Consider the following 72,089-nt stretch of genomic DNA (forward strand, 5'->3'; position numbering starts at 1 on the left):
AATTTAGCTACTAAGTTTGTACATAATGAGATCAGTGGAGTCCTCCCAAATGATTGTTATGTGTATGACCCACTTAAGAGTCTATTCTAACCATGCTAAAATCATAGGAAAGTTTTCCTACCTCAGACTACCATTAGAAACACATTTCCCAAACTTGTGTGGATTTAAAGCAAGATTTTTTTTAGTGCCTTGTCTCTATACCAGTTATGGAATTTACTGGTGTGAGGTCATTCTCCAATGGGGTGCTACTTCCCAATGGACATGTCTCTCTAGAAGTGCTCCTAGGGTTGTTGAAGATGATCTTGCTAACAACCTTTTGGTACACACGTCACTTAATTAATGGATTGTAATATGTAATAATACAAATGAGCCCATGAAAGTATAAGAGTAGAAACACTCCTAGAGACACCAAAAAGTTTGTTCTTTCTATATTGAAGATTTTAAATTGGCTTTATTTATGATAGAACACACACGTGATTAAGATGTAATATTATTTTTTCAACTTGAAAATGCACGTGGTCAATTTAGCAAATCAATCATCAACTTAATAAATCATTCGAAGGGGTCAACTTAATAAATTGAATTGTGAAAGTTGGAGAGAGAAGGGAATATGAGCATTTTAACCTTACTCATTCAAGAATTGTGTATTCATTTTAAAGCCCAAATCAAAGTTTACAATTTGCAATGTTCTTTAAAATTTTATGCATTCAAGATTGTATGACTTCATTTTAGACCCAAATCAAAAACTTCATTGTTTGGTTCATTCTCTTAATCATTCAAGATTGTGTGTATGTGAAAGCATGCATTATTCTTTTTAGGGCCCAAAATGAAATGTGAATAAAATTTTAAGATTTAAAAATTCAATGTCGGCTGCTTTTTTTCTTATTGGATGACTTATTCTAGCCCTAATTTTGCAAGTGGTAAAAGCATGTATAAAAAGGCTTAGGGTTAGGGATTTCATAATGTAATGGTGTTATTGTAGCTTCTTGCAGCGGTATTGAGATGTAAGGGATTGTGGATTGTAATCACTAGATAATAATAATATTGGACTTGCTATTGGTGGACGTAGCCCAAGGATTGGGTGAACCATGTTAAATCTTGGTGTCTTGTTTTCTCTTTTGTGCGATCTATTATTTTTTGATATTGGTTATATTTGCATGTAACCATTATTTCTATATGAGGTTAATCCTAACAAGTGGCATCAGAGCTAGACGATTGTCATTTTTTTTAGCAATCATCTATAGGAAGGTCTCATGGTTGAGTGGGAGTGATGAAAAATGAAGGTAAGCTAAAGGTGGACAAATTTAATGGGAATAACTTTAGTTATAGAAGATGAAAATGGAGGACTATCTTTATCAGAAGGATTTATGGAAGCTATTGGAAGGAAAATCCAAGAAACAAGGAACTATGTTAGATAAGGACTGGGAGATTTTAGATAGAAAGGCATTTGGAAGCATTCAATTATGCTTGGCACCATTAGTGACATTTAACATTACAAAAGCAAAGACAATGGGAGAGTTGATGAAAACCCTAGCAAAATTGTATGAAAAGCCCTTTGCTTTAAACAAGGTATTTCTCATGAAGCATTTATTTAATATGAAAATGATAGAAGGTGGATCTATTGTAGATAATTTAAATGAGTTTAATACTATTACTAGTCAATTATCTTTTGTGGATATTAATTTTGATAATAAATTAGGTCTCTCTTGATTTTGTGTTCTTTTCCTGAAAGCTGTAATGGCTTGGTAATGGCTGTTAGTAATTCTATTTTTGGATCTAATACCCTAAATGTTGATGATGTGATTGGTGTTATTTTGAGTGAGGAAACTCATAGGAAAACCTCAGGTGGATCTACATCAGGAAATTCTTTGAATGCACAAAGCAGAGGCAAAATGACTAAGAGAGGAAATAATTTTAAAAATTGTGGGAAATCAAGAGGAAAGTCAAAGGGGAAGAGGTCTCAATTCAGAGGACTAAGAGATTGCTGGTACTGTGGTAAACCAGGGCATAATAAGAAAGATTGTTGGACTCAAAAGAATAATAAAGGAGGTATACCAGAAGGTAAAAATGAGGCAAATGTGGTAAGTAACAAATTCAAAGAGGATTCTTTACTTCTTTCTTTATAAATTATTGATGATTCATGGGTTTTAGATTCTAGTGCTTCATTTCATGCTACACCTCATAGAGGTTATTTTATTGATTATGTCCAAGGAAATTTTGAGCTTATTTATTTTGGGGATAATGAACCCTATTAGATTGTTGGAAAAGGAAAAGTTAAGATTAAGTTGTAGAATGGGAATCATTGGCTACTACATGAGGTAAGACATGTTCCAAGCTAAGTAGGAATTTAATTTCAGCAAGGCAACTCGGTGATGAGGGTTGTGTAGTTACTTTTAATGATAAAAATTTGAAGGTTTCAAAAGGTTCCCTTGTAGTAGAAAAAAGTGTGAAAGTAGGCACCTTATATCTTTGTATAGGTCATATTGTTCCTTCTACTTTGATTGTTTTAGAGAAAAATAAATGTTCAGGAACATTTGTTGTAGTTGAGCAGGGAGAACAAACAGTTGCTGTAGATTCTCATACAACACTATGGCGCAACAGACTTGGGCACATGAGTGAGAAAGGTATGAAAGTAATTATTTCAAAGAAATTTTTACCAGGTTTAAAATGTGTTAATCTAGATTTCTATGAAAGTTGTGTCCATGGAAAAGAAAATAGAGTGATTTTTGTGAAGACTGGAAAGGAAAAGAAAAGTCAGAGGTTAGAGTTTGTGCATACATATGTATGGGGAAAAACTCAGGTATCTTCCCTTGGTGGCTCTCATTATTATGTTACATTTATTGATGATGCAACTAGAAAAGTACGAGTTTATTTCCTTAGACAAAAATCTGATGTATTTCAAACTTTTAAGAAATAGAAATGCTTGGTTGAAAATGAGACTAGTAAGAAACTAAAATATCTTAGATCTGATAATGGTGGTGAATATTATAGTCATGAATAAGCAGATTATTACTCCACTAATGGTATTCATAGACAAAAAACTATTCCAAGGACTCTATAGGAAAATGGAGTGGTTGAACGCATGAACATGACTATAATGGAGCATGCAAGAAGCATGAGGGTGCATAGGCTGTCAATGCTACTATATATTTGATTAATAGAGATCCACTCTACTCCTTTGGGTTGTGATATTCCAGAGGAAGGATGGATTGGTAAGAAGGTGAGTTATTCTTTTCTCAAAACCTTTGGTTTTGAAGCATTTTCTCATATAGATTTTGAAAATAGAACCAAGATGGAAGCTAAGTCAAAGAAATGTTTATTTGTTGGATATGGAATTGATGACTTTGGTTATAGGTTTTTGGATTTTGAAAATCATAAAATTGTAACAAGCAGTGTCATATTCAATGGGAAAGTGTTGTACAAATATCTATTGCAGCAACATGAGAAGAAAGAAGATGATTATGTAGTGTTGGATGATACTCTAAAAGATGATGTTCCAACAATTCGTCATGATCTACAACAACCGTAACAACAATTACCACACACCCTAGTGAATGTTAGATAGTCAATAAGGCTAAGTAGACCTCTAGAAAGATTTCTCCTTCTTTATACTCTATTTTACATAATGATGCTGGTGAACCTAAATATTATGATGAAGCTATGTAGGTGGATACTTAGATTTAGTGGGAGTCAACAATGAAATCTAAGAAATTTACTCTTTGTTGAAAAATAAGACATGAGATTTATGCAAGTTGCTTACAGGTAAAAAGGCTTTACAGAATAAATGGGTTTACAGGTTAAAAGAAGAGGATGGAGGTAAGAAATTATTTTAAGCTAGATCAATTGTAAAAGAATTTGCATAGAAAAAAGGTATTGATTTTTATGAGATATTCTCTCTTGTTGTTAAAATGATTTCTATTCACACTGTTTTAAGTATTGTAGCTATTGAAGATTTGTATTTGGAGCAGCTTGATGTTAAAACAACCTTCCTTCATGGTGATTTGGATGAAGAGATATATATGGCACAACCATAGGGATTTGAGGTTAAAGGTAAGGAGAACTTAGTGTGCAGATTGAAGAAAAGTTTATATGGATTGAAGCAAGCACCTCGAAAATGGTATCTAAAATTTGACAGTTTTATGCATGAACACGGATATAGTAGGTTTCATTTAGATCATTGTGTTTATTTTAAGAGGTTGGATGATGATAGATACATTATTTTATGTTTATATGTTGATGATATGCTTGTAGTTAGGTCTAAAATGGATCACATTAAGGGGCTAAAATGCTAGTTAGCATGTATGCATTTGCTATGAAGGATTTGGGGGTAGAAAAACAAATCCTTGGTATGAACATTTGTAGAGATAGGAAGAATAGGAAATTGAAGTCATCTTAGGCTGATTATATTGTGAAGGTATTGCAACATTTCTCTATGGAGAATGCTAAAGCTGTTAGCACACCTTTCCTTGGTCATTTGAAGTTGACTAAGGAGATGTGTCCAAAGACACAAGAAGAAGAGGACAAGATGTCCAAGGTACCTTATACTTTAGTTGAAAGAAGCTTGATGTATGATATGGCATGTACAAGGCTAGATATTGCACATGTAGTGGGAGTTGTTAGCAGGTATATGAGTTATCCAAGAATTGAGCATTGGAATTAGTTAAATGGATTATCAGATATTTGAGAGGTACATCTAGTAAGTATTTACACTTTGGGGGCTCTAATACTAATTTATAGGGCTATTTTGACTCAGATTTGCTAAGAGATATTGATACCAACTAGAGTACTACAGGTTATGTATTTACTATTGGTGGAGCAATAGTGATCTAGGTTTCTAGGTTGGAGAAGGTTAATGCTTTGTCCACTATAGAGGCAGAGTATGTTGCTGCTATAGAGGTATCCAACAAGATGATATGGCTTCAATTCTTCATGGAAGAGTTGGGACACCCACCAAGGGATGGTTATTTTTTTTTATAGATAGTTAGAGCGCCGTTCATCTTGTGAAGAATTCTACTCTACATTCAAAGACATAACACATATAGTTGTGGTACCATTTCATTCAGTCAATTTTGGATGATGGATAGTTAAAGTTGGACAAGATACATATAGATAACAATCCAACAAATATATTTACAAAGGTGGTGACAAGGGAGAAGCTGAATTCCTCTTCAACTTTGGTTAGTCTTCTAGACAAAATAGAATAAAAGAAAAACAAAGTCCAAGGTGGTTTGATATATTCTAGTTGGAGTTATAGGTTTAGTAGTGCTACGATTAGTCTCCAAGTGGGAGGTTATTGTTTTGGAGCATGATTGGTCTCCAACTGGGAGATTATTTTAATGTGGAGCCTTATCAGACTTGGAGGTTTATTTGACACAATTTTCTACCCATATTATTTCTACGAGGCTTTGGGGGTGCAAGAAGGGGTCAAGGGGTAGCACTCCTACGAAGTCCTGGGGTAGCACACCAGGTGTGCTCCCTGTCGTAGTATAGGATGGGGTTGAGGGGAAACACCCCCGCTAGCAAAAAATGACCTTAGATTGTAAAAGGTGTCAACTTCTATTTTTCTTATTGGATGAATTATTCTAGCCCTAATTTTTTAAGAAGTAAAAGCTTGTATAAAAAGGCTTAGGGTTAGGGATTTCATAATACAATGGTGATATTGTAGCTTCTTGTGGCAGTATTGAGTTGTAAGGAGTTACGAATTGTAATCACTGGATAATAATAATATTAGACTTGCTGTTGGTGAATGTAGCCTAGGGATTGGGTGAACCACGTTAAATCTTGGTGTCTTGCATTTTCTTCTGTGTAATTTATTATTTTATATTATTGGATATATTTGCATGTAATTTTTATTTCTATTTGAGGTTAATCCTAACCGAAGAAGGCTTCTCTAGGCATCTGTAGGCTGGATGACCCAAGTGACCACAATTGTAACATTTCATACTTGCAAAGTATGAATTAGATCTGCTTGATCCTCTCCCTCTACTTGATCCTCCTTGGTTAGCTCTCCCTGTATTCTAACCACCTCTCAAGGAGTTATCACTAGCTTGCTTTGTGAACTTTCTTTCACCTTGATTCTTCTATTCACTACCTCTACCCTGTTAGCCTCCCCTTTTTCCTCTTTGGTTTTTTTCCCTTACCTCTATCCTTGAAGTTGGAATCTCCTTTCCTTTTGTTCCTTTCCTCTACCTATTGGGATAGCTTATTGTATCTCTGAACTATGGTAGGTGCCCACAAACTGAGCTCCTCTTGGATATTCCACTTCAAACTGCCTAGATATCTTGCCACCTTGACTAGGTCATCTTCTTGCTACTTGGATCTTAGAAATAACTTCTAAAATTCCTCAGTATAAGAGGTCGCATCCACATATTTTTGCTTCAGTCCATGTCTTCTCTTGTGGAGCTGAATTTCAAAGTCTTCAGGCAGGAAGTTCTCCTTCAAATGCCTTCAAAAACATAAAAACTAGAAACAAAGGCATTGTGCACAGTCCATACAATACTTTTCATAAATTGACCAACCAATTGAGAAGGTTGTACTCATTATTTTAAAGGTTCCTCCATCAGTTTCATAACTATTACAAAAAATTAGAGCATTGAAAGCTCGAACTTGCAAATAGTTGCTCTTAGCAAGAAAATGTGGTCATGACAACATGACAACATTTCAACAACTTTTGCCCAAATTGGAGTTAGACCTCCAAACTTGTTCCAAAGACAAAGTGGGCATGTAATATGAATTAACTGACCTCAAATAACATATCTAAGGCCATATGAACCTTACTAGACAATTTTACCCTTTCTAGGACCTAAGTCACCTAGTTGACAACATATTGCAACTTCTAGCAACTTGGCCATTTTGGGTCTTGCCAACTCTCTTAAACACACCTAAGGACAAAATAGGACCCCTTATTAGACTAGTGATGTGGCTAGCATCACTAAAAACCAAAAACAAAGAAGCCGTAGGTTTCATACTAGCCTACCTAGGTGCTCCTGCACCACCTTTCTTCTTAGGCAGGTTCTTCTTACAACCTAAGGTAGTTCTATGTATAAAGGGACCTCCAGGTTTTCCTGTGTATATGCTCTTGTGTTTTCCCTTCCATCTTCCATTTTATACACAATTAAAATATAACATTAGCTACTAAACCTTTTACTAAGTCACCACCCACTGAGGGGAAAAACTTTAATATGGCTAGAAATAAGAAAATATCACGAGAATAGAATGTTGACCACAGATTTGACACAAGGTCCCAATACACAAAAGCTTCTCTCATGATACACTTTGGGAAATGAAAAATTCATTAGACAAACAAGGTATTAGTTGGATAGAACCCATGCCATGTACTTCTCGCTGTATTGGATTTTTTTTCAATTCTCAAGATTTGTCTACCAAAATAGAACAATACAAGTATCCCTAGTAGAGTCACCATTTTGTTGGCTTGTGATGTGACAGAATTTTTACAACCTTTCAAAAGTAGAGAAATACCTAGGAGTTAGCTAGAAACCATAATAGGTATTTTGAGGAAAAAAATGAAAGGACTAACTGACAAGACTTTGCAATGTCTTCTCCACTTTGAACTCTACAAAATTCAGGTGGATATACCTAGGAAATCACTCTCTATCACTTTAAAATTCAAATCACAATATGAACTCCCCTATAACAAATAATTTGGCCTTAATTTTTCTAATTCTAGGACTGTAAGAGAGATGATAAATGGCTAATCCATCAAACCCTAAACTCCATGAATCAAGTACAAACTCACTCTTTAGATCTTCAACAATAAAACTTAAAAGATTGATTTATAAAAGGATTAAACCATATAGGAATTCCCAACTAGATTAGTTTGAATGGATGGCCAATTTCTTATCTATTGGGCTATTATCTCATAGGAATTGGACATTTATATTAGATCTATCCTAACACTTTATGCTAAGAATATGAATATTCAATTCTAGATCTCATTATTATGAAAATCTTCACTAAAAACCAAGGAATTCTTCTTATTTACATCAAGAATTTACATAAATCATTTAGATTATAAGAAAAATGTAGATTAAAATATAACTCAAAATGAATTGAAACTGAGGTTTAGTAAAATTTTCTATCAAATCTCAGAGAATTAATTGGCAACAAAATAAGAGACAAGATCTAAAATGTATAGCCAACTTTTCTACATCCTTTTATTACTTTATTTGAAAAATATACAATTAGATGGAAGCTCATACCAGAAAAAACTCAATTAGACCATAAAATGTTAACCTTTTTTCATTCTATCTTGGAAAAAGAATATACAGTACATATGGAATGACCCAGAAAAAAAAACTAGACTCATTTAGAAAATGATTCTCGAACCCTCACTCCACATCTTGGAAATCCTTTAATAGAATAAGGATTATAACAAGCTTCGGAGTGGAGGAAAAATGTTTAAAAAATAAATACAAAAATACTTTTCCATATAAGACAAAATAATTACATGTTGGAGAGATCCAAAATTGAACAACTATCATTATGGATGTTCGGGATCAACTTCATTTCTTGTAATGAGAGCATAGTTCCTTATTTTGTCAATATTGCTCCTTCTACCAATGCTTGCACCTCAACAACACTGTTTGTACCTAGGGATAATGAGAAAGTTTTTACAACAAATAGTCACCCATGATGATCCCTTATGCAAACCCCAACCCCAGATTGACCTAGGTTATAATAAAAATTAAGGAGGAATGCTCTGTCTACTATGTGTTGGCCCTTAGGATTAGGAATCGTTATCATTGGGATATCTAACCCTTTCCATGTTTTCAACATGCTTCCTTCTCAAGGAAAAAAATGATGGTTGTATCTGCTATTTATCAAATATGTAATCATTGTCTGCACAATATTTAGATCAAGTTGGCCTTGCACTTGGCTCAAAGAAGAAGATTCTTATGTAAATATACATCTATTATGCTCCCACCATATTTCCCATACCATAAATGCATGGACACATTTTCATATGCTATTAAATAATGATTCTAAACCAAGTCTAGCCATGATTGAAAAAACCCCATAAGGTATTAGGTAGTGGCATACACTAGCATAATTTTGAAAATAAATAAATTGCCAATGCTACATGGAAAATGCACAATCCAGTAAAATGTGATCAACTGTTTCAATTTCTTCACATCATATAACATTATTAAAAGGTTGTGTTATTCAGAGCATGGTTAATTTATCACTCGTAAGAATTCACTTCTTTAGTGCTAACCAAGAAAAAAACTTTTGGTAGCACTACATTGTTCCAAAAAAAAGTGTAAGCTATAGTTGTGGGCCTCACATACATTCTCAATATATTGCATAGCTTGATAACCTTCCTTGATATTGTTCTCACCATTCTTTTCCACAACCTATCTAAGAACATCCTCCCTTTTTGATAAGAATACTTCACATTCAGTAAGTAGATGCTTCAAATAGACCCTTTGCTGCTCATCTAATGTTAAGTTTGAAGTATCCTTCCAAGTGATTTTTTCTTGAGAATATTTCAAAAAAAATAACATAATGTTTCAGTTTATCCCCCCATGTTATCATTGTAATATTTACAATATCCTAAAATAAAGGCTAATAGGGATTTTCCATTCCAAGAATCCTTCCAATATAGTACCTTAAACCCATTATGCACTTTCCATGTTATATATTTTGAAACTACATCTCAAAATGATATCATATAGTTCCAAATTGTAAAACCCTTAAGAGGGTTAATGATTGTAAATATTGTTGATTTCTAAGCCTATGTTGTCAATTAGTATCCAAACACTTAGGCATTTGCAAGTCATTTATTAGGAAATATTACAAGGTCATCACTACGACTGAGTTATCTAGTAAAGGCCAAGCATAAAACACTTATACTAAGTGATATAGTGAGTGTCGAGCATTTAGGAGAGATCGAGTAGATATCTAAGCCAAGCAAAAGTATGAGCCAAGAAATTCAATTAAGACCAAGCATATCAAAAAGTTATAAAGAGCCGAGAAAACAATTATAAAGAAGTTGAGTGATAGCATAAAGTTTTATGCATGACTGAGCATCAGAGCATTCAAGTGCCGAGTAATTCAATTTTGATATGAGAGTTTGCAATGGGACAAACTCATATGTAAACCATTTTAGCCAACATTTCTATAAGATTTAATATTTTTAGTGACAACTAAGATGTTGATTACATGTCATTGTAGAAGGTAATAATCCCTAGGAATATAATTCAACCAATCAAAAAAAGGGATGTAAAAAGAAAAAGATGATGAAGTTTAAGTTGTTGATGAAGATATAGAAAATTCATAGAATGTCTAGCTAAAGAGGATTCTAACTTTAGAATCACTACAAGAGGAATTTAAGGATTGCAAGCATGTTGAAGTGCATAAGGAGTATGCGCATGTGAAGGAGACGTTCAAGAGTAGATCAAGTAGAGTGAAATTAGAGTAGTGAAGGATTGACCAGAGAAATCATATAGGAGAATCAAACAAGAGATATAGGAAAGAGGAGACCCAAGATTAGCTTGCAGAGAAAACAAAGGTTCAGGTACCAAATCAATTTTTGAAGTAATTGATAGTAGCCAAAAAGATAGGGGGCTGACCTTGAAGTACAAAAAGGCTAATAAATCAGCCAGAGGTAACCGCCTAGTCAATTAACGAACACGAAATTTTAACTTTTAAAAACAATATATGTCTATAGTCAAATTAACAATATTATCAATCTTTAAACTAATATGCATAAAAAATTGCAAAATAAAATAACAACCCTTATAAAATTTGCTGCTATAAGTCCCCTTAATCGACATAAACATAAAGATCCCACGGGGTACCAAGTTCATAGGCATAATCATAAAAAAAAAAAAAGAGACTGGGCTAGCCTGTCATCCTTCTCAAGTACTGATTTAGTTATTTTGTAATTAAGATAGGGTAAATTTCTTAATAGAGCAGTCCTAATAGGCCTATTTAAATCTCCTAACAAAGTACTCACTTTATTGTGAGCGTAAAATCCTTTAACAAGGTGAGACGTTATAGTCTCTTAATATTTTAACAAGGTAGACCCCTCACAGAGTAGATCATATTTTATGATCAAACATTTAACCTTAATAGGTTAACTTTATTGTTGCAAAAATGAAGATTTGTGGGTTTCATCTCCACCCCATTTTTACCTTCATCTTGAAATGTTTCCCAATAACCAAATCATTGTGTTATGTGTTAAAATTTTATGGATGTGATGTATGTCATTTATGTTTCAACATTACAGTTATATTGATAAATCTATGAGATGAATTAGGTATGAATTAATGAAATTGATTTTGAAGTCAAAAGTTTAAGATCCCGATTCATCCCCCTCTCAATATCTTGTTTCCCATATACTTATTCCAAAAAATACATGTATGGGGTCCCCATTATCTAAATATTTTTGTTGCATGATCCAACACCACTTGCTGTTCGATTTTGAATATAATATTCCAAACTAATTTACCACCAAATGCTTTATTCATTTTATTCAAATCATGAAGACGCACTCCCCCTGAAATATTAGATTTAGCCATTTCTTACAAGGAGATAAGAGGTATCTTTTTATCCTCAGAGAGATTACATTTCCATGAAAATTCTCTAATTAGTTTTCCAATGTGATGTATCACTGCTACAACGGCTTCAAGCATAACTAAATAGTAGTTAGGGATTGTTGCTAAGATTTTTTTTATCAACAATATCCTACCAAATAGAGACAACCACCTTGATTTCCAAGTTGAAACTATATTCTTAATTCTTTGAATGACAACTGACCAATAGGTTGACTTATTTTCCCCCACATAGAAGGAATGCCCAAATATGTTGATGGTAAATAGTCAATTGTGAAACCCAAGATGTTAACAATTTGAGTAGCAAGAGAATTGTTTACATTAAGCAAGTAGATTTTAGGTTTATGTGCATTTATGTTTTGTCTAGAACTTGAAGTGTATAAATCTAATAAACTCTTAATTTACCTTGTTTCTTGGAGGGATGGCTTACCCCAAAAAAAATTCATTAGAAAATAAAGAGAGTGTTACCAAAATATTCATTCTCACAATCTAGGCCCCAAGCCACAATCCCTGCACTTTTTATTTCATTATATTTTGACTAAGAGCCTCAACCATGATTATAAATATAATTGGAGACAATGGGTCCCCCTACCTCACCACTTGCATTGAGGGGAAACGCCTATTGAAACTTCATTGATGATGACTGAAACCATAGCACCTGATATGGATGCCCTTACCAATTTACACCAATTTTTTGAGAAGCCAAATTTTGCTAGAACTTTAAATAAAAATCACAATTCGCTCTGTCACATGCCTTTATCATATCAAGTTTTATGACAAACTGTGGTGATTGGCTACCATTTATATAGTGCAATATCACATGTCCTACCAACACACCTTCCATTATTTCTCTTCTTGGTACAAAACTACCTATCTCCAAAGTTATGATGCTGGGAACAAATTACCGCAATCTCATGTATATAGCTTTTGTAAATTTTTTGTAAATTTATTACATTATGAAATTGGAAAAAAATTGCAAAGGTTCTGAGGTTCTTGACTTTAGGTATGTGATCTATATTTGTGGTATTGAAATTCCTCAACATAAGTTTTCCTCTTCTAGACTCTTCCATCGATAAAAATAAACCCCTTGCAATAATGTCCCATCATTTTTGATAAAAGAGGGATGTAAATCCATTAGGTCATGGGGCCTTATCAGGTGGAAGGGAAAATGCCACATTTTTTTTTATCTCATTAATTTTGAAAGGGGCCATGAGTGAATAGTTTTCTTGTTTATATATCATCTTAGGGATACTATGTAGTAGTTCATGTACTTTTAAATGATCCGAGGTGATCTATGGAGGGGGGTCAAGTAAATTTAAAAAAAATCTAACACCCTTAGAATGAATTCCAACCGGACCCACAATAAAGTTACCTAAGTCTGCATCTTGAACAGAGAAAATGGCGTTGGCTTCTTGTCTTTGTTTTATAGAAGCATGGACGAAATTTGTATTTTTATGACCTTCCTTGAGCCATATTTCACATGAATTTTCTCTGCAATATACTTCCTCTCTTTTACAAGGCTCTTCCTATTCACTCTATAACTCTTTCTATGATATGAAAGTAGCAATATCTAGTCCATGTAGAATAATGTGTTCATTTATGTCTTGCAGCTTAATTTTGACTAGATCTTTCTCTTGAAATATGCTCTTGAGTAGTGTTCTATTCGATTCCTTGATTTGAATTTTAATGTGCTTAAGTTTACTATAAAATTGAAACTTTTTGGTACCTTTTGCTATGGAAGCGGAAACCCACCATTAGTGAAGAAGTGGTAAGAAGTGTGAATGTCGAAACCACATTCTTTCAAACTTGAATGGATCCTGATGGGTGTGAGCATCCAAAATTAAAGATGGGGAGATATTTAAAATATTTGGAATGTGATCTGAATCCACAAAGGGTAAAATATATGAATCAATTGAGACCCTCTAATTTTTCTATTGCAGCGATAGCAAAAACGGATCAAGCCTCTCTACAATCTGAAGGAACCCCATTCTCTTATTAGCCCAAGTAAATGATCTTTTCCTAGGCTTGACATCCCATAATTCATTGTCTTCCACAAATGTCCATAATTCCTATATAGTTTTGATTGGGGGAGACATACCACCACATTTCTCTGCTGCATTAAGAATGGCATTGTAGTCTCCTCTAAGAATAAGGTTCAAATCTTGATGCCTTTATATTAATGTGTTAATAAGTCCCACAACCTTTTTTTTCCAATAGTTTGTGAAGGTCCATAAATGTTGATGAGATAAAAAAAAGATCAAATTGCTGAATCTTCAGGAGCTGCCAATTAGTATCCTGACCCAATATCTATGCTTGAATCATTTTAGGATTCCACAACACCCCCATTTTGTGCCTCAAGAACCTTTCCCTTGCATGTGAAAAACCTTCAAGAAGTTCCATTTAGCTATTGTTTTGTCATAGATTTCTTGATAGTTTTGTCTATTTCAATATAATATAATATCTACCTAGGAAGAATCAAATTGTTGGCTGATTCTATGTCACTTGTCAAAGGCATTGATGCCTCTGACATTCCATGATATTATCTTCATGGCTGACAAGAAGGGCGAGGGCCCTTCTTGTCGATCTTTTGCCCAATGAGAACTTCTCATCAAGAGTTGTTTGTACGCCTGCTTCAACTTGCTCTTTGATTTTGGCACTCTTTGAAGGTCTTCTTATTAGTTTGGAGGTCTTATTCCTTGTGGCTGCCTCCAAGGGGGTCTTTGCTAGCAATAATGTCCTAGTATAATCAAATAATCTGTGGTAATTTTCTTTAGTCATCTCAAGTTTGTGACTAGATTCCATATGATTAGCTACACCATCTTCCATGTGTGCCAATTCATGATGAAAATGTTGAGAGTTTTGATTATTACTCAAATGAAGTGGAGTAATATCATGATTTAATTCCATTTGGATATTTTGGTGCAATTCATGTGAGGCATGAAGGTTCAGCACATTTTCTTCCCCTATAGGAGCATAGGTCACTACATCCGAGGTATGTGGTTGCTGAGCCGAATCCTTATGATTAACCTCATCATCTACCTTATGTGACAATTCGTGAACAAAATGCTATGTATCCTGATGCTCATTAGTCTGAAGGAAAGAGATATCATGGATAGGATCCATCTGGATATTGTATTTTCTGTCATAAACTTGTAAGTATTGATCATTATCTTCCCTAATAAGAAAACTAGTCACCTCTTCTAAACTTAGTGATTCCTCACTTGAACAATTTGTGACTTCGAAACCTTCTAGTATTTCATTTTCCATTTGGTTCAATTGTGTCTCCGAAATCTTTGCCCATTTTCAGCCAGACCGTACTTCTAAAAGTTGAATAGAACTCTTATGATACGATATGGTATGAGTTAATGTATTAATATCCTTGCAAGATTCATGTGACTGTTGATGCACATATGACTGGTTAGATAACAATAGATTTCCTCTACATGATGTTTCCACCATATAGATTTTTGTTCTTGGGTTCTACCTTCGTCATTTGAACGCATAAGATGAAACATATGGTTAAAAAGATGGCTGATTTGTAGGTTGAACTATTACTTTCCAGTGAAGATCTAGTGAGAATATTTCAAACCATGTTCTTCTCCACATACCTATAACTTTGAAAATCTCCTACATAGGACCCCATTATCCTCTTCATCCTATAATATTAAAATTATTACAGTGATGCCCAATGAGTTATTTGCCACTTTAAGTTTTTTCTAATTAGGAAAGATCATGATGATGGCTTCTTATCACAACCCCTTAGTCAAAATATTAAAAATATAACCATATCCATATAAACTAGACAAGAAATAAAGTCAAACATTAAACAACCAGTTTGACTTGACAAGTATTTTGAATTTTTTAAATGAGGTCTATATTATTATTGGTTATAAATTTATTAGTAATATAATTTATACTTTAACTAATTTTTAAAAATAAAATAAAAATAAATTAATTTAATTTTAAAATATAGTTATTATATTATAAAATATAATATAATTTATAATTTAGTAAATATATTATAATATCTTCGCACCTATAATGAAAAAATAACTATAACTAGCACTTGTACCTGTGAGAGGTTCAAGGGATAAGGCGATAGCATAATTTTAGAAAATTATCATAGTATGAATTTGCACAGTATAGTTTAGAATAAAATTTTACATTTTTGAAATTAAAAAATAATTACTTTAGAAGTATGAATAAGATAGTATTCTAGTAATTTTTAAATATTGTGGTGAGGATATATTAAATTAGCATTATAGACATTAATGAGTTAGAAAAAATATTATATATTATTCCACATCTAAAACTTATTAATTATCTTTAGCTTTGTTATAATAATAAAAAATTGCATTAGTACTAAGTGATGTTCTTTAGTTATATTATAACTAAAAATAAAAATTATGAATTATAATTTATTCTAATTACTAATTTGAAATATGTACTATAATTTCTTCTCATTTCTAATATTTGTAGGTTCCTCTAAATAATAAATTTAAATGGATTAATTATGATTTCAAAATAGTATAATAATGATTATAAAACTAAATTATTCAATTAGCATATTAATAAATCTTCAAATTATTATATATATATTTTAACAATTTTCAATATTTAACAATTGTATTGTCTATATAGATGGACTAAGTTATAGATTCATTTCAATTGTTTTTTATAATAGTAACACATATCAATTTCTTTTATATATACACTATAATTGCATTTATAAATTGAAGTACATACCTTATAAATATACACTACAGTTGCCTTTATAAATTTAAGTACATACCTCGTATTTTATATATACATATATCACATTTATAAATATACTATAGTTGCATTTATAAATTTAAAAATCCTTTACTCAAAACTAGTGTCTTTAATGTCGTTAAACTTCCAACGACTATACCCTCTTTACCTTTTTTACAGGAAAATATATTTTATTATTTTTTTACAGGAAAGCACACGCCTAAGTCATTAAGAAAGCTCACACAGCTAGGCAAATTAGTAAGTTTAGCCAAAAAATTACTTCTGCTTCTTTTTTTGTTACCAAGTTTAGAAGTATCATTCCGTTAAAAATCTCCGATAAAAACGACATTGAATTGCCAAATTTTGTTAGTGAGTTTATTTTTAATAATCTCACCCTTACGAAAAGATATTTATAGATATGATACAATTACAATTAAAAATGTGATAAATATATTTTTAAATTTAATTATATAATAATTTTTAGTATAAATAATTGGTTCAGATTTATAATTATCAATAAAATTGAAAACGAAAGTTATATTTAAAATATATTTTATTTTATTTTGAATATTTTTAATTTATTTTAATTTGTAAAATGAAAGAGTTCAAACTTGAGTATTAATAATTTTAATAAACTTAGTTTAAAATGTTAGGTTTTTAAAGTTTTTGTTAAATAGATAAAATGTAATTTGCATGTCTCAAATTATAAAATGTATTTATAATATCAACATATGATAAAAGGGTTAATTTTATTATTTTAATAATAAATCTACCAAAATTAAAATTAATATTTCAAAAAAAACTCTCTTTAAGTCGTAATTTTGTATATTATAATAATGCTATTTTAAAAGAAAATTATAAAATAAATTCTAGTAAAACTTTCATTTTTAGTTAAACTTTAAAAATCACAAAATAAATTCAAATAAAATAAATATTTGTTAGCTGATCTTTTAAAAATTATAAAAAATAAACATATTATCATAGAGATATCAATAAGAACTAGATGTAAATCCTTTGTATCAATCTTTATAAAAATAAACATCCATTCATATATATATATATATATATATATATATATATATATATATATATATATATATATATATATATATATATATATATATATATATATATATATATGTCAATCATAATTAGATGTAAATCTTTATCAAAAAAAAATAAATTTAAAAATAAATAAAAATAAAAATATATAATACTAAATTTATTGCATGTGATTCTTTATAAAAATAAATGCCCTAGTTTAGTTATGAGGATTTCTATAAATTTGTGGATACTGAAGCACATAACAAAGTAATCAAATTCTTGAAAAGCAAAAATTGCAGAAATGGGGCCTAATTCTTTTACTCTTTCTTTGAGCAAAGACAAAGAAAGCAAATTTACAGTGAAGCGCAAGATGAGTTGTAGCCCATCTCAAAACAAGAGGCAACACACTGAGAACAAATTTCTGACATTTAAGCAATTCATGCTTGGACTCAATGATGACGTAGAGCCACAGGAAGCTCACCGAAGGTATGAAGCATACAAAACAAAGTCTAAAAAATCCTTCTTTGAGTCTCACAAAGATGAAGAATGGCTAAAAAGGCTTTATCATCCTTCAAACATTGAAAAAATCAGGAATAAAAATGTTCAAGATCAGAAAGTGGTTGTAAAAAAAGAATCCTTTGATGGAAAGGAAAGAATGGAAGGAAAGGAAAGAATGGAAGATTTGGTGAACCAAACTTTAGAAGCTGAGTACATCAGAAATTTGAAATCCTATTTCTTTTGTGTAGTGGAGGGGTGTAACAAAGGTTTTAGGGAATTGGAATTTGTTGTGAAACATCTCCATAACAAACATGGAAAGATTATTGAGGCTTGTGTTTTCAAAGCCAAGGATGTGATTTATTTTGAGAATTATATGGCTGATTCAAATGCACCTTGTTATGATGTTGCAACGTCTTTTTCTAATAAATCAATAAATGGTAGAGAAGAAAGAATGAATAGCAGGGTTGCAGCAGAGGGACGCAGAGTGTGCAAATATAATGATCTTGATTTACCTGATGATGATGAAGTCCAAGTCATTGATTATAGACTATCAATTTAATGGGTGGCCAGACTTTTGGAAAAGGTTTATGTAGTTCAATTCATTCTTATTTCAATTTGGGTTATTCAGGGCATTCAAAACTTTGTTTATGTAGTTATAGCTTGTATCAAAATTAGATTTGTTAAACTTTAATGGGTGGCCATATTTTGGCAAGAGGTTCCATATTGATATGGATTGTGATCATTTGGAGAATTTATGAGATTCATAATTTTGTTTTGTATATCAAAAAAGTCTATAATATTTAAATTGTTCAATTTTTTTTTCTATTGTCAATGTTTAAGATTCAATGTATTCTTATGTGATATGTGAGAGGAGATCATAAAAAAACCTCTTTCCAAATCTAGATCATTCATCAATTCAAGATGCCACCACTGCACTAACAATGATCAAAACCTTAACTCAAGGTTAAGGTTTAGTCTTGAGGACTGTAATATTTCTCAAATCATCTTCTCCAAGCCTCTTGCTATATAATTTAGGGTTGTATCTTGTATTCATTCTTGCTGCTGTTGAACACAGCTGGGATTTTGTTAAATTTTTTTATTACTGATACACAATTTCTTTAAAAAGCTTTGGAAATGATTATTTCAATTTAAAGAAAAATAAAAAAATATATTAAAAAAATTCACACATTTAGTGTTTGTGAGCTTCTAGATTGTAAATACATTAGTGAAGTTATTGTAGTGCTTCAAAGATAGCTACTCCTCTTACGTGAAGTTTTCCTGTTACTTACCACCTTTTTAAAAATAGGATTTACTTGCATTGCATTCCTTCATTATATTTTTTCTTTTAAATTAATGACGTTTATTTAGAACAAAGAGTTGAAGTTTGAGAAAAAGGGACGCCATATTTTTTTGTGAAGGAGATTGTTATAATTAAATATATGTGTGATGTGATGAAAGCTTAAGAGGTGAAGATAGAAATAATAAACCATAAATATTGGCCTTTTACAAAAGAAAATTCCATAAAACAAATTTAATACATGTGTTTGATGAAAATTTAACAAATGAAGATGGAAACAAGACATCATAATAAGATAAAGAGTTGTGGATGTGAAGAATAATTAATGGATTTAAGTAAAGAAGATTAAATAAAAAATAAGGAAATAGGGATCCATGACTTCAAGGATGGATGAGATGTAAGGTTATACAAGAATCATAGGTGGGAAATAGTGCTGTAGCTTGTATATTAGAGTTCAAATATTTCTACAAAGAATGTGTTCCTTCAGAAAACATCAATCTTTGAAAGTGATTTTAAAGGGTTTGATGTAAGAAAACCTTATTTATATTAAAAAGTTGAGGGTTATGATAAAAGCTGATTTAAAAAAGTTTCACAGTAGTAGTTCAGGAAAATGGTTGTCTCAGTAAATTTTTGTCTGTCATTGATGTAAAAACTTACTTTGGACAAAGTCTAATTTTCTCTATCTTTTTCCTTTTTCCTGAAAAGTTCGATACCCAGACAAGGATCAATGAAGTACTATAAGGATGAACACAAAGAAAAAGTCACAGGTAGGATTCATGTAAATAGAAAATTACTGTTGCCAAAATTTCACAAAATGTACCAGTAAAATTTGTTGATAATAAAAAGCAAATAAATTAATATGTAGAATCAGAATAAAAAGACAATATAAAAATATAATTGCAAATTACTGATGCATATATAAAATGAAAAAGTTGAACAACTAGAATAAGTTAACCAAAAAAGGTTGAGTTTTTGCTAGCCAAAACCCAGAAAACCAAGATTAAGGTAGATTTGTTTTATGATGATCTTAGGTTTGTAACACCACCGATGAACAACATTATTTTCAACAATTTGCAGTACGTGTATAAGACAAGCTAAGTTTTATATTACTGGTAATAAATAACATTTACCTATATATTCATGAAATGACATACTATAATAAACTATCATAAAATATAAGGTGATGAGAAATTGCAATTTGTTTTAGACTTGAACATAATTAGATGATTCTATCACTGCGTGAGATCTCCAAACTAGAAGTATCCTCCTAGACAGCATCGGCGGCAACATTAGAGCTAAATAATTTCTACATAAATTTCTACAGATTTTCAAAGATTTCTACAACATTGAATTCAAGAAACAGGGGAATCTAAGATTTTCAAAGATTTCTACAACATTGAATTCAAGAAACCTAGACAGTATGAGCGGCAACAAATGAGCGGCAACAATAGGGCTAAAGAATTTAAGATTTCCAGAGATTTTTGCAAAATTTGAACTCAAGAAACAGGGGAATAAACCTAAACCTACTGACCAACATGTAGCGTCAATTTTAAAGTAAACCTTCAGGCGAGGAAAGGAAAAGAAACTTAGGCAAAGTAATTGTTAGAATCAACAGAGTTACGACTGTCTGAGGTCAGTCCAAAGTTTTTGAGAGCTCTTTCTCAAATCAAACTAAAAATCAGTTGATGGCACTTCAAGAATTGCTTTGAAAAGGTATGTGGGAATACGCTCACATCGTGACATTGGAATCCCCTTTCATCTGTGGAGTGAAAGATTGCTACAAAGGTTTTATAAAAGTGGAAGATGGCCTCAGACGTCTTTCTGAAAGCCATGGAGGTATTGCTCAGCCCTGCATTTTGAAAGCAATTTATTATATGAATGACAAGCCTCTTCCAGTTCCATCACAGGGACGACCAGTCTGCCATTACGATGATCTTGATGCATTTCCGCATGACGACCAAGAGATTGATTACACAAGAAATGATTACAGATCGTGAAATTTTAACCATTCTCATCTGAATTGGGGGTTTATTCACCTTTTTAAATGTCATTCAAAACATTGTTTTATGTACTAATTGCTTCTGCTAAAATTTATTCTATTCTTATCTCTGTTAAACGATTATATAGGCTGTAGTGTTTTCTTCTATTATCAATGTTTTTGTTTCTATTGAATATCATTTACAAATATTGTGTCTATTTGAATATTAACAATTGAGAGATCCTTAAAGTCAAACTTAGAAAGCTACAAAAATATCTCTCCTAGAATTTGAACCAAGGTCTTTTTGATAGAAAGACATTGCTATTATCAATATTTTGGGATTCATTGTATTCTAATTTTTATATTAAATATAAGGAGATCAGAGAAACAACATAAACCACTGAGTATCAAAGTATCGGAGGACAAGCCTCACACAGCAAAAAAGCTGAATATTACATATAACCTGAGACAAAAAGATAAGGATGAACAAGAGAATAACTACTGTAGCACATCACCAAAGGTGTCCACCCACGCAGTCCAACCCATAACACCTTCCATCTAGACCAAGTTCTTTGGATCTTGGATTTGTTTAAGCATGTGGATCATCTCGCGAGTAGTGTTTTGAGGGGTTTTTTTAATCTCCTTGCTGATGTAGTTGACAGTTTGGTTGAAAGTGTGTATATTATCCAAGTGCAGCCTCCAGAAATAACCATTCTTCACTTCATTAGTGAAGAACGTGGCATGACCATCTTTAAGCAACCTTTTGAACTTCGATTTGTTGATTTTCATAGTAAGCTTGTTGCGAATAAGTAACCATTTAAAACATTTAAATTTAGGATCAATATAACTTTTCCAAAGATTATCAAAAAGCTTATTCGGAAGGAACATCTAAATTAGTATACCAAGTATTATTAATATGACTAATAATTTCATCATTGCAGTTTATAATAGTGTAAATGTTCTTAGCTTTAAGATTGGAAATGATAATGCCACCAGGCCATTTAATTTTCAGATAACTATTAGAATCAACATGGAATAAAGTAGGAATATTTTTACTAGCCTTGACAATCATATTGTAAGTCTTCTTATGAGAATCAGGAAGGTTAAATTTCCTTTTTAAATCATCCCACTGGATAAGTTTGTCATTTTCAAAGATGTCAATAAGTTGCTTGATCCAATGATTGGTCCAATTCTTGGTGGAGCACCCTTGGGTAAGAGCAAGGGGCTTATTACCAAGGTTAAGGTTCCATCAAATGGACCTCTCACCATTGAGGGTCTTATCATCGTAGAAGTCTTTGTTCTTGATATATTGCCCAACATGGTTCTAGGCTTTCCAAATGGATTTAAAAACTACCTCGAGCCTTGAACAATGATAGGAAAATCACCACAAATAAGATCAGTGAGGGGAAGATTTTTCTAGAATTTGGCATTTTTAGGATATCCTCTTTCAATATTGTTACGAATAAGAACTTTCCATGGGTCATCTCCCTCCAAGGCATGAAAGATCCATTTGGAGGCTAAAGCAAGACCACTAAGTCTTAGGTCTTTAAGCCCCAAGCCCCCAAAGAGCTTATCAACATGACACCGACTCCATTTGATAGAGTGAGTTTTTTAAATTTCCTTTCCCATCTGACCAGAGATACTTCCTGATAGCTTTTTGAATTTTCATAACTTGGTAATTATTAAACATCCAAGCAGAAGCATAGTAAATATTGTAAGAAGAAAGAATTTTCTGACAAACTTGAATTCTACTAGCAAAAGATAGAGACCTATTGTGCCATTTTTTCAACTTATAATGAATCTTATCCTTGACCCAGCTCCACATATCTTTTAAAGAGGGATCAACGGAGAAAGGGATACCCTGATATCTGACAATTTTAGAGGGCCCACCCCATTGGAAACCAAATTTATCAAACCAAACAGGAGGTTGGTCATTCCATCCAAGAAAAATAGACTTGGAATGAGATAACCGAGCTCCAGAGATTTTATAGGAAAAATTAAGTTTATTGATCATGGCTTCAAAGTTAGCTTTAGAGGCTTCATGAAAGAGAGATCCTTATCTATTCTTATCTCTGTTGAACGATTATATAGGGTGTAGTGTTTTCTTCTATTATCAATGTTTTTGTTTCTATTGAATATCATTTACAAATTTTGTGTTCATTTGAACATTAACAATTGAGAGATCCTTAAAGTCAAACTTAGAAAGCCACAAAAATGTCCTTCCTAGAATTTAAACCAAGGTCTCCTTGATAGAAAGACATTGTTACTATCAATATTTTGGAATTCATTGTATTCTAATTAGATTTTATTACATTTGAAATATAGGTGATATGCCAGAGGAGATCAAACAAGAAATTGTAGATATAGTTACATTTTCAATATAAGGAAGTGGATATTCAAAAATCATTTGAAAGTATTTGCAGATATGGTTACATTTTGAATATAAGGAAGTGGATATTCAAAAATCATTTGAAAGTATTTGTAAGTTGTAAAGGTAGAATTTTGAATGTTCCTTTCTCTTTTTAAAGTTATTTTTATAAAGAATACTATAATTTTGTATATGATTTGACAAACAATTTTAATTATATTTATTTTATCTTATTTTGTTTATAGATTATTTATACAAGAAAATATCTCCTCTTTTTATATATCTAATATATTATAAACTAAAAATAATAGAAAACACAAAATAACATTGCAAATATAATTAAAGTTTTCAAATAAAATAATTAAAAAATGATTATCATAACTTAAAAGAATATTTAAAAAAAGAAGAAGTATTGATAAGCTTGAAAGTAATGAGAGAATTATGAAAGTCCAAGATATGAGGAACAAAGTTGGTTTTGTGCTTAAAGAAAAAGATGTCCTGCTCACAAAATAACTACGTTCTTCATGTTCATTACATGCATTCCACTTGTGACATGTTGTTAAATTATAATAATCTATGTTCAAATGGAAGGTATCATTTCAAAATTAGATATTTTTAGTTCAGGCTTTTGCAAGTACTATCATTATTCCTTGAATTGGTCCTCCATGTCATCTTATGCGAACTCTTCATTTATAGTACATTTTTCTTCTTCCACTACCATTCCATTCTCTTACTTCTCAATCTCTTTGGACATCTTCCATTTTTCCATTGTTTCTCAAACTGCTTTGAAACATTCAATACATTGGTTAGGTGGTTGCATCAACTTAGGAAGAGATTGGTGCTATGTTTCTAGCTCTATTTCTTTTACTACTCATTGAATTTGTTAATTGAAAAAAAAGATTCTATAACAAAAAACTAAAAAAAATGTTAATAAAAAAGATTCACAAGGAGCAAATTGTTAGGACTGACTTTTAGTCTCCTTCCTTTCAGTATGTTTTATTGACATTGTATGACTTCGGTTGACTTGATCAAGTGTTTGTTGACCCAAATCATTGTGGTTAGTTGATATAGACATGTTGGTAAATAGATTTGTCACTTAGGAAATACATGATTAAACCCAATAGAATATGTGGCAAAAGAATTTCTCCAACAATTGGATAGGCCCTTGATATTCAACCTTCCTCCGCGTTTAGAGGGGCAACTCCCTCATAAGATATTATTTTAATTTTCAAATAAAGATGATTATAACTTAGAAGATAGAAAGGAAACTATTAGTGACAAATGCACCACATGACTTGAATGCTTCCATAAAATTGATGTAAACTACTAATTAAAATAAACAAGAACTACACTTGAAAGCTATCATCGACACAATGCTACTTCAATGATTCATGAATATTGACACCATACCATGAAAATACTCTTTGCAAAGAATCAACACTTCAACAATTCAAATTTTGTAGAAAAGAGAATGCAAAATGTACTATCTTTTATTTCTTAGCACCAAGAGCATAAGAAAATTGTTGATTACAAGAAAAAAAATTGCACACACTTTTCAAAAATTGTCTTGCTATCAAAACATGAGTGTCACTTGTCTCTAAATCCAAAAAGACCCCTATTACAATGAGATTTAGAAATTTATATTCTATTCTAACATAACCACCTTCTCAGGTTTGTAACTAGTCAAAAAGTAAGAGTTTGAACTATTCTGAAGAAGGTTTGGAACCAACTCTAAATTTTACAACTCCAACTTTTGATACTTGACCATAACTAAGAAAAGTTAAGATATTGACCAAAACACAGTTAAAATTAAAGTTGACCTCTTTACAAAATATATGAACAAACATCTGAGACAACTTTAGACATACCTACTTCTAACTTTCAACTGTGATCGCTAATATCTCTTTTGCTTTCTCTTTGATCTATAGGTGCTATGAGTAGCTGAGTTAGGTTTGCCTTGTATGATCTAAATGATTTGATGACCTATGCCAAAGCCTTGTTTTTGATGATGATCAAGCTCTGCATTTTCAGCTTGCATAGATCGTGACTCTTTCTAACTTCATCCAAATCTAGGATGTAACCTATAAGTTTTGAATACAAGAGTCCAACACTACTGAGAGAGTGCTCAATCATCATAATGTCAACATCTGCACTTTGTTCACCACCAAGTTTGGTGCTAATTTTTAATTCTATGCATTCCAAAATGGAAGATATGTCTGGATCTTGAGTGTGTTCATTAATAGAAACACCTTCCACAATCATTGGTATAATCTCCAGGGCCTTCTTTTTCAGTAGTTTACAAATTCTCATGAACTCCTCTCCTTCATCCAATTGCTAACTCATGCTATCATTCTTCCATCTGATGTTTTCCAGCCATATGCCAATTTTCTCTTCTTCTCCATTAATGACTAACTTCAATGATTTGACAATATCATTGCCCATTCCTTTAATCTCTACTAAATTAGCTTCGATTTCTCTCTAGAATGTTTTTTGTTCCTTGTGAGTTGTTAACTCCTTTTGAATGTTTTGTTGTATCTGATTTGCCTTAGCATAGGTAACCTTCACATCCAAAAATAGGCGTGAGGCTTTCTCCTTCATATGTTTCACCCATGCTTTTACCATCTTGCCCTATGCTTGGCATTCTCCTATGTTTTGAATTCCATCTTCACTAAACATCTTGTAGGGATATTCCATTATATCCATAGAAGTATTAGGATTTGTTAATGAATCACCTACCTTTGATCATATGTATGAAGAGAGGGCTTGAACATGGTGCTTGAGCTGGTTTTTAGGTTTCTTATCTCTCCTTGACTATTCCATCAAGACAATATCCGACACTTGGAAATTGTGCTCTCTACCTTCATGAGTAGTCTGACCCAAATCTACTCGAGTTATACTCTTCGATTTAAAGTCTTCTCTTTGGGTTTTGATCTTTTCTTCCTAGTGATTGTATTGAGTTCACATGCTAAAACTAGATCAATTCCTTTATCTAGATCTTCACCATCATCTCCATCTTGTGTGCTATGCAAAGAACTGGAAGATGTAGGTATAGAAGTTGGAATGGCTAAAATTAATGTGCCTTCCTGTGGACTATTAGTTTTCTTTACATTGCCTTTCCCTATTGATCTAGTAGTTGTGGCTTCTTTGACTTTAATCTTTAACCAATTCTCAATTAGTTGAATAAAAAAGAAGGTTCTTTCCTTGAGGTCTTTCAATTTAGGCTTAGACCAATTAATGTATGGAAATTCTAACTGTTGTATCTGCTCAAAGAAGAAAGGATCAATTAGGTCCAATCCATCTTCTTTTATGTCTGTCACATCCCACCCCATTTTGTAATCAATGATTTTTTGCATCGTGAATGTCATCTAGTCCTTTCTTCTCTCTTCAAAGTCATTTTTATAGTTTTTCCAATAATCTTCCATCATAGGGAAATGGAGATAGCCAGGTCCTAGTGTCAATTTGTTTTTAACATACCCGTTGTCATCAAATTAGAAAATGACTTTGAAAAGAGCATAAATCCATCTTCAACATAGATCTTTTGATATTTAGAGCATCTAAAGAAGAAATACAACTACCAATACCAATAGGGAAAGGAATTGATCTTTTGTTCCTGCACTTCCTATTTACCTACCCAATCAGTCTACAAACTTCTAAAAGCAGCAACCTGTCATCTATGAAGAAAGGAAACATAAGAGGACAATCTTGAAAACCTCCAACGTGGATGTAGGTGAATCAAGGGTACTGTATGAAAAAGATATCATAAGCATTGATGAGACTGGCTACTTCAGGGGAAATTTAGAGTCCTATATCTCCTTGCAGCTCTCTAGCTATAAGCATAGAAAAAACATCTTTCACCCCACGGAAGAGAGTGTTACTTTGTTTAAGTTGCAATTGGGGGTATAATTATGGATTTGCATCGTCAAGTTATACTCCCCATAAGGATTAAGAATAGACCATGACTTCATACTAGCAATTGCGCACATTAGGTACGAGGACATGTAAAACCCCTGATTCACATTGAATTCAGTTAACTAATGATGAAGAGAATCACTAGTCATTTCTCCCCAATCTATAACTTGTTTACCAGTGGTGATGGTACTAATGTATAAAAACATCCAATCCTAAAATTCTTTCGCAGTTAGATTTTCCATAATCCTATTCAGAAAAATTATCATATCAGAAATGTCTTCATTAAAAATATTTCTACACAACGCTTTTGGCAATTACGACTATCCTCTTCTGGATTGATCCGACCAACTTTTAGCAATAACATTTAAACATGTCTTCTTTTTCAGATGGAAGTACCCTTGAGCACCTTCTTTAGATATTTTGGTGAATTCTTCTCTTACTGGCAATTTGAATGTGATGGAGGTAGACTCTAGATCAAACCTCACCATGATATTACCTCTTGAGGTCTTGATGTCTCTAGAATTCAGTCATATGCCTTGACACATTCCAAAACTAGTTCTACACATTGAACTACAAGTGGATGTCCTCTTGCATGGGCCAGACCACTTTCAAATGTTGATTGTGCTAAAGGTGATCTAACTTCTCTAATCATCATTTCCCAAAAGTCTGCAATCTCCATGTGTCCTATCTTTGTATTTGATATCTCAAGAAGAATGCTTGTTAATATTGTAGGAGACTCCTTGCCTTGAAATTTGTACCTAATAGTACTGCTCACCAAATTCCTTGTTCAATGTTCTTTGACTTCATATTTTCAAACACTTGATTTCAAAGTACAATCAAAACTTCAAAATAATAGATCACACAGAAAAGAAAACGACACCAAGATTTAACATGGTTCACCCAAACCGTGGGCTACGTCCACCAAATAGTAATTCCAAAATTTACGATCCAATGATTACAACCTGATTACAATCTGTAATCCCTCATAGCTCAATACCGCCACAAGAACCTATTTTTGCATCACAACAATGAAACAATCCGTAACCCTAAGCCCTTTTATACAAGTATTTTTACTGCTTTAGGGTTATAAATAATAATTACATGTCGACTCAAAATATCGATAAAATAGGGCTCAATCTTTTTCCTTGAGGTGAACTTCATGTGCTGATTCTAAAATTTATCTGAAGTATTATGTCAAACCATTCACATGCCTTTCTTTCTTTGGTTCGAACTCACTACCTAATTTGAGAAGCTACTTCATTTGACATTTTCTTCTTCATGTCTTAGTATCTGATGATCGATTTGTTATAATTGTGATTGATCTAAGAATTGCATATTCCCAATTACCCTTCCACCAAATAGCTTGCAGCACATCTTTTCCTCATACTTCTCCAAGTCCTTATCTTGGTGCAGGCCTTTGACCTATGTATCTTGTGCAGAATTATAAAGGGTAGGTATTCAAAATATAAAATGATAGTTGTGTGATTGCCGAAGATGATAGACCCTACACTTATCCTCCAAAAAATACTCTTATAGGTTAAGTGAAGTGGAAGTAGGCCCTAGGACACCTGCATGTATGGATAATTCTTCAGGTAAGGTGACTAGATATGTTGAAATGACATTATCTTTTATTGCTGCACACTACCTTTCCAACTACCTGTCATGACTTGATGAATATCTAAGGCCATTTTAAGTTCCATATGCTTTGACATTTGATCAAATAATTCATGTATATGGTCTCTCATCTTCAACTTGACATTTCATTAGCAATATTCAATATGTACATTATGTGCATTTATCCATGAGAACTATGTCTGTCGGCTTACCCAGCTCTGTTGACACTATCTGGTGTATGCTCCTTAATCAATGATTTCCTATTAAGAGAAGAGATAGAGGATATATTTTGGAATATAAGGCATTACCATTGCAAAGAATTTTGCTGATCACATTGAGCAGCAACTTCTATGTTTCTGAGCACTCACAGGTTCGTGAGGAACCAGTTGTGATTAGTGTGATAATATTAACGTTTCACCAAAACCATATTTTATGAAATGAACCGTCCACGTCATGAAAGTCAACATGAGTCAAGTTAGGAATGTGCGGATGTAGAAGGAATTATGTCAAACAATTTATGTGCTTGTTTATATTTGGAATATGAGGCATCGCCCCCAACAAGTTATTTGCTTGGGCAACTTCTATACTTCTCAATTCTCACGGGTTTCAAGAAAGAAGGTACTCATTCAAACAGTGCACACATCTTGTCTATGCATGTTTTACATTGAGTCTTGTGGGATTTATCATTTTACCAGCTGCCTAGAATTGTATTGAAAATTGTAGTCAAACAGTTCACGTGGCTTGTCTAAGCTCTATACCGTAGCTTTTGAAATATCTCATCACATATTTTTCTTGCAAAATGTGGTTACTCTCCATGGATCAAGGATTATATGTGCAACCAACACTTCCTAGCTTCAGTTTGGTTGAATGATTTTCTTTGTGTCCTCCACACTTGACGCCCATGAGATGGCGAAGGCCTTGAAACATTTGATGACATATGCCAAAGCCTTATTTTTGATGATGATCAAGCTCTACATTTTCAGCTTGCATAGATCATGGCTCTTTCTAACATCATCCAACTCTAGGATGTAACTTGTTAAATTTTGAATACAAGAGTCCAATGCCATCGAGAGAGTGCTCAATCTCATCATAATGTCGGTATTGGAACTTTGTTTACCACCAAGTTCGGTGCTGATTTTTAACTCTATTCATTCTAAAATGGAAGATATGGTTGGATCTTGAGTGTGTTCATTAATAGAAAAACCTTCCACAATCATTGGTATATTCTCCAAGGCCTTCTTTTTTAGTAGTTTACAAACATTTAGGAACTCCTCTCCTTTATCTAATTGCTGATTCATGCTATCATTCTTCCATCTGATGTTTTCCAGCCATATGCCAATTTTCTCTTCTTCTCCACCGATGACTAACTTCAATGATTTGACTATATCACTATCCATTCCTTTAATCTCTACTGAATTAGCATCAATTTCTCTCTAGAATGTTTTTTGTTCCTTGAGAGTTGTTAACTCCTTTTGAATGTTTTTTTGTATCTGATTTGCCTTAGCATATATAACCTTCACCTTCTAAAATAGGCTTGAGGCTTTCTCCTTCATATGTTTCACCCATGCTTTTACCATCTTGTCGTATGCCTAACATTCTCCTATGTTTTGAATGACATCTTCACCAAACATCTTCATGGGATCTTCCATTATTTCCATAGAAGTATTACAATTTGTTAATGAATCACCTACCATTAATCGTATGCATGAAGAAAGGGCTTGAACATGGTGCTTGAGCTGGTTTTTAGCTTGCTTACCTCTCCTTGACTGTTCCATTAGGACACCATCCGAAACCTAAAAAAATATACTCTCTACCTTGATGAGTAGTTTGACCCAAATCTACTTGAGTTATGCTAAAATTGGCTTCATCCGCCTCATTTATGTTCTTCTCTATGACTAGTTGTGCAATTTTAATAAACAGGTTTCCTAAGGTAGCATTCACCACTAGTATAGAATCTATTCTAGTTTTCTTTACCTTCATACCTTTATGTACTAGATCAACAATAACATCAAGATTTGGTGCTTCCAATTGGATCACCCTTTTCTTCTTTCTCTCCAAACTTTGTTGTAACCAAGATGTTGAGATATTGGTAGGTGAGCTAATTACTGAAGGAACTTGTAGGATTGTAGACGATCAATCTAGGTTATTTGCATTCTCCATGATTGGCACCTCTTGAGTTTCTTCCACACTTTCAGGAGATGAAGAGCACATAGGAGATGCTATGGATTAAATCATCTCATCTACAAATGATGATCGTAAAGTGTTCATCTTGGGAGCTCCATCTATTATTTTCTGGATTGGATTTAAAGTATTCTCTTTGGCTTTTGATCTTTTCTTCCTAGTGATTGTATTGAGTTCACACACTAAAACTAGATCAATTCCTTTATCCAGATCTTCACCATCATCTCCATCTTGTATCTCTCACATGTATTTAGTAAGCATTCTGCTCCTTCTCACACCACACACTAATACTTCACACCCCACTTGATTCTCTAATACAGGATACACTACAAATAAGGAAAACAACTTTCCTTTATACCACATCTTCATAATAATTCCTTGAGTTGGCCTTGAGGCTTTTCCAATTAATTAAAATAAGATAATTAATTAATTCACAATTGCAATAGCACTATTGGCCTATAGTCTATGCAATACCTTCACATGTGTGATACCAAGTCTTGTGCATACACTAATGTCACCACATGACTCTCCTCTATCACTATGTGACTACACATCTCTTCATTACATCTTAGATAATAGATTGTGATAGATCATTAGAACACTACTTTCCAATACTATATTTCTGCACAACTTCCTATAAAGTAAGTGTAACTTCTGTATACCATTGACTCAGACTTAGTCCTCTTAATCACATCACTAGGACATTTGTAGGAACATGTCCTTCACTATGCATCATTTGAACCTTCCTCAAATTTTGTGCATCATAAGATCTCTGATTATTATTGTTCTAGTTTTTATAGAATTACTGCTATGTTGACATCAATGACATAGTCAATTTAAGCAACATATCAATACTCTCCAATGCTTATGATACTACCCAATGAAGTGTTATCATCATTTATGCTAGCAGATAAAATGTATTTCATACTACATGTCATCTGTTCATTTCTCCATATACGTGAATAGAGTGGTATGTGGTTTTTTCCAAGTGACTAATGGGTTAAGACAAGGTGATCCCTTGTCTCCTTTTCTATTTATATTGATGGCAAAATTTATGGGTAGATTCATCAGGAAACAAACCTCACTTGGTAGATGGAGAGGGATCTCTATCCACAATAGGTTGGAGTGTTTTTCTCATTCCCAATTTGCTAATGATGCAATTCTGTTTGGGGAGGCTACCATTAAAGAGGCTTAGATTATCAAGGAGGTGCTAGACATATATGCAAGAGAATCATGCCAAAGTATGAATATTCACAAATCAAAGGTGTACTTTCTCAATACCACTTGTAAAAGGAGGGAAAACATATAAACTATTCTAGGATTTGAGCAAGGCACATTCTCAATCATGTATTTAGGTGTACCTCTTTTTGTGGGTTGGGTGGATAAAATCTTTTGGGAGGAAATCATTAACAAATGTCAAGGGAAAGCATCATCATGGAAGAACAAGTGGCAATCTTAGGTTGGGAGGATCTTCATGATTAATTCTATTTTATTAGTCATTCCAATCTATTATTTGTTAGTTTATAAACTCTTGAACATAGTATCTAGCAGTTTGGAAAGTATCTTCAAGAAGTTTCTTTGGGAGGGTTCTAAAGATGAGAAGAAAATTCCTCTTATTAGTTGGGATACAACCTATTTGGTGAAAGAAGATGGAGGGGCGATTTTGCATAAAATGTCTTGACAAAATTAGGCTTTGGGTGCTAAGTTTGCTTGGAATTTGTATAAGGATCTAAAGAAACCATGGTGTCGGATCATGGTGGAAAAGTATCTCAAGACTCTTGGGAACTGAATAGAATTTCGATGATAGGAAACACACCTAGTGGTTCTCATTTTTGGAGACACATTTGAGAGAGTCATGAGTTAGTAATAGGGCATCTATCATGGTAGATTGGTAATGGACAAAGAGCGAGATTTTGGAGGGAATCTTGGAATGGGGATCCACCTATTGACTCCTTCTTCTTAGATAAAGACTGGGTTAATATGATGGAATCCATGGTGGCCAATGGGTTGTGGATTACATGGTGTTCGAGTCTACATTCTCTTTGACGGTAAGTTGGAGGTTCATAGCAGATGCCTCCTCGCCTCATTCTAATACTTTACCTAATATTCTCTTGAACATAAATGTGCTTCACTCATCTTCAAAAGACTCTTTAATTTGGTCTACTTCCAAATCAAAGTATATAAGGTCAATCTTGGCTATGAATTACTTAGGCAAAGACAAATCAATCCTTTTTGGCCATCAAATCTTTGTTGGGGTAAAAGGGCTTTACCAAAGGCAGGGGCTTTTCTATGGGTAGCATCGCACGGAAGGATCTTGATGAGTAGCAAACTAAAATTGATAGTTATTACAAGTCCCAATTGGTGCATTTTATGACGATAGATGATCTACTATTTTTGTGCTCTTTTGCATGTGAATGCTTGGATTGGTTGTTAGAGAGGATGTAGTGTTTGTTGTCAAAAATTGCTCCTTATTTGAGTTTCTATCTTCTTGGCCCATAGACAAAGTAAGGTCTTAATTGGGATTTCTTTGGCTAGTGAGTCTGTCGATGCTGGTGAGGCATATATGGAAGGAGCGAAATGGAAGGATTTTAAAGGAGGAATGTTTGACATTAAATGGGTTGAAACACTTGATTCATGAAGCCATTGAGGAAGTTTTCATTACTAGAACTCATGGTCTTCATTATCACTATGAGTTGAGATGGGACTTTGATATGGAAAGGTCCTGGCACTACAGTAAGTGTTTACCCTTTAGGGGCTCTATTACTAATTTACAAGGATATTTTGACTCAAATTTGGTAGGAGATATTGATACCAACTGGAGTACTACAAGTTATGTATTTACTAGTGGTGGAGCAACAGTGAGCTAGGTTTCTAGGTTGGAGGAGGTTAATGCTTTATCCACTATAGAGCCAGAGTATGTTGTTGTTATAGAGGTAGCCAATGAGATGATATGGCTTCAATTATTTATGAAAGAGTTGGGACACCCATAGAGGGATAATTATTATTATTATAGATAGTTAGAGTGCCATTCATCTTGTGAAAAATTCTACTCTACATTTAAAGACAAAACAAATATAGTTGTGGTACCATTTCATTCAGTCAATTTTGGATGATGGATAGTTAAAGTTGGACAAGATACATATAGATAACAATCCAACAAATATGTTTACAAAGGTAGTCACAAGGGAGAAGCTAAATTCCTCTTTAGCTTTGGTTGGTCTTTTAGACTGAACAGAATAAAAGAACAACAGAGTCCAAGGTGGTTTGATATATTCTAGTGGGAGTTACAGGTTTAGTAGTGCTATGATTAGTCTCCAAGGGGGAGGTTATTGTTTTGGAGCATGATTAGTCTCCAAGTGGGATATTTTTTTGATGTGGAGCCTTAACAAACCCAAAGGTTTATTTGACACAATTTTATACCCATATTATTTCTACGGGGGTTTGGGGGAGCAAGACAAGGTCAAGGGGCAACACCCTTACAAAGTCTTGGGGTAGTGCCCCAGGTGTGCTCCCTGTTGCAGTATAGGGTGGGGTCAAGGGGAAACACCCCCACTAGCCAAAAATGACCTTAGATTGTGAAAGGCATCAACTTTTATTTTTCTTATTGGATGAATTATTCTAGCCTTAATTTTGTAACCAGTAAAAGCTTGTATAAAAAGGTTTAGGGTTAGGGATTTCGTAATGCAATGGTGATATTATAGCTTCTTGTGGTGGTATTGAGCTATAAGGAATTACAAATTGTAATAACTGGATAATAATAATATTAGGCTTGCTATTGGTGCACGTAGCCCAAGGATTGGGTGAACCATGTTAAATCTTGGTGTCTTGTATTTTTTTTTGTGCAATCTATTATTTTATATTATTGGTTATATTTGCATCTAATTGTTATTTCTGTCTGAGGTTAATCCTAATAGAAGAAGGCTTCTCTAGGCATCTGTAGGCTAGATGACCCAAGTGACCACAATTGTAACATTTCATGCTTGCAAAGTATGAATTAGATCTGCCTGATACTCTCCCTCTACTTGATCCTCCTTGGTTTCCTCTCTCCCTATTTAACCACCTCTTGAGGAATTATCACTAGCTTGCTTTGTGAACTTGCTTTCACCTTGATTCTTCTATTCACTACCTCTACCTTGATAACCTCCCCTTTGTCCTCTTTGGTTTCTGCCCTTGCCTCTATCCTTGAAGTTGGAATCTCCTTTCCTTTTGTTCTTTTCTTCTACCTATAAGGATAGCTGATGGTATCTCTGAACTATGGTAGGTGCCCACAAAATGAGCTCCTCTTGGATATTCCACTTCAAACCACCTAGATATCCTGCCACCTTGATTGGGTCATCTTCTTGCTACTTGGATCTTAGACCTAACTTCTAAAATTCCTCAGTATAAGAGGTCACATCTAGGTCTTTTTGCTTCAGTCCTTGTCTTCTCTTATGGAGCTGAATTTCAAAGTCTTTAGGTAGGAAGTTCTCCTTCAATTTAGTGACTATGGCCTTCTAATTAGCTATAGGAGTCTTACCCATGTTGATTCTTTTATCTTGTACATACTTACACCATGTTAGAGCTGAGCCTCTAATACTTGACCTGGAAACTTTAACCTTTTGTGCCTCTGATACCCATCACATTTAAAATGGTTCTCCATGCCATCTATCTCGTCTATGACTGCATCTATGCCCATCTTTCCCCTAAAAAGTGGTACAACTTCCAAAGCTTTTCCCCCTAGGGCTTTGATAGCATTTAAGAAGGGGTCTTCATTAAAGGCAGGGTTAGATTTAGGGACTACATCCTCCTTTGCTACCTCTTTATCCCTTTCAAATTCGTCTTCTTCCTTTCTCTTGGCTGCTTTAGCAAATGCATCCAATTTCATCTTTACCTCTGCTAGGGATTCTTCAAGAAATTTTTTCTTCTCCCTTTGTTCATCAACTTCCTTGGCTAGTTCTTAATTTGTCACCATGCTGTTATCACCTACTGATTCTCTAGTAGCTATAGACATCCACCACTTGTTTCCAAATCTTTAACTTGCTTTGATACCACTTTAATGTGAGACCGAACCTTGCTGTCTAACCCCAGGTACTCTTAGGGCTTCCTTAGGTCATTCACTTGACCAACTAGGGTTTCTTGTCTTACACCCCTTCCACAAGAGTTCAAACACCAAAATGTTACAAAATGGGCTAGTAGGATTAGCCCTCCAAATGACTCAAAAATGAGATATCATGAAAATCTCCTTAACAACCCCTCAAAAAATTTGCATTACAGATACCCTTTTCAAAATTACATAGATATTTTGTGATTTTCCAACCCTTAATCTGTCTATATAGGCAAAGTACTTTTTAAGGCTTAAAATGAGGGTTTCAAGGGTTTAGTGGCTATTGTCTTCAAAAACCACCTTAGAGAGCTTTCCAAGACACCTCTTTTTGAATTGAGCTAGGTTAGACTTCCCTCTTACTTTCTAAATGCCTATATTGAGGTATCTATCCTCTAAATCCTCTCCAATGCTTGTTTTCCAAACAATAATCCCTCACCAAGTTGCATTTTCTTGCCTAGTGAATCACTTTATAAATGCTTGCTGAAATGTCCAAGGGGCCTCCTTGGTACATATTGTACATATACCTTAGTTCCAAATCCTAAAAGACAAGAGGAAATCAATGGTGGGAAGTGGCCCTAAGATCCCATGTTTTAAATGCAACCCTCTTCAAACCAGCAGTCTGGAAAAAAATTAAGAATTTCTAAACTACTACAACCTAATTAAAATAAGAAAAATTCACTTCACAAACATGCAAAACAAGATTAAAAATATTTTCCAACACCAAATTCACACCATCCAATCCAACCCTATTCAAATGCCTTCAAAAACATAAAAATTAGCAACAAAGACATTATGCATAATCCATACAGTACTTTTCCTAAATTGAACAACCAATTGAGAAGGTTGTACTCATTTTTTTAAAGGTTCCTCCATCAGTTTCATAACTATTCCAAACAATTAGAGCATTGCAAAATCGAACTTGTAAAAAGTTGCTGTTAGTAAGAAAATGTTGTCATGACAACATGACAACATTTCAACAACTTTTGCCCAAATTGGAGTTAGACCTCCAAACTTTTTCCAAAGACAAAGTGGGAATTTAATATGCATTAAATGACCTCAAATAACATATCTAAGGCCATAGGAACCTTACTAGACCATTTTCCTCTTTCTAGGACCTAAGTCAATTAGTTGACAACATATTGCAACTTCTAGCAACTTGGGCATTTTGAGTCTTGCCAACTCTCTTAAACACACCTAAGGACCAAATAGGACCTCTTATTAGACTAGTGATGTGGCTAGCATTACTACATGCAAAAAAAGAAGAAGCCCTAGCTTTCATACTAGCCTACCTAGGTGCTCCTGTGCCACCTTTCTTCTTAGGTAGGTTCTTCCTACAAACTTGAGGTAGTTCTATGTATAGAGGGACCTCCAGGTTTGCCTTTGTACATGCTCTTGTGTTTTCCCTTCTATTTTCTATTTTATACACACTTAAAATATAACATTAGCTACTAAACCTTTTACTGAGTCACCACCCATTGAGGGGAAAAACTTTAATATGGCTAGAAACATGAAAATATCACAAGAATATAATGTTGACCACAGATTTGACACAATGGGCCAATACACAAAAAATTCTGTCATGATACACTTTGGGAAATGAGAACTCTATCAGATAGACAAGTTAGTAGTGTTAGGAATAAGGTGTCTCAACCTTGTATAATTCCTATTCTTATTATTTGTTTTGTAAAATGTATTTCTTGCAAATAATGTTGATGTGTCGACATCTTGAATTGTGTATAAGGAGATCATGACTAAAACGATTATGATGGATTCCTCTGACACGTAAGAGCTATGTTAGGAAGATTCAATGACAGGTGAAGACATGTGGCAACTAAGATATTTGAGTACTTTACACTCTACCCCAATAGTGGTCTTCTGTTGTCGATGTTGAACTTGCATTGCAAGTGTATTGTAACCTTGTGTTGAAGATAATACATTGTGCAGGTTCTGAAGTGGTGGGGTTGTTGTACCAAAAGGTTTTTCTCCACTGGAAAATCCTTGTGTTATGTGTTCCTTTCTCTTTCTATTTTCTGTATGCATGGTTGGCTGCAATATTGTTGTTTACATGATATTGAATTTGTAAGTGTAGAAGATTTTAATAGGATTTGCATCATACTTTCCTTATGAGATTAGTGTAGGAAGCTGTTTCCACACCTGAGTTTCCTTACAAGTGGTATCAGAGCTTGATCAACTTTTGTTCCTACTTGTTGGGTAGGGTTTTTTGAGCTAATCTCAATTTGAGTGGGAGTCTTGTGCAGAGCATCCTGAATCTTATTTGCAGATTGAGATGTCGAGTTCATCATATGGAAGAATAGAGGTGGAAAAATTTAATGGCACTAATTTTGAGTTGTGGAAACTCAAGATGGAAGACATGTTGGAAGATCGTGACCTATGGGAAGTGACTACAAGTTCTACAAGACCAACAACTATAGCTCAAGCAGATTGGGATATCAAAGATCGTAAAGCTAAGGGTCTCATAAGACTTTTTTTAACTGATGCAGTCCTTCTGAATGTTCTAGATGAGAAAATCACATATAGTTTGTGGGAGAGACTTGGGGCCGTGTATCAGGCCAAATCTTTGGTGAACAAGTTGTTCTTGAGGAAGAAGTTGTATTCTCTGTGAATGGAGGAAGGTGGATCCTTAACGGATCATTTAAATGCATTTAATCTGCTGGCTGCACAGTTGACATCAACTGGTGTCAAGTTAGAGGAGGAGGATCATTGCTACACACTTTTGTGTTCTTTACTAGATTCATGGGACCATCTTGTGATGGCTCTTGGAAGCACATTAGTCAACTTCAAAATGGATGATGTGGTGTCTTCGCTGCTATCAGAGGAGATGCGGAGAAAGGCTTCCGTTTCGAAAAAAGAAGCCCTTGCTGTTTGTGGGAGATCCACGGAAAGAGGAAAGAAAAGTGACAATAAGTTTGACAATAATGGTAGATCTAAATCCCGTGGGAAGTCAAAGACTTCCAATAAGTCCAAGGCAAAATGTTGGAACTATGATAAGAGTGGGCACTTCCGTAAATACTATAAAGAGCCTAAGAAGAAGAAGAAAGCCTTAGATTCTGGTTCTGAAAAATCTCAAGAAGATGGCGATGCATTCATCATAGCTTTGGCAGCCCATGCATCTGATGATGTGTGGTTGGTTGACTCAGGTGCATCTTTTCACATGACCTCTCATCGAAACTGGTTCTCAAGATATGAAGAGTTCGATGGTGGAAAGGTGTACTTGGGTGATGATTCTCACCTAAAGATAGTTGGACATGGAAGGGTCACAATCAAATTTCCTGATGGATGAGTAATGGGAATCAATGGAGTTATGCACATTCTAGGTTTGGCACAAAACCTATTATCTGTAAGTATGCTGAATGATGTAGGTGTGCAAGTTGTTTTTTTAAAAGATGGATGTAAGATGATGAGAGGAGCTATGGTGCTTGCTAAGGGTACTAGGAGAGGTACTTTATTTCAGCTTGATGCATACATTTCTTAGTGTAATAACTCTTCTGTTTCAAAGAAGAGAGCAGCTATCACTTCATCCCCACCATCTGAACGAGCAATAAAGAAGACTGTGGTTATTGGTTCTGATGGCAATGCAAACACTTTGGAAGGTAAGCTTCCTACAGAAAAGACAATGTTGCGGCATATGAGATTTGGCCACATTGGTGAGAAGGGTCTCAAAACCTTGAAAAATAAAAATCTCGTTGAGGGGTTAAATGATTGCAATCTCAAGTTCGACTTCTATGAACACTGTGTATATGGTAAACAAAATCATGTTTAGTTTTACTCTGGTTCTCACAAATCTTCTGATTTTTTGGATCTTATTCATTCTGATGTATTTGGTCTTGTAAAAGTTCCTTCAATCTCCAAGTCTATATTTTTTGTATCTTTCATAGATGATTACAGTAGAAGGACATGGATTTATTTCCTTAAAAGTAAGACACAAGTCTTTAGTCGATTCAAGGAATTTAAAGCCCTTGTAGAGAACCAAACTAATAAGAAGATTAAGTGTGTGAGAACTGACAATGGTGGTGAGTTTTTCTCAGAAGAGTTTGAATAGTTCTATAAAGAAAAAGGTATCGAAAGGCATAAGACAACTCCATATACCCCATAGAAAAATGGATTTGCAGAGAGAATGAACAGGACACTGATGGAGAAGGCTAAGAGTATGCTTAGTGGAGCTGGTTTAGAACAAAGGTTTTGGGCCGAAGTTGTGGCCACTACTTGTTATCTGGTTAATAGATCTCCTACATCAGCCCTTGTTGGTAAGACACCCATGGAGGTGTGGTCTGGTAAGAAGCCTTCAATTAGACATCTTCGTGTTTTTGGTTGTGAAGCTTATGCACATGTTCCAATGGAGAAAAGATCTAAGTTGGAAAGCAAAGTTGTTAAATGTGTTTTCATCAGGTATAGTGCTGGTGTGAAAGGATACAAGCTTTGGGATCCTGTGACTTGTAAGGTGTTGTATAGTAGAAATGTTATTTTTAGAGAGCTAACATCTTCTCCTATTGTGCTACAACCAGATGAAAAAGAAAAGGAAAAAGATGTTGTTCAGTTGCCTCCTACCCCTGAGAAGACTGAACAGAGAGACCATGTTGGGTCTAATGATGAGGAGAGCTCTTGCAGCTCTGATAGTTCAGAAGAAGAGGAAGAACAACCTCAACCTCAGCCCTTGAGGAGATCCACGAGAGAAAGAAAGCAACTAGAAAGGTTTGGTTATTCTATGTTAGATTCCAGTTGTGCTTTTTCTTTGATTACTAACACTGATGAGCCTAGATCTGTGAAAGAGGCATTGGGCATGGAAGATGTAGGTTCCTAGATTGAGGCTATGGATGATGAGATGGATTCATTAGAGAAAAACAAAACATGGGACCTTGTACCTTTCCCTAAAGGGAGAAAATTTATTGGCTATAAATGGGTGTTCAAGAAGAAATTCTGTGCAGATGGCAGTGTTGAAAGGTACAAAGCTAGATTGGTTGCAAAGGGGTATTCACAGGTAGAGGGAATAAATTATGGTGAAATATTCTCTCTTGTTGCAAAGTTGAAATCCATTAGATTTTTGTTATCTCTTGCTGCATCATATGATTTAGAGATAGAATAGATGGATGTGAAGACATCTTTCCTTCATGGTGATTTGGAGGAAGAGATTTATATGTCATAGCCTGAGCATTACATTGTTAAAGGTAAAGAATCCTTAGTTTGCAGATTAAAGAAGTCTCTATATGGTTTGAAGCAATCTCCTAGGATGTGGTACCTTAAGTTTGATGCTTTTGTGTTGTCAATTGGATTTGTAAGATCGAAATCAAATCATTGTGTTTATTTCAAAATTGAAAATGATCACCTTCTTATTGTTGCATTATATGTTGATGATATGTTGCTGTTTGGGAAGGGTAAGGGTATGATTTCTGATTTTATATCTCAGTTGTCAGCACAGTTTGAGATGAAAGATCTTGGGGCCGCTAAGTACATCTTGGGTATGGAAATCAATAGAGAGAGGTCTAATAGAAAACTTTGGCTGAGTCAAAGTAAGTATGTGAAGTCTGTGTTGGATAGGTTCAACATGGCAGATTGTAGGCCACTATGTGTTCCTATTCCTGTGGGAACAAAGTTATCTATAGATGATTGTCCAAAATCTCCTAGTGAGGTGGAGGATATGAGTAGAGTACCTTATGCTAGTGTAGTTGGCAGTCTTATGTATGCTATGGTCTGTACTAGACCAGACATTGCCCAAGCAGTGGGAGTCCTGAGTCGATTTATGGCTAATCCTGGATGGATACATTGGGATGCAGTTAACTGAGTATTCAGATATTTGAGGGGTACATCAGATTAATCCATATGTTATCATGGTAACTCTTCTAGATCTTAGCATTCAGTTTGTATTCATGGGTTTGCGGATTTAGATTGGGCAGGTGATATTGACCGCAGGAGATCTACCAGTGCTTATGTATTCACTATGTTTGGTGGTGCCATCAGTTGGATGAGCAAGCAACAAACTATGGTTGCTTTGTCCACTACAAAAGCTGAGTACATGGCTACTACTCATGCTTGTAAGGAAGCCATTTGACTTAAGAGATTGTGTTATGATGTTGGTGTTGATGTAGAACAAATTACTATTTGGTGTGACAATCAGAGTGCTATTTTCCTTGCAAAGAATCCAACTTTCCATGCCAGAATGAAGCACATCGATGTGCAGTATCACTTTGTGAGAGATATGGTGGAAGATGGAAAGGTAAATTTGGAAAAGGTAGATACTGTGAAGAATGTTGCAGATGCATTAATGAAACCAGTGGGCACTAAGAAGTTCAGATGGTGTTCAGAGTCTATGGGCCTTTTGGCCTATAGCGGTTAGTTCCTGTTATGTTCCTGTTGCTCTTACAAGGTGTTCGACAAGTGGGAGAATGTTAGGAATAAGGTATCTCAACCTTGTATAATTCCTATTCTTATTATTTTTTTTGTAAAATGTATTTCTTGAAAATAATGTTGATGTGTTGACATCTTGAATTGTGTATAAGGAGATCATGACTAAAATGGTTATGACGGATTCCTATGACACGTAAGAGCTATGTTAGGAAGATTCAATGACAGGTGAAGACATGTGGCAACTAAGATATTTGAGTACTGTACCCTAATACGGTTTACCTTTGGGAGTAGCCCTAAAGTGAAGTGCATGTTATAAGCATTTTTTAGGGTTGCGAAGAGATGTGATACAAAAAAGGTGTATTGTTGGTACTGCGAGTAGCTACTGGAGTCTTCTATTGTCGATGTTGAACTTGCATTGCAAGTGTATTGTAACCTTGTGTTGAAGATAATACATTGTGCAAGTTCTGAAGTGGTGGGGTTGTTTTACTGAAAGGTTTTTCCCCACCAGAAAATCCTTGTGTTATGTGTTCCTTTCTCTTTCTATTTTCTGTATGCATGGTTGGCTGCAATATTGTTGTTTACATGATATTGAATCTATAAGTGTAGAAGATTTTGATAGGATTTGCATCATACTTTCCTTATGAGATTAGTGTAGGAAGCAGTTTTTGCACCTGAGTTTCCTTACAATTAGTTTGATAGAACCCATGCCATGCACTTCTTGCTGTATTGGATTTTTTTTGATTCTCAAAATTTTTCTACCAAAATAGAACAATACAAGTATCCCCAGTAGAGTTGCCATTTTGTTGGCTTCTTATTTGATAGAATTTTTACAACCTTTTAAAAGTAGAGAAATACCTAGGAGTTAGCTAGAAACCATAATAGGTATTCTGAGGAAAAAAATGAAAGGAACAACTTACAAGACTTTGTGATGTCTTCTCCACTTTGAACTTTGCAAAATTAGGTGGATATATCTAGGAAATCACTCTCTATCACTTTAAAATTCAAATCACAATATGACTCCCCTATAATAGATAATTTGCCTTAATTTTTCTAATTCTAGGACTGTAAGAGAGATGATAAATGACCAATCCATCAAATCGTAAACTCCATGAATCAAGTACAAGCTCACTTTTTAGATCTTCAACAATAAAACTTAAAAGATTGATTTATAAAAGGATTATACCATATAGGGAATCCAAAACTAGATTAGTTTGAATGCATGGCCAATGTCCTATCTATTGGGCTATTATATCACAAGAATTGGATATTTATATCAGATCTATCTTAACACTTTATGCTAAGAATATGAATATTTAATTCTATATCTCATTATTATGAAAATCTTCATTGAAAACCGAGGAATTCTTCTAATTTACATCATTACTTTAGATTATAAGAAAAATGTAGACTAAAATATAACTCAAAATGAATTAAAACTGAGATTTAGTAAATATTTCTATCAAATCTTAGAGAATTAATTGGTAACAAAAGAAGAGACAAGATCTAAAATGTATAGCCAACTTTTTTATATCGTTGTATTACTTTATTTGAAAAATATATAGTTATATGTCAACTCCTACTAGAGAAAACACAATTAGACCATAAATTGTTAACCTTTTTTCATTCTATCTTGGAAAAAGTATATATAGTACATATGGACCAACCCAAAAAAAAACCTAGAATTGTATAGAAAATGATGCTCAAACCCTCCCTCCACATCTTGGAAATCCTTTAATAGAATAAGGATTGTAAAAAGCTTAAGATGGGAGGACACATGTCTAAAAAATACATACAACAATACTTTTCGATATAAGACAAAGTAATTACATATTGGAGAGAGCCAAAATTGAACAACTGTCATTCTGGATGTTCAGGATCAACTTCATTCCTTGTAATGAGAGCATAGTTCCTTGTTTTGTCAATATTGCTCCTTCTACCAATGCTTGCACCTCAATGAAATTGTTTGTACCTAGGGATAATGGGAAAGTTTTTACAACAAATAATCACCCATCATGATCCCTTATGCAAACCCCAACCCCAGATTGACCTAGGTTATAATAAAAATTAAGGAGGAATCCATTTTATAGATGTCCTGTCTACTATGTGTTGGCCCTTAGTATTATGAATTGTTATTATTGGGATATCTAACCCTTTCAATGTTTTCAACATGCTTCCTTTTGAAGGAAAAAAATGATGGTTGTATCTGCTATTTATCAAATATGTAATAATTGTCTCCACAATATTTAGATCAAGTCGGCCTTGTACTTGGCTCAAAGAAGAATATTCTTGTCTAAATATACATCTATTATGCTTGCACCATATTTCCCATCCCATAATTGCATGGACAAATTTTCATATGCTATCAAATGATGATTCTAAAGACAAGTCCAACCATGATTCAAAAAAACCCCATAAGGTATTAGGTAGTGGCATACACTAGCATAATTAAAAAAAAACCAAATTGCCAACGCTACATGGAAAAAGCACAATCAAGTAAAATGTGATCAACTGTTTCAATTTATTTACATCAAAAAAGATTATTAAAAAGTTATGTTATTCAGAGCATGGTTTATTTATCACTTGTAAGAATTCACTTCTTTAGTGCTAACGAAGAAAAAAAACTTTTGGTAGCACTACATTGTTCCAAAAAAAAGTGTAAGCTATAGTTGTGGGCCTCACATACATTCTCAATATGTTGCATAGCTTGATAACCTTCCTTGATATTGTTCTTAGCATTATTTTCCATGACCCACCTAAGAACATCCTCCCTTTTTGAGAAGAATATTTTACATTCAGTAAGTAGATGCTTCAAATAGACCCTTTGCTGCTCATCTAATGTTAAGTTTGAAGTATCCTTCCAAGTGATTTTTCCTTGAGGATATTTCAGCAAAAATGACATAATATATCAGTTTATCCCCCCATGTTATCATTGCAATATTCACAATATCCTAAAACAAAGGTGTTTGGGCTAATAGGGATTTTCCTTTCCAAGAATCCTTCCAAAGTAGTACCTTAAACCCATTATGCACTTTCCATGTTATATAGTTTGAAACTACATCTCAAAATGACATCATATATTTCCAAATTGTAAAACCCTTGGGAGGGTTAAGGATTGTAAATATTGTTGATTTGTAAGCCAATATTGTTGATTAGTATCCAAACACTTAGGATTTTGTAAGTCATTTATTAGGAAATATTACAAGGTCATCACTATGACTAAGTTATCTAGTAAAGGCCAAGCATGCAACACTTATACTGAGCGATATAGTGAGTACTAAGCCTTCAGTAGAGACTGAGTAGATATCTGAGTTGAGCAGAAGTATGAGCCAAGAAATTCAATGAAGACTGAGCATATTGAAAAGCTATAAAGAGCCAAGAAAATAATTATATAGAAGCTAAGTGATAGCATAAAGGTTTATGCATTACTGAGTGTCGGAGCATTCAAGTGTCGAGTAATTCAGTTTTGATATGAGAGTTTGTAACGGGAAAAAATCATATGTAAACCATTTTGGCTAACATTTCTATAAGATTTAATATTTGTACTGATAGCTAAGATGTTGATTATGCATCATTATAGAAGGTAATGATCCCTAGGAATGTAATTCAACCAATCAAAAAAACGGATGTAAAAAGAAAAAGATGATGAAGTTTAAGTTGTCGATCAAGATACAGAAACTTCATAGAATATCTATTTGAAGAGGATTCTAACTTTAGAATCACTACAAGTGGAACTTAAGGATTGCAAGTGTATTGAAATGCATAAGGAGTATGCTCATGTGAAGGAGAAGTTCAAGAATAGATCAAGTAGAGTGAAATCAAAGCAGTGAAGGATTGACTAGAGATATCATATAGGATAATTAGATGAGAGATACATGAAAGAGGAGACCCAAGATTAGCTTGTAGAAAAAACAAAGGTTCAGGTACTGAATCAATTTTTTAAGTAATTAATAGTAGCCAAAAATATGGGGGGCTAACCTCGAAGTACAAAAAGGCTAATAAATTATCCCAAGGTAACCTTCCAGTCAATTAACCAATACAAACTTTAAACTTCAAAAAAAAAAAATGTCCATAGTCAACTTAATAGCACTTCCAGTCTTTTTACTAATATGCATAATTGTTTTAAAAATAAAACAACAACCCTTATAAAAATCACTACTATAAGTCCCCTTAATTGACATAAACATAAAGACCCTGTGGGGTAACAACTTCATAGGCGTAATCATACACAAAAAAAAGAGAACAAAAGACATAGGGCTAGCTGCCCTCTTCCAGCCCATGGTTGTCATACTTCTCAAGTACTGATTCAATTATTTTGTAATTAAGACAGGATAAATCTCTTAACAGAGTGGTCCTAATAGGCCTATTGAAATCTCCTAACAGAGTACTTACTTTATTGTGAGCATAAAATCCTTTAAAAAGGTGAGATCTTATAGTCTCGTAAGAATTTAATAGGGTAGACCCCTCACAAGGTAGATCATATTTTATGAGTAAATATTGTAACCTTAAAAGGTTAACTTTATTGTTGCAACAATGAAGATTTTTGGGTTTTATCCCACCCCAATTTTACCTTTATCTTGAAATGTTTCGTAGTAACCAAATCATTGTGTTATGTGTTAAAATTTTATGGATGTGATGCATGTCATTTATGTTTTAGCATTACATTTTTATTGATAAATCTACGAGATGAATTAGGTATGAATTAATGAAATTGATTTTGAAGTCAAAAGTTTAAGATCCTAATTCATCCCCTCTCTCAATATCTTGTTTCGCATATACGTATTCCAAAAAATACATGTGTGGGGTTCCCATTATCAAAATATTTTTGCTGCATGATATGACACCACTTGCTATTTGATTTTGAATATAATCTTCCAAACTAATTTACCACCAAATGCTTTATTCCTTTTATTCAAATCACAAATACCCACTCCCCATGAAACATTAGATTTAGCCATGTCTTGCAAGGAGATAAGGGGTACTTTTTAATCCTCTGAGAGATTACATTTCCATGATAATTCTCTAACTAGTTTTTCAATGTGATGTATCAATTCTACAGGGTCTTTAAGCATAACTAAATAGTAGTTAGGGATTGTTGCTAAGATTTTTTTTATCAACAATATCCTACCAAATAGAGACAACCACCTTGATTTCCAAGTTGAAACTATATTCTTAATTCTTTCAATGACAACTAAAAAATAGGTTGACTTATTTTACCCCACATAGAAGGGATGCCAAAATATGTTGATTGTAAATAGTCAATTGTGAATCCCAAGATGTTAACAATTTGAGTAGCAAGAGAATCATTTACATTAAGTAAGTAGATTTTAGGTTTTTGTGCATTTATGTTCTGTCTAGAACTTGAAGCATATAAATCCAATATACTCTTAATTTTCCTTGCATCTTGGAGGGATGGCTTACCCAAAAAACATGTCATTAGAAAATAAAGTGAGTGTTACCAAAATATTCATTCCCACAATCTAAGCCCCAAGCCACAATCCTTGCCTTTTTATTTCATTATAGTTTGAATAAGAGCCTCAAACATGACGATAAATATAATTGGAGACAATGGGTCCCACTACCTCACCACTTGCACTGAGGGGAAAAGCCTATTGAAACTTCATTGATGATGATTGAAACCAAAGCGGAAGGGAAAATTCCATTAGGTCATGGGGCCTTATCAGGTGGAAGGGAAAATTCCACATTTTTTTTTATCTTATTAATTTTGAAAGGGGCCATGAGTGAATAGTTGTCTTGTTTATATATCATCTTAGGGATACTATGTAGTAGTTCATTTATTTTTAAATGATTCGAGGTGATCTATGGAGGGGGATCATGTAATTTTAAAAAAAATTCTAACACCCTTAGAATTAATTCCAACTGGATCCACAATAAAGTTACCTAAGTCTACATCTTGAATAGAGAAAATGGCATTGGGTTCTTGTCTTTGTTTTATAGAAGCATGGAAGAAATTTGTATTTTTATGACCTTCCTTGAGCCTTATTTCACATGAACTTTTACTCCAATACACTTCCTTTCTTTTATAAGGTTCTTCATATTCACTATATAACTCTTTCTATGATATAAAAGTAGCAATATCTAGTCCATGTAGAATAATGTGTTCGTTTATGTCTTGCGGCTTGGTTTTGACTCGATCTTTCTCTTGAAATATGCTCTTGAATGGTGTTCTATTCCATTCCTTGATTTGAATTTTAATGTGCTTGAGTTTACTATAAAATTGAAACTTTTTTGTACCTTTTACTATGGAAGCAGAAACCCACCATTGGTGAAGAAGTGGTAAGAAGTGTGAATGCCAAAACCACATTCTTTCAAACTTGAATGGAGCCTGATGGGTGTGAGCATCCAAAATTGAAGATGAGGAGATATTTAAATCATTTGGAACATGATCCGAATCTACAAAGGGTAAAATAAATGAATCAATTGAGACCCTCTAATTTTTCTATTACAGTGATAGCAAAAACTGATCAAACCTCTCTACAATATGAAGGAACCCCATTCTCTCTGCAATCTGAAGGAACCCCATTCTCTTATTAGCCCAGGTAAATGATATTTTCCTAGGCTTGACATCCCATAATTCATTATCTTCCACAAATGCCGATAATTCCTGTATAGTTCTGACCAGGAAACATATACCACCATATTTCTCTACTGCATTAAGAATGGCATTGTAGTCTCCTCCAAGAATAAGGTTCAGATCTTGATGCCTTTGTATTAATTGTGTTAATATGTCCCACAACATTTTTTTCCAATAGTATGTGAAGGTCCATAAATGTTGATTAGATAAAAAGAAAGATCAAATTGCTGAATCTTCAGGAGCTACCAATTAGTATCCTGACCCAATATCTATGATTGAATCATTTTAGGATTCCAAAAAACCCCCATTCCATGCCTCAAGAACCTTTCCCTTTCATGTGAAAAACCTTCCAGAAGTTCCATTTAGCTATTGTTTTGTCATAGATTTCTTGAGATAATTTTGTCTATTTCAATAATATAATATCTGCCTGGGAAGAATCAAGTTCTTGCCTCATCCTATGTCACTTGTCAGAGGCATTGATGCCTCTAACAGTCCATGATATTATCTTCATGGCTGACAAGAAGGGCACCTCACCCTTCTTGTTGATCTTTTTCCAAATGAGAACTTCTCATCAAGAGTTGTTTGTATGCTTGCTTCAACTTGTTCTTTGATTTGACACTCTTTGAAGGTCTTCCTATCAATTTGGAGGTCTTATTCCTTGTCGCTACCTCCAAGAGGGTCTTTGCTAGCAATAATGTCCTAGTATAATCAAATAATCCTTCATAATTTTCTTTAGTCATCTCAAGATTGTGACCAGATTCCATATGATTAGCTACACCATCTTCCATGTGTACTAATTGATGATGAAAATGTTAAGAGTTTTGATTATTACTCGAACAGAGTGGAGTAATATCATTATTTAATTCCATCTGGATATTGTGGTGCAATTCATGTGAGGCATGAAGGTTCAACACATTTTCTTCCCCTATAGGAGCATAGGTCACTTCATCTGAGGTATGTGGTTGCTGAGCTGAATCATTATGATTAACCTCATCATCTGCCTTATGTGACAATTCATGAACAAAATGCTATGTATCTCAATGCTCATCGGTTCGAAGGAAAGAGATGTTATGGATAGGATACATCTGGATATTGTATTTTCTATCATAAACTTGTAAGTACTAATCATTATCTTCCCTAGTAAGAAATTTAGTCACCTCTTCTAAACATAGTGATTCCTCACTTGAACAATTTGTGACTCAATATTGAAATTCGTAGTTAGAATATTTGATGGGCAACCATTTACCTCTTCCAACATACAAACTCCCGCATCCTCAACTATTTCATATATCATGGCAGTTGATAAACCTACTAGTATTTCATTTTCCATCTGGTTCAATTGTGTCTTTGAAACCACTGTCCATTTTTAGCCAGATCATACTTTTGAAATTTGAATAGAACTCTAATGATACCATATGGTATGAGTTAATGTATTCATATCGTTGCAAGATTCATGTGACTTTTGATGCACATATGACTGGTTAGATAACTATAGATTTCCTCTACATCATGTTTCCACCATACAGTTTTTTGTGCTTAGGTTCTACCTTGCTCAGTTGAACACATAAGATGAAACATATGGTTAAAAAGATGGCTTTGCAGGTTGAACTATTACTTTCGAGTGAAGATCTTGTGAACTCCACATACTTATAACTTTGAAAATCTCCTACACGCGACCCCATTATCCTCTTCATCCCATAACATTAAAATTATTATAGTGATGCCCAATGAGTTATTTTCTACTTTAAGTTTTTTCTAATTAGGAAAGATCATGATGATGGCTTCTTATCACAACCCCTTATTCAATCAAAATATTAAAAATATAACCATATCCATATAAACTAGACAAGAAATAAAGTCAAACATTAAACAACCAGCTTGACTCTACAAGTATTTTAAATATTTTAAATGAGGTCTATATTATTATTAAAAAATGGTTCTAAATTTATTAATACTATAATTTATACTTTAACTTATTTTTAAAAATAAAATAAATATAAATCAATTTAATTTTAAAATAAAGAAATTATTTTATAAAATATAATATAATTTATAATTTAGTAAATATATTATAATATCATGGCACCTACAATGAAAAAAATAACTATAAAAATATATGGAACATGAAAACTATTGTTAAGTTTAATCCAAACCAAAGAATAGAGAAAATTAGCAATTACTAATATCATTCTAAATTTTTAGTATCACTAATTTTTATTATATTTGTTTAATCATCTTCTTCATCTTCTTCCTTAATAATCATCTTCTTCATTAATTATCGTTTTCAATATGAACACTTTTTTTTATGTTGATGTTTTCAATCTTCTTTTGTAGATTGAAGACTAACTATCACAAGTTAACATTGCAACATAGGAAGTAAAATAGTTGCAGCAGGCGGTGAAGAAGGGTGTGAAAGGAGGAAGGCGAACAACAAGATTATTTTCCTAACTACCAAAAATATAATAATAATTTTTAATAGCATAGGATATTGTGCCAGTAACTAAAAATAAAACTTTACTAACAAAATTTACGATACGTAAACTGCTTGGTGAAACAGTAGAAAAGTAAAGCTTTTACTTAAGTAGGCTTTTAGTTAGTTTACTTTAACACGTCATTCACCCTTACGAAAAAGGCAGTCATTGATTGAGACAAATAAGTTCTTTTTAATAATTTAAAGTTATTTATAGATATGATACAATTACAATTAAAAATGTGATAAATATATATTTTAATTAAATTATATAATAATTTTTAGAATTAATAATTGGTTCATATTTATAATTATCAATAAAATTTAAAACGAAATTTATATTTAAAATATATTTTATTTTATTTTTAATATTGTAGTGCCTGCCCCTATGTCGCATTTTTGTTATCATTGTCGAACTCTTTTACGGCTTGTTTTATGTTAATGATTATTAGTAACATTATTTTGAGATTATCAGATATTGCTATAGATTTAGTTGATATATGATCTGATTATTTGGACTCTACATTTCATGTATGCCTGATGATTATTACATTATTTTCAGTTATTGATGATGATTAGTTAGATGGTTTATTATCACATGTGTTTTCTTATGGATACTTACCCCATACTTGCATGTGTATGGTGTGCGTGTTTGTTCTTATATTGTATGGCATTTTTGATTTGGTTAATGAAGGGAGTCATAGTCACCTGCTAGTTAGGATCTACACGATGCACCACTTCCTACCATTGCTTGTTTAGCTTAGCATATATATATATATATATATATATATTGTATGTACATGCATGGATTTATGCAGGTTGTAGGTATCGGGTATCGACTTCCCTGAATTACCAGGATGAGTGTACCCTATCGCACTATCTCAATGGTAAGAGAGCAAGGGATAAATTCTCAAGTCCAAATCCTAAACCCTTAAACCAATTGTCCTAGAGAGGTAGGACAAGTATCTGAGATGTTTTACCTTCCGAATGTGTCGGATGACATGATTCGTGATTTTAACCCCTTAGACTGATTTTGTGTGGATTGTTCTATAATGGGTTTTCATATTTTATTTTGGAAGTCTATGGTGAATTTTTCTATTAATTAAATCTAAAATTAAAAGATTTAATTAATAATTTAATTAGTTTGGGAAAAATTAATATAATATCATGATCTTTAGATATTTTGATTTTAATTAATTAAATGGGAAATTAATTGAGAAAATAATTGAATAAAAGAAATTAAAATGATTAATAATAATAAAAATAATAATAAATAATAAATAAATAATAATAATAGAAATAATAAAAGAATTAAAATAAAAGTTATAAGTCTACCTAGGAGTAAACACACCTCTTAATTTCACGTATGTCTATAACACAAGAGTTAGCGCACAAATTAAGCACATGCCAATGTCTACAACCTTATGACTCATCTATAAGGTTGGAAAAAGCTCATGCTTAGTTGTCAATGCTTATCTCATCTTCTGGTTCTTTCTAGAGACATTCTAGGTATTTCCTAAGAATTCTTTATATTTAGGCACTCCTAGAAGCTCGAGGAGCGTGTTTGGAGGACCCAAGAATGTGGGAGAAGGAAGGAGCTTGCTCTGCAATTTCTAAGGAGAAGCAAATTAGCATCAGTGTCTAGGTAGACACTTGTGATTCTGCCTATGTTATTTTTGCTTCTTGCACTTCCTGTCTTCTTCATGTCTTCTGAATGCTTTCTAAGGATTTTCATATCTTGGTTGTATGCATTCTTGTCATGGGTAGTTAAATTCTTATATGAGAAAATTCCACATGCGTAGATCTAAAGAATCTATTGGACTAGGGTTTAATATGTTATGAACAAAACCTATTAGAAGAATCAAATAGGTAACTCTGAAGAATGATCATGGTAGGAGAATTCTTATTTTACAATTTTTTTTTGGAAAGACCTTATTTACAAATTATGTATATATTGCAAAAAAAAACATTTTAAAAAGATATATATATATATATATATATATATATATATATATATATATATATAATAACAGATCTGAAAACATTTATTAAAAAAAATTTGCATTAAAATAAAATAAAATAATGAAAATTGTTAACCTCATAATGGTTTTTGGCACTTGATTGCCAATACACTTAACCACTTTCTATATTGGAGCCGAGTACACCATGTATGCCGAGCCACAACATGAGCTGAGTCAGGAAAGACTTCAGGTGCTGAGTGATCTTTAGGTGTCGAGTAGCCTTTAGGTGCCGAGTGAAGATCAGGTGTTGAGTGAAGTTCAAGTGCTGAATGACTTTAGGTGCCGAGCATGATACAAGTGTCGAGTTATAGATGATGCCGAGCAATACAAAAATGTAACAGGAGCCGAGTAAGACAGTTAGTTATTAGTGCCGAGCATTTGAAATCAGCAAGTGCTGAGTAACACAGAATGTACATATGAGTTTGTAACTTCATTGATTCATATGTAAACTATTTTCATGGCCGACATATGACAGGATTAAATGATAACATTGAATATTTTGTATTTCCTATGCAATCTACATGCAACAAATAAGAAAAATGGAAAAGGCATGCAACCAATAAGAAAAGTGCAAGGAATGAGCGAGAAGCAAAGATTCAATATGGATCATAGATCCATACCTAACCTTAAGTCTTCAAATGTCTTTATAAGGAAGATGAAATCTCATTAGAAAGGGAAGTGGATGTACAAGGGTATGGAAGGAAAACTATTTCAGAGTAAAGAGTATCAGATCTCAGAGGATCAAGATTAGAGAAAGTAGATCAAGTGCCTGTATTCAGCAAATGAAGGATTGCAAGCTATCAGGTTTATTGTACCTAATACTCTCTAGAAATTGTATTAGAATGAAAAACCCTATGGTGATAGGTTAGCTTAATAGCTATTTTGTAGATCCTTTAAATAGGTGATTAAATCCTTTAACAGGTTGACACTTCTTGTAAAGTGTTTGTAAATCCTTTAACCAGGTCACTATTGATACACTGAAAAGCCTTTAATAGGGCATGCCTTTAACAGGGCAGACCATCAGAAGTGGTTAAATATTATTACTGCAATGATTTTGTGGGTATCATCCCCACCCTAGTTTTACCTTCTTATTTCTAGAGGGTTTCTAGGTTACCAAAATCTCAAGTGTTATGTGGTGATGCTTACGTGTTTTTCATAACTGTCTGATATGTTCATATGCATGCAATCTACTTTGAGTTAAAAAGTTTTAATGGTTAAAATATAGTACTTCTGATTCACCCCCCCCCGCCCCCCTCTTAGAAGCATTCTTCCCATTTGAATATTCCAACAATTGGTTTCAGAGCAAGGTTCTTACAAGAAGAAGTCTAACAACTTGGAGAAACAGATCTAAAGCTGGAAGTCTTCAAACTTGGGAAGATTATTGACAATCAAGTGATTGATGTGCAATTGGCTCTACACAAAGTAGAGGAAGCAAGGGAGGAATTGAGAAAATCCTTGAAGAAAAGGAAGGATATAGCCATAGCTGAAAATGATATAAACTACAAGGAGATTGATACCACAAAACTGTGTGCCAATGGAGACACCAAATAATTTGATGCAGCAATAGTAGAACTAATGGAGAAAAACAAAGTTCAAGCAGAAGAGATAAGATCTCTCAAGATGGAACATGAATCACAGGCCATAATGTTATGTGAAATCACTGAACAAAAGAAAAGAGCAGTTGAGGAAAAAGTCATGATGGAAAATGACAAAAGAAATCTTGCAAACAGACTTGAAGAAAAATGTACTAAATTATCAAGGATCTCAAACATGCACATGGATACACTTGCCCAAATGATGAACCTTCATCATGAACTCAATATGAAAGATATTGAGATCTCTACTTTGAAGATGCAGAATGAACAACTAAAGAATGAATTAAATAGAGAAAAAGAGGTAGCAGAGAATCTCAACAAGTCAAGTGAAGCCATCAAGTATTTTGAACAGTTACTGAAATCCCCAAAATCCACCCATGATACATCAGGACTTGGATACAACAACATTAGAGTTGGAGAATCGTCAAAGAGTGTTGAGCAAAGAAGTGACAAAGGTAAGGATTCTAAACCCACTTGTCATTATTGTAATAAAAAGGGACATACTGCTAATATTTGTAGGAGTAGGAGATTCAATTAGACAAATACACCCAAGAGCAAGAATTACTGTCACAAGTGCAACATGCAAGGACATATAACACAAGATTGCAGATCCAATGACACAAGGACTCAAAGATTTTATGGACATTGTCATAATTGCAAGAAGTATGGACATAGAGCATTTGAATGCAGATCAAAGCCTATGTGGACATCAAATCAACCAGTAAAATCAAAAGGAAATGAAAGTCACTATCATTGGGATTACAACACCAAGTATAGCTGTCATTATTGTCAGGAATATGGATATACACCCTAGAATTGCATAATAACACATTTCAAGGGAAACTATAAAATATGGTTGAGCCAAACTACATGTTTCAGTTGTCTGAAAATTGGGCATACCAGCAGAAACTGTCCTACAAGGTCAAAGGCACCCAAGACTGAAGAAAATAAGGGCAAAAAAAAGATTGATGTTGAAAAGATAAGGGGAAAAATGAATAAGACTTGGAAAAAGAAAGATGAGTACAACACATCAAGTGGAGGGATCACTTCACTGAATGGGTCAAGTGATCACACTTCCTCAAACTAAGCATGAGAAGTATATGGGATTGATATACAAAGTTATATCACACATCAGTCCCAAGACAAAGAAGCAATGCAAAGTATAAATCTGCATGAGACAAGATGTCAAGACAAGATCTAAATGATATTGCCGAGCTGTCTTTGGATGTTGAGCTAAACTCCAACACATGCCAAGTTCCTAATAGCGACCGAGTTGATAACTGATGTCGAGTTGGTTAACTCCAATGCAAGCCGAGTAAAGTGGAAGTGTAGTACAAGTTGAGTAATGTTAAAATCCATCAGAAGCTGAGTTGGTAGTTGAACATTTAATGCGATGAAAATAGGGTATATTATCACGATTCCAATCAGGTTTCCTCATCACGATTAAGAAGAAAAGAAGAGAAAGAGAGTAGAGTGACTTCACAGCAAAAGATTCAACATTTCAAGCAGATTGCAACATCTCTCAACATGTTTTCATCAATCTTGAGGTATTTTCATTTGTGCCGAGCTACGCAGTTTCATATTTCATAAAAAGGAAACCCTAGTTTGCATAAATGGCATCAAGTTCCAAGAAAACTAAGGAGAAAGAGTCATTTGAAGTTTAGTTAGTGTCAAATAAAGTCAAGCAACTTGAGTTTCGTCCCATCCCTGAAGTTGCATACAAAAATGACCCAGCTGGAGCTCTCTCCCAAATACCCCCAAAAGTTGTAATGGTTCAAGACGTAAGAAGATGCTACAATTGTAAGATAGGAGCCCTGGGAGATATGGAGATAAGGAAAGCCTATGAAAAATTGTGCGTAGATGGAGTCTTAAAAGATGAATTCAAAATTGTTGAAAGGAAGGGTTTGACCTGAGTTTTGAGCTTTCCCACCGTATTCAAGACAGAATGGGTTAAACTTGTGTTAAGTAGAATTCATGGTGGAAGCCTTTGGTTGGAAGATATTCCCATCAAATTAACCAAAGGAATCATACATAGGGTAACTGGGTATCCTACCCTAGATCAGTTCAAAACTTTGAGAAGTGAATCGAAGGAGGTTATTGAAAAGAACATTGGTGCTCAGTGAAATAAAAGAGGAATGACAATTCACACCATCCAGGATCCTCTAGTCAAGTTTTCTGTTAGAGTCATAGCCCATAAGTTCTATCAATCCAGTAGACTCAATAGTGTGCCATGTATTGCAGTAGATGTAGGTTACAAATTGGTGAAAAAGGATCATACTTATGATCTTGCAGAACTGCAATTACAACAAATTACTAAAAACCTAGCTGCCATAAGAAGGACAAAGGGTGGTCAATGCAAATTTGGAGCAATTCTAGTTTGTATATTATTTTATGTTCAGAATGAGTTTCCCTCTTTCGAAAAAGTTACATGGAGGAATGATAAGAATATCATTGCCCAAATCAATGAATATATAGAACAGATGGGAGAAAATTTTGATACACTGATGACAAGTTATTTTGATGATTTCAAGAAATCCATGAAGCAAAGATCAAGAATACTAGTTTCCTTAGTGGAAAAACATACTAATGATTTGTGCTTCTTAGTTGACATTGATTTTACCTATACTCAAGTAGTAATTCCAAGGGTGAGATGGCTAAGGCCATTTGGATATGAAATCAATATAGATGAAGCTTCTACAACAATAATTGCATTATTAGCAGAAGAGATAGATAAAAGTGCTCCACACTTTGGCACTTATGATGTGGTAAAATCAAAGATAAATATGGAGCTAAAGACTGCCTCCACATTAAAGAAGAAAGACAAATTGTTGAATAAGATTAAGAAGAAATTTGGTGAAGAAATTGAGGTTGAAACAGAAGAAGATGAAGATGACAATGATGATGATGATGAAGATGAACAAGAACAAGGCCCAATGGAATTGACCCAAGGCCTAGGTGAAGACAAGGAGGAAGGTGCAGAGGAAAAAGAAGCCAAGGAAGCACCAACTGAAGTTGAGTCAAAGAAAAGGAAGGCAACAGAACAACCTCTAACTCAGCAAAAACCAAAGAAATCTGCTATGCCATCACCTCAAAAGCCAACAACTAGAGCTGCAACAAGGGCCTCCACTAAAAAGGCTATAGAGGAAGCTACAAAGAAGAAACCAATCAAGGAAACACAAGAAGAGCCAAGGAAAAGAAGAAGATATGTGGCTCAACCTGATACTGATGAATAAGATCAATCTAAAAAGGTAAGCCATTTTTTAGTTGATACTTTATGTAAAAAGATTGGAAATAGTGATTTGAACAACTTAAATAAAGTTGATTTCAATAAGTTTACTAAAGAAGAATAGAATAGGATAGAGGAAACAGTTTATGGAATGATGGCATAGTTCAAGTACACTCCTCTTGAACTAGATGGACAATTGCCAAAAGAACTGTCTAAAATTGTAGAAGACAGATGGCATTTTTGTTTAAAAATGGAGAAGGAGATGAGGGAATCAACCCTAGCAAGTATATTTCTTGATTTGACTAAGGAACAAGTAAAGAAAGCAGTCAAAAGGCATAATACTAGGTTTACACCTAAGTACAAGGCATTCTTTATTCTCCAAAACAAGATGGAAGAAATTGTTCAAAGAACAATGAAATCATGGAAAAACTTGTACAAAAAGATTGAAGATTTTCTTGAAGAAGAATACAAGGAAGAAGCAGCTGCTCCACCAGAAGAGAGAAGAAAAAGGAGAGAAGAGAAGATAGTAGTAGAGAAGAAAGAAGAAGAAAAGAAAGAAGAAGAAAAGAAAGAAGAAGAAGAAAAGAAAGAAGAAGAAGAAGAGAAAGAAGAAGAAGAGAAGAAGGAAGAAGAAAATAAAGATGGAGAGGAGGAAGAGACACAAGAACAAGATGTAATGACAATAGCTGAGCAAGAGCAATAGCCAGACCAGAGTGTACAAGACACACAATTGCCACCCTCTAGCCCTCCTCATGTACCCATCACACCTGCAGAAACTATAATTATAAAACATGTTCCTGACACTTCTGGTTAGAACATCAATCCATTAACTACAGAAGACCTCAAAAGAATCCTTGACCAATCTACGTAGCAAGAAAGATTGTTAACAGATCTAGTATTGGTCAGTATGGATGAATTACAAAAACTAGTAGAAAGCATAGTTAGAGAAAAGGTGAATCCACAAGAACCACCTTCCATCATCTCTACAACTACTAGTGGTCAACCTCAAATGCCCACAATTATTTCATTAGGCATAGTTGACACCTCAATATAGAAGCCGAGTGCAGCTGTAGAAAAAGAAACAGAACAAATAGGATAGACTATTACTTCTGATCCTACAACACAAACACAAGGTGCACTTCCTAAGATTACCATTATTGATCAAGGAAATAGACAGCACAAGGAGAAAATAGAGGAAACTTCTAAAGAGCAAGAGGCAATACAAACATTGATAAATTTTCCTACCTCAAGAACTCCTTCACAATAGCCATTGCAAATATCTGCACCAGGATCCAGTACTACAAAAGTTGCAAGGGTACTTCACTATGGAGACCCTTAATTAGATGAGGAGATAGTCATACCAGGATATGACTCAAAAACAATAACCATTGATCAAATCAATGAGGTGCAAGAAGCACTGAATAGGAGAAAGAGACAAGAGATACTTAGGAGGGAGTATTAACAAAAGCAAACACTCCATGAGATTAAGGACATCTTTATGGATGCCTTCAGTTTGTAGTCACCAGATGAGTCAAAGCATATCATAGAGTAATTATCATATATTGTTGACCAAGTGACAAATGAAGACCAAGAGACAAATGCAAAACTTATAGAATGGTCTGAAAGAAAATTCCATGGAAAGGTAAATGAGCAAGTATCAAGACAAATTGCACTCTCCCAGGTTGAATTGGCAAAGCTAATAGACAAAGTGAAAAAGGTATTTGAGAATATATTCTCATTGTACAAAAAGTTGTGTGACTTTTCATACTTCACACAAGAGACAAGCCAAAAGATATTGAGCTTGGAGAGAAATTTAAATATTTCAAGCATGCAGCTACCAAACGATCCAACTCAAAGTGAGAAGCATTTTACTCAATCGCTTCACACTCAGAAAGAAATAGCTGTATTATCAGCAGATGAGGCCAATATCAAGAAAAAACTGATACAACTCTAGTCCTCCATTACCCCACATTTGGAAATAATCCATAAGGAACAAGTCTATGTAGAAATTGTTCTCAAGAAAGATCCCAATCTTTCTACTTCAGATGGATTTATTCATCTTGCTACAGAGACTTCCATCTAGCACAAGTCACTGGAAATTGCTTTGAACAATTGGGATGCAGCTCTCAGGATGATAATGGAGGTAAACAACACATTTTTGGCAAAATATGGTCTTAACCCTTAAAATCCTTTGACATAAGTGTCAAAAAGGGGGAGATATATATCTTATTAACTAAGGGGGAGATATTATAAGATGAATGAGAGAATGGGGGAAATAAAACCAAGGAAACCAAGGGGAGCATGATATCCAAAGAATGGCACAAATGACCAACTTAGGGGGAGTTACAATAATTTTGAGTTTCAATAATTTTGAGTTACAATAATTTTGAGGTATATATATTGTAAGTTACACAAATTTTGATTAAAGGTTTTTTAAACCTCTATATATACCAAGCAGATTAGTTAATGTACTCATAAGATCAGTTAAGTGTTTTTGTCACTCATGTTAAAGGGGGAGATTGTTAACCTCATAATGGTTTTTGACACTTGAGTACCAATATGCTTAACCACTTTCTATATTGGAGCCAAGTACACCATGTATGCCGAGCCACAACATGAGCCGAGTCAGGAAAGACTTTAGGTGCCGAGTGATCTTTAGGTGCCGAGTAGCCTTTAGGTGCCGAGTGAAGATCAGGTGCCGAGTGAAGTTCAAGTGCCAAATGAATTTAGGTGCCAAGCATGATACAAGTGCCGAGTGATATTTAAGTGCTGAGTTACAGATGATGCCGAGCAATACAAAAATGCAACAGGAGCCGAGTAAGCCAGTTTGTTATTAGTGCCGAGCATCTGAAATCAGCAAGTGCCAAGTAACATTGAATGTACATATGAGTTTGTAACTTCATTGATTCATATGTAAACCATTTTCATGGTCGACATATGACAAGATTAAATGATAAGATTGAATATTTTGTATTTCCTATGGAATCTACATGCAACCAATAAGAAAAATGGAGAAGGCATGCAACCAATAAGAAAAGTGCAAGGAATGAGCAGGAAGCAAAGATTCAATATGGAACATAGATCCATACCTAACCCTAAGTCTTCGAATGTCTTTATAAGGAAGACAAAATATCATTAGAAAGGGAAGTGGATGTACAAGGGTATGGAGGGAAAACTATTTCAGAGTAAAGAGTATCAGATCTCAGAGGATCAAGATTAGAGAAAGCAGATCAAGTGCCTGTATTCAACAAATGAAGGATTGCAAGCTATCAGGTTTATTGTACCTAATACTCTCTAGAAATTGTATTAGAATGAAAAACCCTATGGTGATAGGTTAGCTTAACAACTATTTTGTAGATCCTTTAAATAGGTGATCAAATCCTTTAACATGGTGACACTTCATGTAAAGTGTTTGTAAATCCTTTAACCAGGTTACTATTGATACAGTGAAAAGCCTTTAACAGGGTAGACCATCAGAAGTGGTTAAATATTATTACTGCAGTGATTTTGTTGGTATCATCCCCACCCTAGTTTTACCTTCTTATTTCTGGAGGGTTTCTGGGTTACCAAAATCTCAAGTGTTATGTGGTGATGCTTATGTGTTTTTCATAACTGTCTGATATGTTCATATGCATGCAATCTACTTTTAGTTAAAAAGTTTTAATGGTTAAAATACAGTACTTCTGATTCACCCCCCCTCTTAGAAGCATTCTTCCCATTTGAATATTCCAGCATAAAATATGTCTACGAATATAGAAGCGTTTTATATAAATGTTTGAATAAAATTATTGGAATTGCTTTTGGCAAAAACGTTTAAAAAAAATAAAATAAAAAATTTATTTAAACACAGTGGGAGGGACGTAACTCATGCCCCACGCATTGTGCAGGTTGCAGGTACTTGCCATCGCAGGTACTGCGACGACAAGGGGTACCATGTACCCATTGTCACTGCACGCCCTGCGACAGCAAGGTACTACGTACCCGCGATAGTGGGAGGTAAGTGTAGTTAAGTTTTTTAAATTTTTTTTTATTATGTTATGAATTGATTTTAAATATTTCAACTTTCATAATTAATATTATTAAATATTAATAAATTTTACATATTAAATATTAAATATTATATTATTAATTATTATATTTATTAATTATTACACATTAATAATTTATAATTATTAATTGTTGTATAATTTGTTAATGATATTTTATTTGATTATTAAGTTATCAAATAAAGATGTAGTTATAATTAAACATTAAAATAAATTAGAATTAAATTTAAGAGATATGGGGATGTTTAATAAATTTCGAGGATGTTTTATAATTGAATAGATATATTAAAATTTGACAAAATAATGGAGAATCTACTATCGTAGATTTATTTTAATATAACTTGTTATTAGTTATTAAATTATTATTAATTCAAATGTTAATGAATTGGAATATAGTTGATTGATAATTAGTTTAATCAAATGGGGTTTAATTGAATGATTATCGATAATACCAGTGTTAGGGAAATTGTAAATTAATTAATTGGAAATTGATAAGTTTTATTCTAATGACTTGAATAATGGAAGTTGCCCTTGGAATTAAGGGAGATTCATTTAATTGTTAGTAACATCAGTTATTGTAAACTAATGCTGGTGATTTTATTGAAAGTCAAAGGAAACGAGTTCAATGATTTAAATAAGTAAATAATTATCTTCTGATTATTTTAGAAAATTGTTTTAAAATAATGGAGGGATAATTATATGCTTAATTTGAAGAGATAAATGGGTTGAATTGTAGATTAAACGAAGAATCTTATACACTTGAAATATACCTGGAACGAAAACTGAAACCTCATATTTGACTTAACCATGTGAATGCTAAAGGCAAACCAAAATCATGTGCTTGTATCTTGTTTTCTTTATGCGATATGTTTGGGGTTTGGGTGTTCCTAGAGTGTTGACCAGTTAGGACGTCTACCAGAGGCTTGGGAGTTATGTGAATGTGATGGCATGTTGATGTTATTTGATCTTGATCTTTCTAAAACCCAACCATGGTAATGTGATGGCATGCTCTATGAGATGTTTGTATTTACTGATTGTTATTGCTTTCCAGTCTTCTCGTGTGAAGTTGAGGTGTATGTATTTGAGACACTTGACTTAGCCATTTTTGAGTCATCGATCAATCATACTTGGACTACTTTTCAGTTGCCATGATGGGACTGAAGTGTTGATTTATTTCTTGATGTTGTCATGTTGTGACATGTTTTGACTTGACCATTTTGGAGTCTTCAATCAGTATTACTTTGAGATACTTTTTGGTTGCTTGTTGAGAACCAATGAATATTTTGACTATTAGCGATACCTTCAGTTGCCAATAGAGAACTGTTGTGGTCATGATTACCTATGGATGCTTTTTAGTTGCTCATGGAGATTTGATGCTCTTTTGTAGATTATCTTTTGATATTTTTCCAGTCGCTTGCATAGAACTATGGTGATTTTGTGATTTATGATTCCATGAGCTTAGGGTGGGTTATCTACTTGTAGTGTCGGGAAGTGGCTTGCAATGGGGGTCGGGTCCCTAAGAGGCTGCCAAGGTAACTCATTGTTAGTTGTCTTAATAAGTGAAAAAATTCCATCTAATACTGACTTAAATGAACCTAATAAGATAATTGTTTGTTCTTGCCCATGCCTCGAGTGCTAGTACAGACTAGGATGGGAGTAGAGAGAATGCCTGGTTGTGACCTTGCATTTTGTAGTATGCCTCGTCAGCATGAGATGATACTAGTGGCTGCATAGGGATCACTAGGGGGGTGGGGTCTATTGAGAGACTACCAGGGTAACTCTAGTGTGATCCGTGCGATGACACTTTCCCGCTTGCATAGTAGGTTTCCTACATGTGTTTGTTGTGCCTCTAGGATTAGATGTCATTTTGTGATTGGAACCTTTGAGTTAGTATACTTTTAGGATTCCTGGATTTAGAGAGTATTTGTGTTATGTGATTTGATAGCCTATTTGGGACTTGAGATTATCTCCTTAGCATGGTGGGAGTGGACCATTTAGGTTCCACATAGTTGGGTGGTAGTGCTTTTTCACTCTTACCATTTGAGATTTGTCTGAGACACCGTGGCTGATGTATTCTTCGATTATGATGGTGGATGATGTTATCTTATGCTTTATCTTGCATGTTAGATTTCTTCCTGCATATGATGTAGTATATTTTAGGAGTGACATTCCTACTATAATAATACCGATGATCTCTTCAGTGATTTGGAATGTTACACATGGAGGGATGGCTAGGGCCCATGATGGTCTAATGATGCTATTTATGGTTGGGAGGAACCATGCACTTAGTTGGTTATGTTAGTGATTTATGGTTATCTATTACGATGGATGTTTATATCTTTTATGATGATTTATCATGTATGAAATGTGGTTTCATTTACTTTATTGCATCATGGATTAGAATTAGGATGATGATGTACTTTATTTTCACATATGTATATTCTTTTAAGCCTTTCATACCTTGTGGCATGTATAGTGGATGATTGAGCATTCAAAAATGTAATTTAAGAACGTTGGACTTTTCATTATTATTTCATGAGGATGATGTTAGATAGAATCATTAATATTAGTTGGTTTAATTGTGACTCAACATTAAGGGATCCTTAAAGAATTGTAACCTGTTATGTATGTTTATGTTACTTTTGTTGAATGTTGCTATTGCTTTCGCTACTATGTTATGAATGGTTTTACTTTCATGTTTAAAAAAAAAATAAAAAAATGCTACCAAACTTAGTGAAACTTTAGGTTAATTATTTGGATCCCTTGGCGCGGCGTTACAAATATTTTAAATTTATTTTAATTTGTAAAATGAAAGAGTTTAAAGTTTAGTATTAATAATTTTAATAAACATAGTTTATAATGTTAGGTTTCTAAAGTTTTTCTTAAATAGATAAAATTCAATTTGCATGTCTTAAATTATAAAACTTATTCGTAAAATCAACACTTATTAAAAGTGTTAATTTTATCATTTTAATAATAAATTGACTAAAATTAAAAATTAATCTTCTAAAAGAAAACTCTCCCTTAAGTAATAATTTTGTATATTATAATAACACTATTTTAAAAGAAAATTGTAAAATAAATTCTAGTAAAACTTTCATTGTTAGTTAAACTTTAAAAATCACAAAATAAATAAATTAAAAAAAAAATTACTAAATAAATTCAATTAAAATAAATAATTGTTAGTTAATCTTTTAAAAATCATAAAAAATAAACATATTATCATAGAGAGTTCAATAAGAACTAGATTTAAATCCTTTGCATGAATCTTTATAAAAATAAACATCCACACACATGCACACGCGCACGCACGCACGCACGCGCGCGCGCACACACACACAGATAGATATGTCAATCAGAACTAGATGTAAATCCTTTGTATGAATCTTTATAAAAATAAACACGTCTAGTTCTGATTGACATCTCTCTCTCTCTCTCTCTCTATATATATATATATATATATATATATATATATATATATATATATATATATATAGATATATATATGTAAAAATATAAAATAGAGATGTCAATCAGAACTAGATGTAAATCCTTTGTATGAATCTTTATAAAAATAAATAAATAAATAAATAAATAAATAAATAAATAAATAAATAAATAAATAAATAAATAAATAAATAAATAAATAAATAAATAAATAAATATATATAATACTAAATTTATTGCACGTGATTCTTTATAAAAATAAATGCCCAAGCTTAATTATGAGGATTTCTATAAATTTGTGGATACCGAAGCACATAACAATGTAATTAAAAATTCTTGAATAGCAAAAATTGCATAAATGGGGCCTAATTCTTTTACTCTTACTTTGAGCAAAGACAACGAAAGCAAATTTACAGTGAAGCCCAAGATGAGTTGCAACACATCTCAAAACAAGAGGCAACACACAGAGAACAAATTTTTGACATTTAAGCAATTCATGCTTGGACTCAATGATGATGTAGAGCCACAGGAAGCTCACCGAAGGTATGAAGCATACAAAAAAAAGTATAAAAAATCCTTCTTTGAGTCTCACAAAGATGAAGAATGACTAAAAAAGCTTTGTCATCCTCCAAACATTGAAAAAATCAGGAATAAAAATGTTCAAGATCAGAAAGTGGTTGTAAAAATAGAATCCTTTGATGGAAAGGATAGAATGGAAGATTTGGTGAACCGAAATTTAGAAGTTGAGTACATCAGAAGATTGAAATCCTATTTATTTTGTGTAGTGGAGGGGTCTAAGAAAGGTTTTAGGGGATTAGAATTTGTTGTGAAACATCTCCATAACAAACATGGAAAGATTATTGAGGCTTGTGTTTTCAAACCCAAGGATGTGATTTATTTATAGAATTATATGGCTGATCCAAGGGTTGTTGCTAATGGATTGGATAACAACCTTTCAATACGTAATGATAAAGATCTCTGTAACAAAGTCCAGGATGTGTGATGAGGCTAAAAGGAATCGTGATGGTTGATGGATGAATGGTCAATAAGCCCACGCTTTACTCCTTTGCTAAGGATCAAATTGTTGACTTTGTTATCTCACTTAGTTTGTAATCCTATTTTGACTCCTTTTTCCCAATTTGTAGTTCCTTTGCAAGTATAAGATTGAATGGTGCTAATTTTTGGAAAGGTGTCTCTCTTTCTCCATATGCAAAGGATGGTTTATGCTTAACCTTTGTAAACTTGGGTTTTGGTTGGTTGGACATGAGGACTTCACTTATCTTTGCACAAATAAATAATCAAAATAATAAATAAGATAAATAACCTTTCAAACATATAAAGTAATGATATATTTTTATAATGTCAACCAAAACAATCCTAGGGTTGTTGCGAATGAACTTGCTAACAACCAGTCGGTACCCAAAGATAGATTTCTTAACAATAAATAAGATATGTGAAAAAACAACATCTCAAAGGAGATATCAACTTTGAGAGAGAAAAGTACATGATCTTTCTTGGAAAAGGATTTATGAAAAATTGAACCGAGAACTGCACATGTTCAACAAATGTTTCCACAAGGTCAAATAACAATGTAAGCACATTAGAAACACATTATCCCTAAGGTCAGATTGGATTTTTAAAATATGGCTAGAAAGGTAGCTACTAAGTTGGTTCATAATTAGATCCGTGGAGTCCTCCTAAATGATTGTTATGTGCGTGACCCACTTTAGAGCCTATTTTGACCATGCTAAAATCATAGGAAAGTTTTCCTACCTCAGACTACCATCAAAAACACATTGCTTGAACTTGTGTGGATATAAAGCAATATTTTTTTCAGTGCCTTGTTTCTATACTAGTTATGGAATTTATTGGTGTGAGGTCATTCTGCAATGGGATGCTACTTCCTAATGGACATGCCTCTCTAGAAGTGCTCCTAGGGTTGTTGCAGATGATCTTGCTAACAACCTTTTGGTACACACATCTCTTAATTAATGGATTCTAATATGAAATAAATCAAATGAGCCCACGAAAGTATTAGAGTCAAAACACTCCTAGAGACACCAAAAAGTTTGTTCTTTCTAAATTGAAGATTTTAAGTTGGCTATATATGATAGAAGAGACACATGATCAAGATGTAATATTCATTTTTTCAACTTAAAAATGCACGTGGTCAACTTAGTAAATCAATCATCAACTTAATAAATCATTCGAAGGGGCCAAGTTAGTAAATTGAATTGTGAAAGTTGGAAAGAGAAGGGAATATGAGCATTTTAACCTTACTAATTCAAGAATTGTGTATTCATTTTAAATCCCAAATTGAAGTTTACAATTTTTAATGATATTTAAAACTTTATGCATTCAAGATTGTATGACTTGATTTTAGACCCAAATCAAACACTACATTGTTGGGTTCAATCTCTTAATCATTCAAGATCGTGTGTATGTGAGAGCATGCATTGTTCTTTTTAGTGCCCAAAATGAAATATGAGTTAAACTTTAAGATTTAAAAATTCAACTCTTGAAGCTTTGTTTAAACCTGAATTCTTTTATTGTAGCCTCCTAACAACATCACCAACTTGCAAATTTTTATTATTATCAGATAATGCCTTTATTTGCTCCCAAAAGAATCTTTTTATGAAAATTCATTAAAAAATTATAAATTGCTAAATATTGATTCAAAAAATTAGAATTTTTTACTGTAGGCTTCTGACATCAACATCAATATCAACATCAACATCAACATCAATATCAACATCAACATCAACATCAACATCAACATCAACATCAACATCAGCATCAACATCAGCATCAGCATCAACATCAACATCAACATCAACTTACAAAATTTATTTATTAGCCAATTCCTTAATTTTCTCCAAAAATAAGTTTTTAAATAAAAAATCATGAAAAAATAATAATTTATCAAAAATTGATTTTTTTACTATAGGTTTCAGACATCAACAACAACCTACAACAACAATTTCATCATCTAATTATTTTATTTTCTCCCAAAATCATTTTTTTAAATAAAAAATAATATAAATTATCATAAATTAATTCAAAAATTATGAATTTTTATTTTAGGTCGAGGACATCAACAAAAACCTACAAGAAATTTTTTATCATCCAATTCTTTATTTTCTCACAAATTTTTTATCAAAATTAATCCAAAAATTTTGATTTTGATTGTAAGCTACGAACATCAACAATAATAGGGAATTTTTTTTCATCATCTAATTCTTTTATTTACTCCCAAAATGTTTTTTTTAATGAAAAATCCTAAACCCAGAATTATTGGAATTCAAGTCCTTCTATAACATGCCAACACTTAAACTCGTAAACCTAGAATTATTGGAATTCAAGTCCTTCTATAACATGCCAACACTTAAAACTCCTAAACCCAGAATTAGTGGAATTCAAGTCCTTCTATAACATGACTGAATGTGCTAGGTTTCCTTCTAAAGTTGATCATATGACACCATTGTTGGTTGATAGACTTATTAATGACATATGTGGGTAGAAAATGATTGCAGATAATTTATTTTAATTTTTTTCTCCCTATGTAATCGATGCATTTAAGGTTGTTAGAGAGGTGAAGTGCTCTTATTAATCAATGAACACCTTGAGGAGATAACTAACACCAATTTACCAAGAAAAGTTTGTAAAGATCACCGTTTAGATCAAATTTCCCTTGGGAATTCCCCTCTTCAACTCCCCCACTTATTTTTTCTCCTTTTATGGTTGTGATTTAAAATTATTTTATTCTACAAGTGTTCCTACATGAAGATAGTAGTAGATAGTGTTATTTAAGGTGGTAGGTAAGTTAGTTAGGGTCAGAAGTAGTTTTCCTACATTAAGTGTAAATACCTGTCTATTAAGAAGAGAGACTGACTATTCTAGGACTAGTAAAGTTGGTGATTTTATTGTCCATACTACTGTAACATCTTAGTTCATGAATGAAAGAAATATCATCTTTATTTTAGAAAATCTTTATTTCACCTAGCGCTTGCTGGTATGTATAGGATATGTTTTGAGGAAAGGGATCTTGGAGTGTTTGATATGGGACTCATTTACCTTAAAAAGTAGTGATATCTTTCAAATTTTTTTCCATTATCTTCCTTGGCTTGGGTAAAACTAAATGACTTTGTTTACTTTGGTACTAGTTTTATTTGCAACATTTACATGTGTTAGATTGATTTATTGAGCACATGTTTAAGTAGTCCTACCATTCAAGAATGCATATTTTATAATAATAGTGAAAAAAGTAGACTATAGGTAGATTAAATTTCTAACTCTATAGGATCTATACTTTCTTGATATTTTCTTTCCTTACTTTTCCTAGTTCCATTTCGAGATATTTTCCAATTCTTTTTAGTAATCCAATGCATGACCTAATGCGAGGGAAAATGATGAAGATTTCACCTGCCTTATTATAAATTAGTCACCTCATCATCTAAAATTTCCTATTTTTTCATGATTGAGACTTGATCTACAAGGAGTTTTGGACTAGAAAGTTTTTTCTTGCCATTCTTTAGGTGATATTGGTTGAATATTCTAGTCCATTGATAATTGTTACTCTACTAGTTGGATGCAAAATAAAGTCTTATCAATGAATAAATGACACTAGAAGTGGGGCCTACTAAATCCTTCAAGCACTTTCCCTATGCACTATGGTGAGTCATGGTCCTGTTCAGTTGTATGTGCTATAAAAACTCACACATGGAGGTTTATGTTCATCGACTCATCTAGATATTGGTTTTGAACTTATGGGCCCTGATTAGTCTCCTCTTGAATATTCATTTAGTGATTACCTTAGCAACCAAACTTTATGTCGACTTGGCTCCTTTTCCATAAATCACCTCTAGCAGTTGCATGCATTTTCCATATATATAGAGTTTGCAAAGCTCAAATCTTCAATTTGATATAAGTATAAAAAATAAAAGAAGAAAGGTAAGGTGTCCATACCTTAGCTTACTACTACTTAGACTACACTTGGACCCCAATTACCAACTAGGATAATGACTATCCCACAACTACTTGCATTTCTTGGGGCATAATTTTTACCCTTGGAAATCGTCAAAGCATACTATACCTTCCCAACCTAAGAAACTATGTTCAAAATTTGAACATTTGTGTCCTCAAATGATGGAAGAACACATCCATGCATTTAAGGAGGCCTAGGTTAGATATAATGTCAAGCACAAAGAGCTAACTTTCCACTTGTTCCTAATGACCTTGAGTCCCAATGAGCTAAACAAGTACCTTATTCTCCCTACCAATTCTATCAGTAGGTGGGTAGACATGGAGAGGACTTTCCTCTCAACCTTTTAGTCTTGAAGCAACCCTACTTTGAGCCATCACCAATTTATTGGATCTAAAAAGAACTAAATAAACCTTTGCCTGCATTTAATAATTGGTTCAAACATGCCCTCAGGTGTTGTTCAAATGTATTTGCACCAACTCCAAAAATCTCCCAGAGGACCTTCTTGAATGCTATAGATCGAGTCATGTTTGTTGTGATCTAGAGCCTAATTGGACTCAGAGGTTTATTTGGCACAATTTTCCCCCAAATTATTTCTATGTGGGTTTGAGGGTAGAACCCCCAAGGTGGGGTCAAGGGGAAACACCCCTTACATGGTCTAGGGGTACCACCCCAGGTGTGCTCGTTATAATAGTACAAGGTGGGATTTGGGGGCAATGCTGCCATGAGGTTTTTAGGGGGTAGCGCCCTTGAAGCAAAAAATGACTTACTAGTCTAAAAGGTGTCAACTATTATTTTTTCTATTGGATGACTTATTCTAGCCTTAATTTTGTAAGCAACAAAAGCTTGTATAAAATGGCTTAGGGTTAGGGATTTCATGATGTATGATGATATTGTAGCTTCTTATGGAAATATTCAGCTATAAGGGACTACAAATTGTAATCACTAGATAATAATAATATTGGACTTGCTGTGGGTGAACCATGTTAAATCCTTATGTTTTGTGTTCTCTTCTATGCAATTCATTATTTCCTGATATTGGTTATATTTT

The sequence above is a fragment of the Cupressus sempervirens genome, chromosome 5, assembly GCF_028749045.1.
Source record: "Cupressus sempervirens isolate cs-2001-9-10 chromosome 5, ASM2874904v1, whole genome shotgun sequence".
NCBI lineage: Eukaryota > Viridiplantae > Streptophyta > Pinopsida > Cupressales > Cupressaceae > Cupressus > Cupressus sempervirens.